The following is a 72,089-nucleotide window of genomic DNA, read 5'->3' on the forward strand; positions in this document are numbered from 1 at the left end:
ATCGTATGCATCAGGGATGTTGTGTGCCATATTAGAAGGAAAGGCAAGGAATAAGCAATGGTTATAATAGGACAAATAGATTTAAAGTGAAGGACAAAAAATGATATTCCATGAAAATAGTAACAAAAAGAGTTGGTGTGACTATAGTAATATCATCCAAAATAGATTTTAGTAAAAATGTTACAAGAGACAAAGATGACATCATAAATTAGTAAGCTGATTTTTTAAAAAGTATCAGTTCATCAATTGTAAACATGTATACACCAAACAACAGTGCTCCAAAATATGTGAAGTAAAAATTGATAGAATTTAAGGAAAAAGAAATAGAATGCTATATAAAACTAGGGGGATAGTTAAATGATCTATAGCAGTAGAATGGTTAGAATATCAATAAAGAAATCAAGAACTTGAAAAACACTACAAACCAATGAGAGCTAGCAAACATCTGCATAATATTCACTCCAGAATAGCAGAAATGCACAGAATATATACAAAAGCATATGGAATATTTCCAGATAGATATATATTAGATTATGAAATGTCTTAATAAATTTTTAAAGATTCAAAGCATAAAAATGTATCTTTTCTAACAAGGAATGAAGCTAGAAATCAGTAAAAGAATAAATACAGAAAATGCACACTACTTAGAATCAAAGATCACACTCTGAAAAAAAATAAGTCAAAGAAAAAAAATCTAAAAAAAAAAAAAAGAAAAAAAATCTGATTTCAAAAGGGAAATTTGAAAATGACTTATCATGAAAAAGAAAAACACCCAATACCAAAACTTGTTGACTGTGGAAAAGGCAGTGCTCAGAAGTAAAATTATAATTGCAAATGCCTAAGTTCATAATGAAGAAAATTTTCAGGTCAATCACTTAATGTTATATCTTGAAGAATTAGTAAAAGAAAAATAAAGTAAACTGAAAGCTAGCAGGAGGAAAGAAAGAATAAAAAAATGAGGGCACAGATAAACAGAAAATAGAAAAATAATAGTACTAATCAACAAAACCACATGTTCATTCTTGAAATGATCAACAGAATTGACAAAGCTTGATCTAGAGTAACTAAGGAGAAACATAGACAAGATGCAAATAATTGAATCAAAGGAAATGTGGGGACATTACATAATAAAAGTATACATTTTTCAGATGAATTTTCTGGTACTTTGGATAGATTTTGCAGCATTCTTGGTTTTCTTAATGTACTAGAGAAAGAGTAAGGTTCTCCTCTGTCACAAGTTTTTTCAATGGACTACTGTGGGAATTAAGTTCATTAAAAAAATGTTTGTGTGATATTTTATAGTAAAAAGACTATACAAATTAATCCCTTGTTGACAACATTGTATTGGCATCCATGTAGTACCATATTGCAATGTATGTCTCATGAGGCATATAAGATATCCATTGCCAGAAAGCTGACATCTGGTTCATAACTTTTAGTATTGGTTAGTCTGTCTCTTGGTAAAGCATAAATATACTAAATCAAGTACTAAAGATATATTGATTTGAAATTCTAAGGGAGAAGCACACAAATATCAAATCTATTTTCTGTGTCATTAATCTCTAATTATATATTTTTGAAATTAACTGTTTTTATAACAATATCTAAGTTCAAATGGAAAACCAACAGTCTTCAAGGAAATTGAAATAATAGAAATTTTGAAAGAGCAAAAATATTATTCCCAGATGCTTTTCTCCCTTGCAAGCTGCAGTGAGTTCTAGGATGGGTTAGATATTAAGGAATTAGGGGAAAATTTCAGAAAATTGTAGAATCACATGTTTAATCATAAATTATAGGAAAATATTTGTGAAATTGTAATTTATGACTCAATTGTCAACGTTATGACACTTGCAAAACACAGTTTGCATTTCTTTCTTTTTTTATTTTTTTTATTTTTTTATTTTTTATTTTTTTTTTTGCATTTATTTCTTTTTAAGTGTTTCTCTGACATCCAATCCTGTTTATTACAATATATCCAGATTCTTGTAATACAACAATTAGAAGCAAGTAGATCTTATCAGTGGAAATTTTCAGGTACTGCTTTGAATCTAAGCATGTATAACTAAGTTACGTCACAGTTGGTGTTTTCTGAAAGTCTTGACAAGTATATTGATACAAAATGAGAATGAAAGAACTATAATTAAATGTAAATAACAACCAAAATATCAATGGAAACTTGGAAGCAAGTTTATCTAAGTTATTTTGAAAATTTAAAATGCTACTTTCTATCTAAATTCTGAATTTTACCATTCTGTTGACTTTAGCATCAATATATGAAAAATGTGTTTTTAGAGATATAACTAAATCAAGCACTTAAAAACAAACAGACAAAAACCCCAAAAACAAACCCATGGGGTTTGTTAATGCTACTGCTCCTGGATTTTTTCATTCCTCTATTACTTATGCAAGTGGTTACTTATTTGTGTAATTAAATAATCATGCACCTTTTGCACCTTTCTAGTGATACCCTGTATAACAGTGACAATTCATTATACTAATAGTAGTTATCTTGGAAGAATGGCTCTGTTTCTTCCTTTTTTTTTTTTTTTTTTTTTTTTTAGTTTTTTTTCAAGGTTTTTTTTTTTTTTTTTTTTTTTTTTTTTTTTTTTTTTTAAGAATGTATTTATTTATCATGAGACACACTCATGCAGAGAGGCAGAGGGAGAAGCAGGCTCCCTGCAGGAATCCTGATGTGGGACTCAACTCCAGGACCCCAAGATCATGCCCTGAGTCAAAGGCAGTTGTTCAACCACTGAGCCACCCAAGGGTTCCTTTTTTAAAGTTTTCATTTAAATTCCAGTTCCAGTATAATAGTTTCAGGTGTACAATTTAGTGATTTGACACTTCTATACAATGCCCGTGCTCATCACAAGTGCCCTCCTTAATCTCCATCACTTACTTCACCCATACTTCTAGCTTCCTTCTATTAACCATCAGTTTGTTCTCTATAGTTTAGAGTCTGTTCCTTGGTTTGCCTCTTTCTCTCTTTTTTCCCATCTGCTCCTTTGTTTTGTTTCTTGAATATTCCAATATATCTAGAATGTAAGTTACCTTGCATGTTTATGATAAATTATGATAAATTAAAAGAAATTGAACAAACTTGGAATTTTCTGACTTTCTCAAATCCATAGTTTTTTAATAGGATAAAATTTTCCATGAGAAAGAAATATGAAGTACATCAGTTATCAGTTATTAGCATCTTCAAATTTCAGGTTTGTTCAAAATTGGAATGTTCATGGACCAGAAAAAAAAAAAAGATGTTTCTCTAAAGTGTTTTTCTTAAATTGTTTTTGTGGACCCACTCATTTAGCTTAAGTCTGGTTCAGAGAAAAGATGTTACTAGATAAGAATTACATTTAGAACTTGAAGGAATTAACTTGAGGGAATACACTAGAGTAATCTGAATTCAGATCTCAGTTTCCCAAGTAGCAGCAACTGAAATTTGTTCCCCAATTAACACCTTTAAATTGAGTAACGTTATCTTTGTCTATGGCACATGGTCACCTGTATCAGAATTTTTCATGGCGGTATAAAATGCAGACACTTGGACTGAACAATACTAGCCTATTATCTCTGGAAGGGGGTCTGGTAATACATTTTAATTAGCACCCCAGTTGAATCTCATGCACACTAAAATTTGACAAGTGTTTACTTAGTGATTTAGTATCTGCACTATACATATTGAGCAGTTAACTTCATTCATACTGATGTCAAATTCTATGTCACTAGGATCCAGAACATTTACTTCTCTGGAATCACTCACTGATTTGTGAAATGTCATATATTTAAAGAAATACAGTTTAAACATGTTATGACTTTGTGGAAATCGAGAATTTAGGAACAGTGGAACCGCAAGGAGTTTGGCCTGTTAAATGTCAATTATTCAAAGATGTGTGGTAAAGATCAGTATGGGTGAGCACCAATATATATATCAGAGAGAGTGGCCATGCTCAGAGTTGGTTGTTGTGGTTCTCTGTCTAGTATGAAACTATAAGCAGTCAGAACTAGGGGTATTTAAGCCCCATCAAATAAAAGAGAGTCCCGGGAATAGTTTAATTCTCAGGCTATTGCAGGGAGAATGATATATTGTATATTGTTAGGGCATTTTGAAACTGATAATTTATGATAATATGAACTAAGCCTACTGTAAAAAATAATGGAAAAATCTGTCCCTTAAAGATAGCGCATATTCTCAGGGACCCTTTAAGTAAACTAAACAGGGAAATTACATGAAAGATGTCCATAGGTTCTACTTATGAATCTAAGGTTCTTAGCACACTGTCAGGTTTAGCCTAATTTGATTCAAGAGGTATGTAGCATTGACAAGCTTTAGTGTCTGTAGCTGAGTAAGACCAAGAAGGCAGAGACTGGCAGGTGGCTTTGTCCTTATGTAATTAATTAGAACTTGGGATATATTTACCAGTAGTGACAAATTGTGAACAATGGCTATGTATAGTTCAATTCATTTCTGTTTAACAAACACAGTTCAATGATTCACTGTGACAGGTACTAGCAGACACTGCTGATACAACATAGAATAAAGCACAGGCTCTGCCCTTATCAAGCTTGCAGGTGGTTGCAAAGTATTCTAGATTAGCTATATGAGCTCTCTTAGTGTTTTGCATCTAAAATATATTCATGAATTAACAAAAACAAAACAAAAGCAAAAAAAAAAGGAGCCCCCCCCCCAAAAAAAACAACTTTGACGTGCTGACCTGAGTTGTATAGTAGGAAAAAAAGAAATCTGTGTCTTCCACATTTTTAATGGTTATCTCACATGATAATTAGAAAATGGTCTTTTTATAAGATGATGCCTACTTGTAAAAAAAAAAAAACATTAGTTTTTCCATTGATTACTCAATTTGGTATATATCAAAATAAATTAATAGGAAATATTTTAAGGCACTTAAACCCTTGATAATTCAAGAACATTTCTTGAAATATTTTTACAACTGTCTCTTTGCTATGATTGATTTTGTTTTCATTTTCCTAAATCAAGAAGTTTCCGTTTTTGGAAAAAGTAATGTAATATACTAAAGAAAGGTAAAGAAAATGCACATTTGTTGTAGAAAATCTTCACAGCCAAAAATGTTTTACCTTTCATAACTTTATTACTTGTAAGCCTCTAAACACAACACACAACAGCACCCATCATAAATTAAGATAAGCCCCTTGATTTAAAGTATTTATATTTTTTTGTCATATGTATGTATGTATTCAGGATAATACTGTTGTGATATCATTGGTATAAGATTAACAATAATTCATTAGGAATAATACAAGACATGCCTTATTGGTTTTTCCTCCAATTTTATCACTGATTACTTCTCAGTAATGCCACTAATGTCACTTTAGCTCAAAGCACCTTCAACTGTCAACTCATTTATCATCCTCTAGTTGTCTGGCTTCTATTTTTATACCCTACAATGCACTTTTCATAGAATAGCACAAGTGATTTTTGGAAATCCAAAGCAGATTGTTTCACTAATTATAATTCGTCATTGTCTTCTAATTCCAACTATTTTATAGACCCTCTTTATATCATTTAACCTCAGACTACCGTACTTTTATTTACTAAACTTGAGTTTTCTCACCTTCTTTTCTTTTATTGACTATCAAGGCCCTATATTGTCTCATGGCTTTAGTGTCTATTGTCTATATTGAACCCTCCTCTGGCAGCTCTTTGAATGACTGATCGTCTCTTACCACTTAGATTTTGATTATACTGTCATCACCTCAGAGAGAACTTAATAATATCCTATTTAACAAAGACCCCAACTCCCAGTATCTCTTAATAGCTTTTAAAACTGTGTTATAATCTTCAGAAAATTTATGTACTTTTCACTGTGCACTTCTTTATTTTCTATCTCCTCCATTTGAATGTATGTATCACAAGAACAGAACTCATAGCTGTCTTTTTTTCATTTCCACTGCTTAGAACAGTGCCAGGCATGCTTAGAAGAGTGGGTACTCAGTAGTTTTTAAATAAGTGGAGACTAATTAGGACTCACAAAAGAACTCCTCTGGAATTGAGGAAATTATTTTAAGTATCCATAAATGTCTAATTTGTGTTTTTGTGTCAATGGATGTGTATGTCATTTTAACTTGTTAAAAAGAAGTAATTTGTCTCACTAGAAACCACATTCCCAAAAAAGATTTTGAATAAATACTTTGAGAAGGAATTAGACCTCTGTTTTATGGAAGAAACAACCAAAAAAATTTAGGGGAGAAATAAAAAGATTTCTAGAAGACAGAGGCACATTGAACTAAGAAGAACTTCATTGATTAAGCTTTGAAAATATGTCGTTTGTGGATTATAAACACTCTGTTTGCTACTTCTCTCATAATTTATCAGCTCTAATCTGAATCTATTCATTATCCACCAAAAAAGTAAAAAATTTAGTTCAAAGGGAGAGGGAGAGAGAATCTTAAACATGCTGAGCCTGAAGCTTGATGTGGGGCTTGATCTCATGACCATGAAATTATGACCTGAGCTGAAATCAAGAGTCACCTGAGCCACCCAGGTGCCCCAATGACAATTTTAAATCATTGGGTGTAGAATTGCAGTCAGGTAAATTGAAAATTATTCTTATTTTCCACATAGCTACATTAATGCTTATATAGCATTAATGGCTTGTTTAAAATAAAATAATTTAGGGACACCTGGGTGGCTCAGCGATTTAGCATCTGCCTTTGGCCCAGGGCGTGATCCTGGAGACCCGGGATCGAGTCTCACATCAGGCTCCCTGCGTGGAGCATGCTTCTCCCTCTGCCTGTGGCTCTGCCTCTCTCTCTCTCTGTCTCTCATGAATAAATAAATAAAATCTTTAAAAATAAAATAAAATAATTTATTCTCTGTCAGTTAATTTAAGTTTTTGCTGTGGCCTGGCAAGGTTGGGAAAAGTTAATTGATATAGTAGACTTATAATATATTAAATGGTGGGTAATGGTTGGACAGGTGGATAAATGAAAAAGGTGTCCTATGTAAGAAGAATAACATGATCAATATTTTATACAATGGATTACAAGAGGCCTGGTTAGGAAATATACCCATGAGAATATTTTTTTTGAAAAAGGAAAATTATATTAGAAAAAATGTGATTAAGGGACAGATGGAATTCTAGGTTAACTAATTTAGATTTGTATCTTATAGGATTGAAGTGTCACCAATATATATTTTCTGCTTGGGTTATCTGATAAAAATTTAGGAGAAGATTTATCTTGAATTGTGTGTGGCATACTGCAATGGATGTAAACATTTTAATGAGAGTTCTGTCAAAGACAAACTTCCCACTTAATGAACAAAAAAAGTGACTCTGATGTGTGCTATCACTTCATGGTAAATGTCTTCATAAATGTGAATTTGATAGTGTATAGAAATTCTCTATTAAGTGGTTAAAAATGCCTATATCTCATCCTTCATCGATTTGATATCATTTTAATCATCAAAATGATTTATATTTACTTTTTCCAAAATTTCTTAGTTTCATATATTTGAGAATGCAGCTCCATATGAGATTCTTATTTTAATTTCTTTTCAATGATTATTTAGAATGTCAGATGCCTAGAAGAACAAGCCAGGATTTATACTCTTCTGCATTGCCTTGTTGCTTTATGCAATAAATAAGGAAAACTGGACTTGATTTAGCAATTCACTAACCAAAATGGCTGCCCATATTTTATTCAAGTATCAGCAAAATACTGAGTAGACTATTCATTATTATAATGTTCATGTTTTCCCCTTGTACTGTAATGGCCCTGGCCTTGGCATATTTCTTGAGAGCAGTTGCAGGAAAATTATCTGTGTTTGGCAGAAGTCAAGAATTTATGATATGCCTCTTAGCAGCACTAAGGCAAATAAGAAAAACTGTTATCCTTAGTGTACTTCTATAAGGCTAACTCTTAAAACTTACATCTGACCTGAGATTCTGCTTTATAGTCCAATAATACTTTTCAATTGAAAAAGCATTGCTCAGTGCAGATCCAAAAAGATCCAGAATTTCTTCTCTGTGAGGCACTTTAAAAGAAGTCATAAATACCAAGCTGAATTAGCATAAACTTGCTAAGGCAAATTGAGTTATGAGGTATGAGCATCAGCTTCCATTATTATACTGACCTTAGATAAAATCAATTCCCAGGGTTTATCAGCAAAAAAGGTTAATGGATTATGGCTAAAAATGTATGATTTAAGACAATGAACAATGAGTACTTCTTTATTTCTTAAGATGGAAACTTACTATTTTCCTGATTCCTCACAAGAAGAGTAAAAAAAAAAATGCTAGTAAATACAATGATTCACTCAATTTTGATTTATACTATATCTTTGGGGCTTTATGAAGCCATGACCTTTGCACCTTACTTCTGAAAGTTTATCAGATGTGTAGAATTTCAGAACTAAAAAGACCATCAAAGGTAATAAAATCCTGCCTACATTTTAGAGATCAGGAAAAGTCCATGAGGAATTAATACCAAAGTTTAGAGAGCTAATTTATGGTGGAGCAAGAAATGTTCAGTTAATCAGTTAAATAGCTTTTTTATTACAGGACTTTTCAGAGCCTTAAATAAATGAATGAGCATTGTGAATCTTCTAGAGGAGAATATAGTATATACAGTTTATCATACTTACTATAAAAGTGAAAATTGTTAATTTGGAGAACACTTATAAATATTTCTGTTCAGACACAAATATTCCATAGCACATAATTTAGGAAAATGCTCAAAAACATTGATAGAAAGGGTTGCAGATTCATAATTTATTGTGATCAAAATTAGCTTATACTTGGCTTAGAAATGGACATAATTCAGATATACTTATTTTATTTTTAAACACATTTTTATTAGATTTATATATATGTATTTATATAAATATATACTTTTATATAACTACTGAATATGATAATTTCATCTCCATCCTCCCCTCACCTGTTGTCATTACCCCTTTTCTAATCAAGCGACCAATTTTAAATTAATTATATGTCCTAGAAAATATATTCTGAAGTTCATTTAATCATATGTGGCAATGCGTGCACATAATCACTTGTGCATTTACAGGAATTACATTTGCTTTATACAAATGACAGAATATTATACACAATATTCTGAATCTTCTCTTCACTCAAAATAATACATGGTAGTCACTCCAAATCCCCTACTTTAGTTCCTTTTTTTTTTTTTTCAAATGGTTTAATTTTTTTTTTTCCCAATGTGCAGATACATAGCCAGAGCCTTTTTGAAAGACCATCAGTACTAAGTCCAGACTTTGTGGAAATCCAGAAAATATCTTTGTGTGTTTAGTAATATCTAATGTTCTTAGTACCACGGAAAGATTATCTCCCAAAAGTAGGATTGCTAGGTCAAGGGATATGTCAACTTTTAAAACTTATGATTGCTATTGAAAATCTTTTGAAAAGCAACAATAAATGTCATACCCAACAGCAATGAGCATATCCTTGTATTCATATCCCAGTTTTCAATACTAAAAAATTTTCTATTTCTGCTATCTGTATCAGTATATAGTGTTAATAATAGTTTTCAAACAATCCCCAAAGAGGTTAGTAGATCAATACTTTATTCACAGTCTCCTAAACCAGTGGGGTAGTCACTTTCCGCTCAATAATTGATTATGCCATTCTAAGATTAGGCAAATGTCCTAAAGAAAACAAATGAAGTGACTGTGGAGCTCACCTTGATGTACTTGCCTTTTCTCGGTTTTTAAAGCAAGGTTAGTCCTGCTCAGGTTTATTGCTCTTCATTGTTGTTCTTCCTGCAGTTCTTTTTGTATATTTGTCTGACTTTTCTTGCTGTTGTAAGGAGTAGGATTGTATAGGACCATAGTCATGACTGGATGCAGGAGTCTGTTGTTACTGTTTTTAACAGTTTTGTTTTTTTTTTTTTTTTGCTGCTTTTATTTTGTTAGACGTGTTGTATTTATTTAAGCATTTCATACTTAATTAGTTGGTATTCTGCGTCTGATGCTTTAACACTTAATGCACTTAATGCTTCTGTTAATATTTCTTCATTACACTTTGTATCCTCTCATGATTTTATGATCTCATATTGTGAGTTCATATTTGGCATGATGTTAATTGATGGGAATAATAAGAGCCTTTATTGAGAGATGCTCCCCCACAAAGAGAACTTTATTTGATTCTTCTGGATTTCAGTGAGCAACATGGGAGATGAGAGAACTTTAGTCTTCCAGGAATCCTGGGTTAACTGAAAAAAAGTGTCACCTCATATGTTGTGCCACACATCTCATGATTCATGATTATTCTCTTTATGAATGTGTTTATAGTTGCAAGTTTACTCAAGGATTTCCATCTTTTCTCATTTATTTTCCACCTACTGCTCATTTCAATTTTAGTTTTTATTATGTTTTTATTTTTATTTACCAAGTTTAACAAATTTAATTTGAATACAATTAACAGTGTTGTATTAGTTTCAGGTGTACAATATAGTGATTCAACAATTCTATACATTACTCAATGCTCATCATAATAATAATGTACTCTTAATCCCCTTCACCTATTTCATCCATTATATTTTGGGATTTTTGAAGATTTAGAGGCTTCTTATAGGGATGATAATGCAATCAATTGTATCCAATTTAAAATTTCTTTATGAATTTATTTTTTTCTTTATGAATTTCTTAAATGAAATTGGATATATTTTATATGTGAATCTTACATGAATCAACATATTTTGTTTTAAAATGTTCCTAATCAGGTACTTGGATTTTTCTCTTTCAGTTCTTGTTATGATTTATGATTATATTTCATGCCTCTCAGAAAAAAATACATATTTTTTTCCTGGTAGCTACTAGATCTTCCATGTTCAAATTATTCACAAATATTTTGTATGGTTTTATATTTACTGCTATAATTGATATTTTTAAAATTTTTCTCTAAGGTATTTTACTAGACTAAAAAAGCTATTCAAATTTCATACATTTTGTTATTTTTTATTAACTCATGTAGAATATTTTTTCCTTTATATAATAGGCTTTGTTCATTTTTTAGGAATATGTTTATATATCAATAAAAAACATTTTAGATCTTGCTTTTCCACTGCTCATATAAGGAATTTAATTTTCTAGTTTTATTACTTGTACTATATGTTAGGACAAGATAAAACACAAGGGTAAGAATTTGCTTGTCAAATTCCTGATTCAAACTACCTTTAGTATTTCCTCATTTAGAAAATCAGTTACTGGGACACCTGGGTGGCTCAGTGGTTGAGAGTCTGCCTTTGGCTCAGGGCGTGTGATCCCGGGGTCAGGATCCAGTCTTGCATTGGGCTTCCTGCGGGGAGCCTGCTTCTCCCTCTGTCTGCCTCTGCCTCTTTCTCTCTCTCTATTTCTCATGAATAAATAAATAAAAATCTTAAAAAAAGAGAAAATCAATTTCTATTTATTTTGAAAGCTAATCTTTTATTTAGTTTTTTTACTCTAGTTTTTAGTTTTTGATCAAACTATAAAATATTAAATATTTATTGATAAGATAGAGTTTTCTTCTACCTTTGCTACAGTAATGAATTATATTAAGAGTTTCTCTGGTAACAAACCACTTTCTGTTTTCTAGAATGAATTCTATTTGATAGTGTAACTTTTCTTGCATACTTATTCCACTTTAATTAATATTCATGTACAACTTTTAAGTCAATAACATGTATGAGGTTGGTGTACACGTTTTTTTAAACCATCCTTGTGAAATGTTGTTATATTTTTTACACTTTGTTTATGAAAAGATTTGGGGCATTTCTATCTTTACCATGACATGAAGTGATTTAAATAATTGTGTAACTTTCTTCTTTTTCTTCTTCTCTACCTTCTTCTTTTTCTTCTCCACCTTCTTCTTCTCCATCTCTTTCTCTTCTTCCTCCTTGTGATCTTCATCTGACCCACTGATCTTTTTCAATGACATGTTTTTCATTAACTCTTCAGTTATTTTTATATTAATTGGTTTATTCAAATTTTTTGCTTTTGCTATCACTTTTGGTAACTTTTATATTTTTTGTCTAATTAAATGTCCACAAACATTAAATGTTTTATCATATTTTCATTTTTAATTTCTATCTTTGATTTTTTTTTATGAATTCACATTTGTGAGGTTTTGATTTTCTTGATCATAACCAAAATTTGATTTTAAATTAATTTTTAAGAGTTTCCTTGTTTTTTTAAATTTAATTTTCAATGTTATATTTATTTTATTGTTTTGTTTTATTTTTCATGTTTCTGAAGATGCTAATGGCTCTCAGAAATTCTTTTAGCTATATGTTAACTGAATGCCTGAGTATTCATAAAAGAAAAAATAATTTTTCTTAAAATGCACAAAAAAATGTCTGAAGGTTGTAGGCTGCAGGCATGGTTCAGTGTAGTGGTGATGCTTAGTGTCTTTTTAATTCTTTTCTTCTATTTGTAACATCTGTAGTTATCAATATAATCAAGATTTATAAAGAAAAAAAGAGAAGGAGGAAGAAATTAGAAGTTACCTCATCTTTGTTTGCTAATTGGTTTTCCCAAAAGAGAAGTAAACTTTCTCCTATTTTCACAACTAGGAGCCAAGTGCCCTGGAGAAGTTAGGCTTTTATCTTCCTGTAGATATGGAAGGTAGGAGCATTATCTTCTTTTATGATTACATTTCAAAAGGATGATTCCCTGGTCCTTGAAAAAGACATCTCTGGATTATTAAAGTGGCCAAAGGCTTTTAAAAATATTTGTATCTCAAATGGACAGAGAAAGAGTTTATAGTTGTAGGTTTTCTAAAGTAAATGCTCTAAGAGTAATAGGAAACCTCTAGTCTGGATGACCTCTGTGGAAAGTTTAGTTAAGCTGAGGGTAATGTTAACACAACCAACCCCCACAAGTTTAAAGTCCAGGACATCTTTAGTTCACTTCTGTCATTGTGGTCTACGTATAGCATCTCATGTTCTAGTGATCTATGCCCAAAGAACACTATATCTTTGTTTAACACATTGACAATGTAATATTTGAAGAGGAAGAAGATAACAACAACAACAAATCCCCCTAAGGAAAGGGAAGAATAGGAAATGCATAGCAATCAATGATGCCTAGCTCCTGTCACTTCATGGTGGAGAGGAAAAATGAGAAATCTTTGTCCAGATAAATTCATCTGATAAGTACCTTACTCCACCTTCCCACTTCCACAAACTGCAAACTTGTTTTTGCCATCTAGCAGTCTCTATTATTCATTGTCCTTGGCTGCTGCTTGCGACATTGAAATGATCTTTCTTATCTTTTTTCTCCCTTGGCCGTATGAGATGAATTTAGAGAAGAATGCCTTATAAATGCTCAGTTTTTGTAATAGGTGATGAAGAACTATAGATTGTTGCAGTCCAGAAATGCTATTATTTTTGCAAAATAGTTCCTTTGAAAAGGTATTATATTTTAAGGATATTTTTTTCCAGTCATTTCTTGTAAAAGTAATGATAGCTAAAGATTTTGCTTAAACATAGTCTTTAAAGTTTCTTGTCTTTTAGCTAACTGGCCTTTGTTCTATTTAGGCCTCTTTCCCTTCCCATAATGGTTGTTGCCCTGAGGCAGTTGAAATGATAGCCTTAGGTGAAGAGATACCTTCCTGAATCCTCCCTTTGCCACCTGCTCCCTAATTTTATCAATCTTATCTCCTGCTGTGTTAGCTATTTCTCTGCTTCTTTGACTAGTTGCAATTTGGGGTACACACATTGTCTTTTGAAACCCAGCAGGCCCACAAATTATGGGACTCTAAATCACTTAGACTGTAGGCCACATGTGGAGAATATATCTCTTAGCAAATATTTTCTTCTTTCTCTGCTTTCATCTGCTTTCAGAAATTTGAGTTCATATCTCTTTTTGAAGATTTGGCTAAAAGCAGCTGGAAATAACCATTATACACTACCATACAAATGTTCTTACCATTGGTACTAACACCACAGCTTCAGTTGACATATATCCTGTGTGCAAGTCAAGATATAGCAGGTTTTTGTGTGTTTTTTTTTTTCATGTTTTCTCTCTCATATGTTCCTGACTAATGTTTTTATGTTCACATAATAGTTGGATCTATGATCTTGGCATCTGTCTGCATTCAGGGCTGGAGTCTGTTGGGAAGGGGGCAGTTGTGGCAATATCTGTTCATTTTTATCAGAACAGAAAAAAAATATATTTTCAGCATCTATCCAGGAGAGATCTGCTCATATGTCATTGGTTAAAACTTGTGAACATGGACCTTTTAGCAGCAAGGAAGGTGAGAAGAGTTAGCATATTGCATTTCTAGCTTCTTTAAGTCAATGTGGTCTAGCAAAAAAGGGATCAGGATTGAATTCTGAAGAAGTCAAATAAGAAATTACATCACAGATAAATAGTAAATTCTCTTAATAATAAGTGGAAGAATAGAAAATAGTTATTCAACTTTAGTTCTAACAAATGCCATTCAATTTTATTTCTTGACTCTTACTATGCTTACTTTTTCATATTATTTTTTGCTGGATTACTACAGTTGTTACTTATACGGTTTGCTAATAGGATATGCTGCATGCTTGAATTGTGAAGGGATTTGGAACAAGTGTACCACTTTGGCATGTGGACTATTTTTTCTTAACATTTCAATATTTTATTTAAATTCCAGTTAGTTAACATATAGTGTAATATTAGCTTTGCGCAGAATTTAGTGATTCAAAACTTAGGTAGAACACCAAGTGCTCATCGCAAGTGACCTCCTTAATACCCATCACATACATCAATTATCCCCCTCCTCACTTCCCCTCCAGTAACCCCCAGTTTGTTCTCTATAGTATAGAGTCTGGTTTTTGGTTTTCCTATCCCCACCATCCCCCTATCTTCATTTGTTTTGTTTCTTAAATTCCACATCTGAGTAAAATTACATGGTATTTGTCTTTCTCTGACTGACTTACTTTGCATAGTAAGTCATATAATATATATGCATATAATATTCTCTAGCAACATCCATGTTGTTGCAGATGGCAAGATTTCATTCTTTTTATGGTTAAGTAATATTCCTTTGCATACATATACCACCTTTTCTTTATCCATTCATTATTGATGGACATTTGTGCTCTTTCTATAATTTGGCTATTGTTGATAATGCTGCTATAAGTGGCAGGTGCATGTATCCTTTCAAATTCATATTTTTGTATTATCCTTTAAGTAAATACTCAGTAGTGCAATTGATGGATCATAGGCTAATTCCATTTTTAACTTTTTCCATTTTTAACTTTTTAAGAGACTTCCACACTGTTTTCCAGAGTGGCTTTACCAGTGCATTCTATGGGGCTTTATTATAACTAGATACAGTTTATTGTCTGCTATGGCCTGAATATTTGTGTTATACCAAAATTCCTATGTTGAAATCCTAATGCCCAATATGAATGTGTTGTGAGATACAGGGTCCTTTCCTACAAATAAGGTAAAATAACTATTTTGTATTCTTCCACTTATTAAAAAATATGTTTAATGTTCTTCAATGAGATTAATGTTCTTACAAAAGAGAGCTGAGAGAGCCCCTTTGTCCTCTTTCAGCATGTGAGGATACACTGAAAAGTTAGCTACCTGTAGCTGAGAAGAGGGCCTTCACTAGAACTTAATCATGTGAAAACCCTGATGTTGAACTTCCAGCGTACAAAACTGTAAGCAAAATATTTATACTGTTTATAAGACACCCAGTTGATAGTATTTTATTACAACCGCTGGGACAGACTAAGACATTGTCATTATATAAAGCCAAGAAACTATATCACTTACCGAAATGCTCTATTTTCCACCGTCTTCAAACCCCATAAGGTAAGTCATTTTGAGGACATTTCTCTATTTCTACTCTTCTTCCTATTTCATCCTGAATAAAAACTTGGGAATACTTTCTTCCCCTTTGTCAATATTCATTTCCAAATTTTATATTTACTTCTATTATTAAAGTTTTTCTTGCAGTATGACCATTCTGTTTCAAGAATTCTCATCTGATATATTTTTTAAAGATTTTATTTATTTATTTGAGACAGAGACAGAGAGAGTAGGGGTCAGGCAAGGCACAGAGGGAGAGGGAGAAGCAGGGACAAAGGCTCCATCCCAGGACCCCTGGATCATGACCCAAGCCAAAGACAGCCACTAAACTGACTGAGTTACCTAGGTACTCTTCATCTGACATTTTTTTGGTACAATACAGGCACTTCATTCTTGTCCTTATATAGTCATAACTACAACTACTTCTACTATAACTCTTTCTACTTCTATTCATGTTTCTTGATTTTAAGGTCCTTGTTTTGTTCATTTGTTATTTGATCAGAGTCCTTTTGAGTCTGTATTTTTGTGGATGAAGTATCCTGTTCCTAGAGTTGCTTAACTCTTGCATTTTTGCAAATGCTTTTCTTGACTTTTATTGGCATATGATGTCTTGAGTTACAGAGTTGTAGTCCTTTCCTCTTCGTAAACATTAACCTCTTAGCTTTAATTGTTACTTGAATATTCTTAGGTCAGTACTACTATGATTTCCAATCTACATTTTGAGGAAATGAGGCCTAAAAAAGGTACTATCTTACTCAAATCATAGACTACAACAGAATCTAATTCCCCGTAATCGACCTCATAATAGACCACACTTTTAACTGTTGTATTCTATTTCAAGTTTATTGACTAGAGAAGAAGAAAAGGGCCCCATAAGTTGAAAGGCAGGTGGGAATAGCAAGTATCTTTCTGGCTTCGAGCTTTGTCTACTTATTATTTCTGTCTAGAGTATTTTTAGATCTTTCCTTGACCATCTCAGTATTGTTCAGATCTCAGTTTAAATATTTTTTTTCTCAGAGATGCCTTTCTGGACCTCGGGATATACATAAAATAGCTACCAAATAATACACATTCGTCTGTTTGTTTGTATTTATCTATATCTATCTACTTATCTGTCTATCCCATCCATCCATCCATCCATCCATCCATCCATCCATCCATCACATTGGAATGTAAACTCCATAAGAATGAAAACCTGGTCTTCCAAGCTCTTTGTTCTCTTCCTATCGTAAAGTATATATGTGATATTTGTCTCTGGTTCTGGCACGTAGCTACTAAAATCCTTGAAATAAATTTTTTGTATTTATGAGCCCTTTGTATCACATCTGACTTTACGCCAATAAGGTAATTCTAGGAAGTTGATACACCTTGATTCCACCAGGAGAGGACGAGAAAGCTCTGCATTCTGGGAGTTCTAAGACTTTGCCCTATATTTATCTTCATTTGGCTGGTCTAGTGTGAGTCCTTTCCAGTAAAACTGTAATAGTAAGTATAGGACTTCCCTGAGATCTGTGAATTATTCTAGCAGTTGTCATTCCTGAGGGGAATTGTGGAAAACCCCCAGATTTGTAGACATTGGGTGAGAAGTGCAGGTGGGCTGGGAACCCCACTTATGGCTAGCTTCTGAAATAGGGCAAGTCTTGTGTGGGACCAAGTCCTTAATTTGTGGGGTTTGCCCTAACTCTGGGTCATTAGTGCCAGAATTTAATTGTAGTACACTAAGGAATGTAAAACTAATCCCCAACACCTTGGGCAAGACTAGGCACATTTGATTTACTAACTTAAAACTTGTTGAATAATTGACTAGAAGAAGGTTGGAGTAAGCTAGACAAGTTTCTTAGCCCATGGATTCATTTTCTACTTATATCCTTGAGTGTCGTGGTCCCATAGCAGCCTGTAACAGACATTTAGACACTGTATAGATTGCTTCTTGCCTTTAAATCAGAAAAGCAGTGTTCTGATTGCTAATACTTTTTATCTGTTGAGATGTCAGTTCATTTCCTCTTCCTTGCCTGCTTTCTGCTATCATCACTAAGAATGATAAACTAAAAATTTTGGATTCTTTTGATCTCTCCTTCTAATTGTACTAAATAGTAGGTTGCCTTCCCTTCAATTACTAAATTAGATATACTCACAATGCCCAGTAATCCATATTCTCTTGCATCCTAAATGCTTCAACCGTATGTTAAACACAGCTTAAAATTGTAATGCAAGGACTTTTTTAGGACATTCTATTCCAAGATGTCTCATCCTCTACTTCTCTTTCTTTATCTCAGGTCTTTTTGTTGAAAGACAGTTTGTCTTAACAGTACAATTATCATCCATACTGCACATTCAAAATAATATCATCTGTTGTTTTCACAAAGATCTAATATTGACAAATAATTTCAGGCTGTAAATAGGATATTCTGAACTTTCCCTTTCTGGAATGTGTAATTACTTAAAGCTAAGAAATGTGATAGAAAACACTAATTCTTCTAAACATTAGATGTATTGCTACTGCAGTGAAAGAATCCAAAGACTGATTATATTGTTTAAGAATTATATTGTTAGCCCAAATTATATATATCAGAGCACCAAATATGGTATAAAAATGAATATACTTAGAAAAAGAGTAAAGAGTACTGTTTTCTCAAATTATAGATAAATATGCCTTTGAGTATGTGTAGCAAAAGTATTAGTTTTAGAAAACATAAATATTCTTTAAATATCAACAACTCTTTCATGGTGGGGATTAAGTTCTAAACCTGAACATAATTCTTTTTTTAATTGGTGTTATATTCAACTTTCAGGTTTCAACAAAATAAAGATATTGTTAATTTTCAAGACAACTGTTATTATTTTTGATGCTCAAAGATAGTCTTATATTTAAAACACTGATTACATACCCTGACCTAAAAAAATTTCCCACTTAAATAACTCTATTTATATAATAACCATATAATAGCACATTGTCTTTTACTTCATCTAAGAAACAACAGTGCCATATGTTTTACCATCTGAAATGTCTGACAAAAAATAGTTAGACTATTTCGGAAATTAATTATAAAGATTGAAGTAATAAAAAAGTCTGTATGTGTATAGTCAGAACGATCAAATCTGTTCTGACTATATTAAGGGTAAATAATGATAAATATGAATAATTAGGACTCTGAAGAGATTCTAGAGTCTCCAAAATATGTATTCCTCCTTTATGTATCATAACACTTGAAATTCTACTATTAAACCAGATTCCTTCAATTCCTCTCATCTGGGATCCCTGGGTGGCGCAGCGGTTTAGCGCCTGCCTTTGGCCCGGGGCGCGATCCTGGAGACCTGGGATCGAATCCCACATCGGGCTCCCGGTGCATGGAGCCTGCTTCTCCCTCTCCCTCTGCCTGTGTCTCTGCCTCTCTCTCTCTCTCTGTGACTATCATAAATAAATAAAAAATTAAAAAAAATTCTCTCGTCTGTCCTTTCAATAAATGATAATAGTATTATTTTGAAAATGGCTTTATTTTTAATATGAATTATAACACTAATATTTAATCTTAAGTATTTTAGCAATTTTATTAAATGAATTAAAAAAGAAGGAGTACTTAGTGCCTACCTCATTAGGATGTCTTATAATCTCCAAATATGAATTGAATCACAGAATTAATTTAGACTATGAAGAGATTGGAGGCTACACCTGGATTAATCACCTTTGTGAGTTGACTTTGAAGGATTGATGTATTGTCAATGATGTTTTTGTATTTATGGGAAGTGGGCAGAGGGGAGAAGGCGGAGAGAAGGAAAAAAATGGAGAAAACTTTCAGCATTGATGCCAAGAACCAAAATCATATGTCCTTGTTTACATTATTATGAAGTTGTCTTCTTTCTTTCTCTCTTCATTAGCATGACTTTATTCTGACAGGTATCTTCTGTCCAGGTGAATAGTTTGATTGTTCATTTTAGTAATTTCCAGAAAGTTGTATGAACCCGTCAACAGGCAATTCACGTTGCTCTAAAATTGTTTGAATCTGTTGCCTTAAAATCTTCATCTGGCAGTTTTGTATCACGATCCTTATCTGATCATAATGAAGCTCCTTTTCCCCTTAAAAATTTTTTTTGTCTTAAACCAAACTTTTAATCCTCAGAAAAATTCTGACCTCTTCTTCCCCTCTCCCAGACATTGAAATTTTTGAGGTGTTTTATCCCTTACCACAGTAAGCAAGTTTTGTCTTATCAGCAGGAAGCCAGGTTTTGACAATAATATTGAATTTATCCATGTTAGTCAAATTGAAAAATAGCCCATCATACACATTAAAATGAAAGCTGAAGAAGAAAAAAAGGGAAAAAATATGAGAATAAGCTCAAAATTAAAGAAAAACAAGGAAAAGAAAATAATCATGGGACTGGTGAAAAGTCCCATGTTTATATATATATATATATATATATATATATATATATATATATATAAAACTTGTGTGTATCACTAATAAATAAACTTTTCCACAGAAAAATTATCAAGATGATAAAACAAGAAGGCAGGTGATTAAAAAATGTCCTTATATAGAAGGATAATCAATTTAGAAACATGTGGCTAGCAGGATGGTAGCTTCTACCTGAGTGATGTATTTGAATTGAAAATCTGACCATGTTATTTTCTTTCTTAATTTCTCCTGTTAGGGTTATTGTACTTAAAACAAATCCCTAACATAACCTGTGTGATCTTGTCATGTGTAACTTTTTTTGACCTTATTTTTAACTGCTATCTTCAATCATTTATTAGTGATACACACAATTTTTTTCAGTTCCTGAAATTCTCCAGGTACTTATCACAGCATGTAACTTAGTAGTGATCGATGTTGAGCTTAGTTTAATTTGTTTTCCTTACTAGAAAACAGGTTTTATGAAGGCAAATTCTATGCTTCATTCATCATTGCATAATTAGTGCCAATATTTGACAGATATTTGATTCTCAAGTCAAACAAAATGAGCCCTCCTCCAAAGAGTATTTTTTTTCCCAAAGAGTGTTATACTGGGATTCCTTTTATATGACTTTCAAGAACTAGAAAAACTAATCAATGATAGAAGTCAGAAAAATATTGCCTTTTTCTGGATGGTGAATCAATTAGAATGGAGTACAAATAAGCATCCTGCATTAATAGAAATATGAAATTATTGGTTCTTGGAAATATTCTTTTGCTAAACTTCTCAATTTTATATTTAAATCTGTGAATTTCACTACATTAAAAAATTGACTACTACAAAAGAGGAAGATATAACCAATGTTTTTCAAATGATGTACCCTGGAACCATAATATCACTTAAAGCCACTTCAATCCTCATGCATTCAGAACATACTTATTGATTATGTACTTCATTTGCATATATGTGGAGAGCATAAAGATAGCCTGTGCCCTTGTAGAGAACAGAGCTAAAAGGGCCTGACGTTCATTTTATTGGGTTTATGGAGTGGAATGTGTCATGGGGCTTAGTAAAGGAGAGCCTAAAAAAGGCAAATAACCTACTCCTCAACAATTCAACATGAACACAGAGCATTCTGCTTTTATTTTCCTTCTTCTCATATATGACTGTTCTAGGGAAGCTCTTTGCTTTTGTTTATTCATTTTTGGGATAAATAAATGCACAAAATATGTGTTGGTTTTTCAAAAATGATTTAAACAAATGGTACTTAAGCACTAGACAAAACACTTTTTTTTAAACTAGCACACATATTTTCAATTTTGGTTCATAAATGAAGCATATCAACATTTTTATTTTAATTTACTTCCAGTACCTACTCTGTGCTCTGACTGAACTATTGAGATTTGAAGTTTCTCCATCTTTCACCTTTTGAGACTTACCATCTTCTATTAAAGAAGTAAAGAGTGTAAAGAGAATGAAGAAGAGATGCAGGGAAGACATTACAATTTATAAATTTTCCTGCCTATGCTAAAGTTCAAACTTAAACCTTATTTATGAATACCAAATTTGGATTGGTTATTCTTTCCATGAACTTTAATGATATACATATATTTCTAGCATACTGCAAAACAGATTATTATATATTTGCCTGCATATTACTATCTATAGTAAATTTTACACATTGATGCCTCATTAGAACTTTGTGTAAGGCAACACTTGATTATTTATTCATTAAAAGAATTAATATGTGTGACTGAATATTAGAGGTTTCAAAATATGACCTTATCAATTTATCATTATCTCCATGATATAATTGAAATTGTAGATAGTGTTATTACGGACTGTGAATTGATTATTGTTCTATGTCCAGTAACTTTTTGTATGCTACATATGTGAAATGGTTTATAAGTTTACTGCAGAAAGTATATGTGCTAGAATATATTCCAACAAGGAGTCACATTAATAGTAAACTGCTTCAAGGCTAATAAACCATGAGTGATGATAACATGCAAAATTAAGTATCCAAGAATAAGAAATAAATATCACAGAATGTCTCCAGACAGCCACACACACACACACACACACACACAGACACACACACACACACTTCCAGTTACAGGAGAATTATGCATTTGAGTGTTAAATTAATTTTATAATATTATATGTATATTAAACAGCAAAAAAAAATATCTTACCTTGCTAAAAACCTAATACCACCCTGAAATCTTTCATAAAGTTAACAATCTAAGACTGACCACCAAGTTTATGAGAATTTACTTACAGAGAGTCCTATATTTTTGAAGGCATATGTCTTAGACATAGTTATAAATGTACACTAAAAATGAAGCATTGATAATGACCAGAAAATTAACTTATGCTACAGATCATTTTACTCATTTGGTAAGATCAAATAGTTAATACATAAAACAAAATCCATTTTTTTTGCTGTTAGAACTTAACATTTTTATTTTTTCCTAAAATATTTTATACTTTATAAGAAATTATTATATTGACACCTTTCCTTGGGATAAATGTAATATATTTCACTTATTTTAGTGTGGATCTGTGATGTTCTATTTTTTAATTTTATACATCTTCCTGAACTTCTACCATGTAAGTGTCTTGTCCTCTATATAACATTCAATTTCATTTGTGCTGACACTGGCCATGTAGTTCTGTTGTACTGTGAACCACCATGGTCCAGAAGAAGCATTTCTTCAGCACCTGTTTCTGCATTGTATTTCATTTACAACATGTAAATCACATGTAGCATCACATGTAGTAAATTACATTTCCTTAGACTTTAGGAACAAAAGCCAGAGCATCACTAGGCTTTCCACTTGTTGCTGGAAACATAATGTAGTGCAAGTTTGTGGCCACTATACCACTGATTGTCTTTGCCTAGACTTTGCACTGAGTCATAGATAAAAGGTATAATTGAAACTGAGCTGAAAGATAATTCTGATTGATCTCAAATCTGTGAATAAAGTGATTTGGTCATAGGATAACCTGAAAGTGAAAAGAGAAAAGAAAGTTGCCTGTGAAAGAAGTGAGCACGTCTTTTGATGAAGTAGATTAAAACTGCTTTGATTTTTGGTTCAATACCTCTCTTCTGAAAAACAAAGCTGTGAATTTCTTCATATATTTGAACTTACAATATTTTACATATTGGTGAGGATTATAGAAAAACAAAATTTTAAAACTTTAAAGGAGGAAGAGTAATGGATTAATTATGAATTATATGCAATATAGCCGTAGAATTATTAATCCTATTATAAATTATCTACATAACTATAGAAGAAAAGGTAACTTCAGTTAAGAACAATGGAATGAAAACCCAATATTGAAGCCTTTTAAAGTGTATGCTTAAAAATGTTGTAAGAAACTGATTAATCTACCTCTGATTATTAATATGTTGTTTTGTACTAACTCATTTCATTTCTTCCCCCAAATATGTGAATGTCCAACAAGGTAGAAGATACAGTAAGGGGAAAAGATGAATGACTAAAACATTAAGTGTTAATATGTGGAATATTATTTAATAATGTCATTCATCCTCTGAAAAAGAAGTAGTATAAAATCAGGCTCATAGAGCAGAGAAATGAAGGCTAAGTGGAGACATTTCCAAAATTAAATGATGCTTCCACAATTCCAAAACATTAGGCTTTTTCTTTTAACCTTTTAAACCTTTATTTTGCCTACAGTATGAGTGTAGTCTTGTGTTAGGAAAAAATCACAGATATAAGTTGGGACTAAGCAGATTTTATCCTATGTACCTAGGATAAAAAGGGTAAGGGGGAAAAGAAGAGAAAATTGAGCAAACAGATATAAGGGCATTTATAATATTTTTCACTTTCCTATTGCATCACAATAAACAAAACATTTTTACATGTTATTTATATTGAGTTTTCAGCAATGGTTACCGTAGCGAAGACGACAATATAAATTAACTGGCTAGTAAATGAGAGAACTGCTAATACAAACCATATCTCAACTCCAAGTCTATTGTTCTTTCAATACCAGCTACTAATGGGGCAACCAAAAGAAATACAAATTTCCTCTATAGTAGAGTAGAAAATATACTTACAACTGTACTAAAAACAATTTAGTTTCTATGTTTCGTCTAAATTGATCTTAACTGGAAACCACTTATTCTCTTCTTAGGGGTAACTTAAAACTGTGGTAGTAAGACAAACAATTTTTCTTTTAAAGTGTTCAGGTTTTCAAGTAAAAAGGCTCAAGTTCTTAAGTTTCACATTCTTTTCAGGATACATAAAAAGTGTTAAGGACTGGATAGAGAAAAAGAAGTAATAGTCTGTTGTGGCATTGAAAATAAGTTGCCAGATCTCAAGGTATCCCCTTGATGGCTCTTATGTTTTCCATTGTATGCTTGGTCACTGTGCAACCAGTTGGCATAGTATTGGCATACCGTGCTAAAGATAGTAGTTTGTGTAAGCGGGACTATCTTGCTTTGTGTTTGCAGTATCTTGCAGTCTTGTTTGGCTGCTTTGTGTTTTCTCCAGCTACTATTGGCATACAAAGCATTCTTTACACATCTTTACACATGCGGCCAAGGTCTGAGTCTGATTCCCATTTGTTCTTCAACTAGACACGTGAGTCCCTTCCTAGCTTCTAAAGGATGCCCTATGATAACTCTTTCCTGAAAATTCTCTTGACTAATATCTCAGATGCTTCTTAGACCCATTCATACTAGAACAGAATCAAGGCCCATTTTGGGAAGATAAATATTTTCTTCTTTCTGCTTAGTCATAAATACCACTAGGGTTATTTTACTGTGGTTGGAACCCACATATTCGAGTGTGACAAAAGTGTTCACACTGGTGAGGTCACCCAAATTATCTATTTTTTTTCTTTTCTCTAAAGCCATACTCCTTTCTAGGCTCAACCTCAGGCAGGGGAATGGAGGAAGAAGGTGGAATCTTGTCATTGTTTCTTCTGTCACTTTCCTCAATTTCTCATCTGCTCACTTTAAAAAAGTAAATTTTCAATACTTTCTCTCATCTGGCTCTCTTTTAAGTAGTACTTTCTGATATAATCCATGGTGCCTGCTTCTTAATAAGGTAAATGGTATTATACAGAAATCATCATCATCATCATCATCATCATCATCATCATCATCATCATCTTTATTCCCATTTCTGGCTTGAAAATCTATCAAAATTCTCTTGGAAATTTTAGAAACTGAACATGGATTTGTATTTACATTTTTACAAGTATTATAACTGTTACTTTGTATTTTCTCCATTCCCCCCGCCTCTACTCAAAAACATATATGCAACTACTGAGTTGAACATCATACAGCAGAAACAAACAAACAAAAAAAGAATAACATGGCTAATCTTTTCAAACAGACCTGAATGATTAGCCTCTACAGTTATATAGGTTCTCTATAGGTGACTATGAACTTCAAACATATGGGATAATATACTAGAACAAAAAGTGGTGGAACATGCTATAATATGAAAATTGTAATATCTGTATGAAAATCTCTAGGAAATAAAGTGTACTTTCTTGAATATTGCTACCTACTAGTTCTCATGACAGTAATTTGTATCTTTTTCTATAGTTGTTGTTGAATTAAAAGCATACTGACTTTCCCAAAAGACAAATTTCCTTCTTGCTTAGTGTGATAGCTTTACTACTGTAAAGAATTTTTCACTTAAGTTCTCTCTTCTTTACTACAGATAAGTGGACTTATGATAAGGTAAAAGAGGGGGATTAAAAATAATACTAAAAAGAGGGGAAAATGGAAGAGTTAAAGTTCAGCTAATTAATTCTATAATAAAATCTAATTTACTTGAAGCCATTCCTTACAGAACATGAATGTATGGTTCTGAATGTAGTACATGTTTTTTAAATACTAAAAATTTTACTATAGGTGGATTGAGAGTATTTTTATAATGAAATAGCTGTTTGTTAATTTTAGTGGACATAAAGTTGGAAACTACTACTTGGAAAATATGTGCAAATAATTATTATCAGCTAACTTTTTTTAAAAAAATACAGATTTATTATTGTGTTTTTAACCCAGTTTTAAAAGTATTACTTTTCTAGGGTTTAAGGTAATATAAGAAAAATGTTTTATGATACCATTATGATATAAATACATGTTAATTTATTTTATATATAAAATACATTAAAACTTACATATATTCTCCAGACTTTGAAGGTAAAATAATATTTAATATCACTAAGACATATAAATATATTAACTATATAATATAAATATAAATCAAATTAGATATTTGCAATTATGCCAGGTATTTGTCTAGGGCATGTCAATTCAACAAGCCGTAAGTGAAAAATTAATATATATCAGATTGTTAGGAACTTAGAATATATGAAACAGATGGATCAGATTTAGTGTCTACATTTCCAAAGCTTAAATATATTGGGAAAGAGAAGAACATAGATAATTACCATGTATAGCAGAATACAAACGCTGTCATAAAAGTAGAAACAAAATGCTACAGTATAGAGAAGGAAAAATTTAATTTATATTATTTTCCTTGTTTATTATAGGTACATTTTAAAGTAGAAACCATGTAAATATGTTTCTTTTCATATAAGATGTTAGTGCTAATGTACTGATATATAGTGGCAGACTCTCTAATATCTTAAAACTAATTAATAGCATACCACCAACTCTTGATATTTTTTTCAAAAATGAAATTGAGGGCGAAACACTAACATGTGTTTTTCAGATCCAAATGAGTACCATACAAAGTCACTGAAGGACTGTAATATCAATGTGCTTTTCTGAAAACTGTTCAGAATTTTCAGACCAGCACATCAAAGAACACAAATTCATACAGGTGTTATTAGAAAGTAAAGAATTTAAGTTGATCTTAGTACATGGAAAATAAATATGTCCTCTTTTATTTTTTTAAAAAATGTATTTAATTAAATTCATTCATTCATTCATTCATTCATTCATTCCTTCATTGAGAGAGAAAGAGAGAGAGAGAGAGAGAGAGAGCAAGCACAATGCTGGGAGGGGCAAAGAGAGAAGGAGGGAGAGAAACTCTAGCAGACTCCATGGTGAGCCTAGAGCCCAACATGGGCTCAATCTCACAACACTGAAATGAGCCAAAATCAAGGGTCAGATTCCTAACCAACTGAACTACTCAGGCACCCCTGTCCTCTTTTCTTCTTTAAGCTCAATTCTGATTGTGGAACTTTCATGTTAGGAAACTAAGTTAAACACTTATTTTGCACATTATATATGCATTCAGATGGGAAGGCTCTTTCTCAAAAGCTCCTTTCCTATCTCCAATACCCTAACTGGAATTTGTAAAACTTATCTGAGAAAATGGTAGTTAATCCTGGAATGAAATTGTGAAATTTTCAAAATATATGTGCATATGCTTATCAGTTCAAATTCCAAACAGCAATCAAATTTATTTTACTTTGAATTATAGTGTCATATCGTAGTACCTTTTGAAGCAATACAACCATTTATCACTTTTACAGAATAAATGCAATTCCAATCTAATTATGAAGTTTGGTTACAAGAATGATGCATTAAAACATAGAACTTCTTTTCTCTTAGAAAGCAAGTTAAATATCTCAGTGATGATAGTTTGCCTTGAATATAAATTCTGAGCTAAATTGTATTTTGAATAAGGCTTTTCAAAGAGTTAGCAATTTATTTTGCTCTTATTTACCTATAAATGTTATTATAACAGCTTTGGAAAGGATATTAATGTATTAATCCTTCTGAATTCAAAAGGATTAGAATGAACATGCTGACTAAATGCTTAACTTATTTGCTTTTTGGTTAATTATTAAAAGCAATTGATGGCATGTTACAAATGCAACAGTAGTGGTAAGCTAAATAGTAATTTTAAGTCACTTTAATGGAAAGATTGGAGATTTGATTTGCATATTATTTAATATGCTATCAGGTCTTCCAAGATAAGAGACAGCAATCTTCCCAAAGGCACAGGAGGTGGTTAATATTGAAAGACTAGGTGATGTCCCAGGCCTCCAAAGACTCAGCAAGATCCTGGGTCATAGCTCACTCTACCTTCAAAGAAAGCAATGCATTTCATTTTGTTAACAAAGATAAATGTACACGCACAATAGAATATAATAGAAATGAAGGAAAAGAAATACATTTGAACGAGAACTGTTCATTTTAAGTTTTGAAGAGGAAGAAAAATTATTTCAAGAATACTTAATGGTTTATCTATTTCAAAGTCTTATTGTATGATTTACTAGTCATTAAATTTCTTAATGCTCACTATCGCAGAGATTTAAGGTAGAGCTGATATATATAAGGGTAGCTAAATTTAATTCAGGGTGGTTTGAGCCAGATTTGTGTTCATGTATCTAAAATGTGAATTTACTTCATTAAAACATAAATTCTAAAGTCACTAGGAATGAATGAATGCTGCTAAAATGTTCATATATATAATTATATTGTTTATCACCTATTTGGAAAAGCATAACTAGAAATAAAGACTTGTGAGTCTTTTATTATGTTTCCAGCTACTATCCTCCTAAAATCTTAACAACAACAACAACAAAAACCAACAAATAAGACATCTTTCTTTTGCCTTGGACTCGCTTTATTTTTCTTCTATATCAGAATCACTTGTTCTCTGCCATTTTCATTGCCTCTTTCTCCTTAGTCTGTACTTAAAGTAGTGGTGTCATGGTCAGGTTTTCTCTAAATTTGTGCTCTGTTTGGAGCTCATAGTCATTTCAGTTCTTTTACTGCATTCAATAGGCTTATAACTCCCAAATATGTATTTCCAGCCCTTTGTCTTTCCTGAGCATTAGACCCATATTTTCACCTGTCACCCTGCCATTTCTTATAAGCACTTCATCATTGGCATGTTCACAAGCAAGCACATTTTCTCATTTCATGGCTCAGGATCACCTCTCCCAAATTCCTCTCATCACTGTGTATTTTTGGCCTGTAACAGATATAAAAGCATTATATGTACTAGAGTATAGCCTTATAAGTTGATAGCTTAAAGTTCTATTGGAAGTCGTCTTCTTCTTCTTCTTCTTCTACTTCTTCTTCTTCTTCTTCTCCTCCTCCTCCTCCTCCTCCTCCTCCTCCTCCTCCTCCTCCTCCACCTCCTCCTGCTCCCTCCTTTTTTTTCTAACATTCACAGAAAAATTTTCCTTTTATTCTGACATTTCAAAATGTCTTTATAGTTTGTCTTTCCTGTGTAATATGATCTGCATTGTTCAACTTTGCCTCTAAACTAATCCTGGGATAGTTCCCAGACTGACATCTGATCTATAAATTTCTTCTTCTCTCTGTAATAGTTTAAGTCTAAGTTATTAGAGGTTCTACAAAATGTAGGCATCTATCAAATCACACAGATAATTTTACTAACATGAATGCCTTCCTATTTAAGAATGCATATATTTTAAGCATATGGGTCCATTGAAGTTCTAGTAGATTATACATAAATGCTGAGTACATAGTTGATACACAGGGTCAGGCCAGATTTAAGGGTTAGAGGGGACTTCATTTCTCAATGGGATAAGTGGAGGGCCATGTGACAAGCATGTATGTATACATGGATGTGAGGAATTTTTGGTAATTAATCCACCACATATAATCAGGTATGATTGTGGAATGATCTATTCCAAACTGAAGCCTTGGGTTGCTGCATCAGTGTACACTGTGTAAAACACAAAAAGGAACATATATTGGCAGCTGATTTATGGTTTAAATTAGATTCAATAGAACACAACCAAAGAATTGTAGGATATTGATTCCTAACTGGCACTTCAACTAATCCCTTAACAAAGCATTTTACAATAACATTAAGCCACCACAGTGGATTCTGTAGGTATTAATGTATTCCTATATTTCCTTAATCATAAAGGCAGTCTCTAATCAGAGTTGATGTTTTGTGGGAAGCCAGGAAGTGGAAAAAGAAAATTTAAATTCTCTGAATGAGAATATAGCAAAAGCTTTTTGAACAGAGAAGGTAATCATTATCTGGAATATTCATCTCTTTACATAGATAAATCACAGCTTTCTCCATGATGAAAGGGGTCTAATAATAAACCTTTCACCAGAGACTGGCTAGATATTGGCCTCTACCTTTGCCAATTAACACCAAGCAGTGGCAGCAGGTGGCCAGATTAGCCTTAATTAAGGGACATGCATGTTACAGAGCCAATGCACAGTCTCCATTCCTTCTACCACAGAGATTATGTAAATAAGCCCTTTGAGCAAACAGCCGGATGGCTGGAGAAAGAGACTGATTAAAATCCACAGGAAAAGTAATCTTTCCCACCTGATTATTGAAAACCTCCTTCTTTTAAATTGCCCTTTCGTGGGCTTTTACATGGTACATGAATATCTTAGTTTTTTGGCCATTCTGAAAGATCCATATAACTAGTTCTCTACAGTTTACCTATTAGCAATTTTCCAATTTTGTTCTTTGAAAGCCCCAACAATCAAAAAAACCTCCTTTACCCTTTGTTTCATAAAGTAGCGTAGATTAATTCTTTAGACTACCTCTCCTTCCACATGAAGTTGGAAACCAGGTGTAAGGACCCCAAGTCTGTCCTTTATGACTACTGTCTTTCATAGCCATTCCTGAACTATGCTCTCGTATAGTAGCTATCCATTTCAGGTGAGTGCCAGTATATCATGCACAATCAACTATAGACCACACTTTCTATACTAATTGATCAAAGGGAATTCTCCATGTAGTCATCAGTGTTGGTTGAAATGTGGGTAACAAAGCAACTGGAGCAAACACAATAGGTATCTGAGCAAACTGTATTTTTTTAATTAAAATTTTTTTTTAATTTTATTTATTTGAGAGACAGAGTGAGTGTGAGATAAAGCACAAGCAGAGGCAGAGGGAGAGGGAGAAGCTGACTCCCCTGATGAGCAGGGAGCCTAATGTGGGGCTCAGTCCCAGGACCTCAGGATCATGACCTGAGCTGAAGGCAGACACCTAACCTACTAAGCCACACAGGGGCCCCTGAACCAATTGTAATTTATATATATTTTTGCCCCAGGTCCTGCTTAGACACCATGTCAGATATACAATATCCATTCACAATGGAGTGTTGCTGCACAGGTCTGATTTTATTCACTGGATCAATTTATGATGAGTGATGTGTTCATATGATGTCCCACAGTCAGACATCCAACAACTATCTGGTCTAGTAGCAATCCAAAGACTGCTTTTCAGAGAATGATTGTTAGCAAAGGAAGTCATAGTCTTACTACAAAACATTAGGGGTTTGCACTATGATTGTCTAGTTGAGATTTCCCAGCTATCTCTTACATCATTCCTATCTGCTGCAAGTACTTCTAATACTTTATGACCTCAAAGTCATAAAACTTGTAGTGGTTTTGTATTGTGTCAACATAGCTAAGCTGAAATGTTTTACAAAGGCACTTTCCTTATGTAATTTTTAGTTATATTTTGTCCCCAAGAGAAGTTTTTATGAGAATTGGAATAATGCAGTTAACAGCAACCACTACCCTGTGAATGTTGGTATTGTGTGCCAGGCATCACTGCAACTTGTGCACATTGTCACTAATCTATAGTTCACATTGTTGGTGTAAGACAGCAGCTGAGTGCACAGGGTTTCCAGCCTCTGTCAGATTTTTTTTTCTTCAGTTTCATTGAACTTCAGCTAGGTATATATATGATTTCATGGTAAAGAATATCATCTTCTTTTATATGTCATCTGCATTGTCAAGGATGGTAACAGTGAGAAACAGACATGAGTTATTTGTCTTCATAGGTCCCAGCTTGTTCTAGTATATTCCTATTTGTCATCACTTCCCTGCTTCAAGATCAGGTTTTTCCTCTATGTATCTATCCTGCAGACCTAAAGTTATCCCTCTCCTCTATAACACTCCTACCAAATATAATAGAGTCTGACTCTTAAATGATACTCAAATATGTTCATCTATATTCTTTTCCACAATCATGACTCCTATTCAACCTAAGTTACCAGTGTCAATGCTGAAATTTGAATGTGCATAGGTCGATCTTTGTCTTGATGCATTATTCCTTTGAGTCCTATGTACTCAATAGACTGTGTTATCCCAGATAACCTGGTGCTTTAATATCATTAATATTATTTTTGATAGATTGAAAATGTCTACATTTCCACTAATTTGTTTTTTTTTAGGTCATTGCTAGTTGTCTTTCTGTTTTGATAATGTTGTCTTTAAATAATTTCAATTATAATTTTTCTATTGAATATTAATACATTAGCTGAAATGAAAACTAAAAGAGAAGCCCCTCAATTAACTGTCAACTCTGTTCATTTTAAAATTTTAAAAGTTTTGGAGCACCTGACTAGCTGTCAGTAGGCCTGGATAGCTTCCGTTCATCAAGAAATTTTAAAAAAGAGAAATACCTTATGATCCAGCAATTCTACTTCTGGGTATTTACCCAAAGAAAACAAAATGATTAGTTTGAAGAGATATATACAACCCTGTGTTCACTGCAGCATTATTTACAAAGGCCAAGACATGGAAACAACCTGTGTCCATGGATGAATCAATAAAGAAGATGTGGCATGTGTGTTTTTTGTTTTTAATATCCTATCTCTTGGGATATGTTTATATTGGCTTTTTTTCTCTTGTTTCTAACCCTAATCTCATGCCATGTTGCTGCTGTTCTCTTCCCTTATCCTTCTCTTACTCCACAGGGTCTTGCTTATTTCTCATGGAGAAAATTTTAGCTAGTTCTTTCATAGACTCTCTACCTAATGATTCCCTCAAGGGTTTAACGTTTTCCTACAAGGCAGTTATAAGTGTATTTACTAAACAAAATCCATTTCTTTGGTAAAGGGAATTACGACATTTTCTCACACTATGAATGTGTAGGTCTATATTTGTAGCACTGCACAAATCCTGACAAACATCAGAAAACACTAGGTATCTCTGTTAGTCATCACCCCCTCCCCATTTGTCTTTTCCATCCAGCTGAACAAAATTTTTTAGAGTTATAAGATATTTTGATGAAATTTGTTCCTTTTGTCAAACCAACAAATAGGTTGCGTTTGCGCTTTATTTCATTTACCTTTTGCTCCTACTTAGAACATAATTTAAGAGACTAATGCTTTTATACTCAACAACCTGTACACTTTTTAACATAAATCTTAAGGAGAACAAATCTATTTTCCTTTCTAAATACTTAGAATATAATCTGAACAAACATTTAAAAAACTGGAAAAATTTTCTCTTCACTTCAGGTTAAAATGATGCTATCTCAGAAAGAAAAAAAAAAACAACACAGGAATATCATATGGTATAAATTGATGGGATATCCCCTCCACTTTCTTAAAAACATTCTGTGATGTTAGTTGTTATCTCTGACCTACAAGTTTTCTCTTATCTAGTCTACTCTTTGATACTGGATCTAGAACTATGAAAAGCGTATGTCTGCTGTTCCAGCCAGCTCCATTATCCTCTGATGATAGATGGCAGTAGAAGGAGACTATAAGTTAGTTAGGAGGTGGAAAAAGGAGCTTGATCATTCCTAGGACATTCATGTAGTCTTCTTGTCTGTTTCTCTTCTTGTGAACATTACTCTAATAACACTTCTTCAACTTTGGCAGTTCCTTCTGTAGTAACAGCTAGATATAGTATGCAGTTTTTCCAACAGTAAAAGCACTAGTTTTATTTTGTCCTTTCAGAATCACTGGCATCAGGCAACTGGTGCCCCAGGATTTAATTTTTCTTTATTATGGTTATTCAGTTTATCCTCAATGTGCAGATGAAGTGTTCTGGATTCAGCACTAATTTCTTGTTGTTGTTGGAGTGTTCTGGATTGGGTATTATTTCTTCTTGTTTGTTTTAATTTTTAAATTTAAATTCAATTAACATATAACATATTGTTAGTTTCAGAGGTAGAGGTCAGTGATTTATCAGTCTTATATGATACCCAGTGCTCACTACATCATGGGTCCTCCTTAATGTCCATCATCCAGTTATCCCATCCCCTCACCCCCTTCCCCTCCAGCAACCCTCAGTTTGTTTCCTATGATTAAGAGTCTCTTATGGTTTGTCTCCCTCTCAGATTTTGTCTTGTTTATTTTTTCCTCTTTTCCCCTCTGTTTTGTTTCTTAAATTCCACAAATGAGTGGGATCATATGATAATTGTCTTTCTCTGATTGACTTATTTTGCTTAGCATAATAGCCTTTAGTTCTATCCATGTCATTGCAAATAGCAAGATTTCATTTTGATGGCTGAGTAATTTACCATTATATCTATATATCTGTATCTATATCTATCTATATCTATATCTATATCTATCTGTTCATATGTATATGGACATCTGGGCTCTTTCCATAGTTTGGCTATTGTGGAGAATGCTGTCATACACATTGGGATGCAGGCGCCCCTTTGGATGACTGCATTTGTATCTCTGGGATTAAATCTCTAGTAGTGCAATTGCTGGGTCATAAATTAGCTCTATTTTCAACTCTATTTTCAACTTTTTGGAACCTCCAGGCTGTTTTCCAGGGTGTATGTACCAGCTTTCATTCCCACCAGCAGTGTAAGATGGCTCCCCTTTCTCCACATCCTCACCAACATCTGATCTTTCCTGATTTGTTCATTTTAGCCATGCTGACCAGTGTCAGGTGTATCTTATTGTGGTTTTGATTTGTATTTCCCTGATGCCAAGTGATGTGGAGCATTTTTTCATATGTCTATTGGCCATTTGTATATCTTCTTTGGAGAAACGTTTGTCCATGTCTTCTACCCGTTTATTGATTGGATTATTTGTTCTTCAGGTGATGAGTTTGATAAGTTATTTATAGATTTGGGATACTAGCGATTCATCTGATAGGTCATTTGCAAATATGTTTCACATTCTGTCAGTTGTCATTGGTTTTGTCGACTGTTTTCTTTGCTGTGCAAAAGCTTTCTTTATCTTGATGAAGTCCCAGCAGTTCATTTTTGCCTTTGTGTTCCTTGCCTTTGGAGATGTGTCTAGCAAAAAAGGTGCTGTGGCCAAAGTCATAGAGGTGGCTTCCTGTGTTCTCCTCTAGGATTTTGATGGATTTCTCTCTCACAATTAGGGCTTTCATTCATTTTTAGTCTATTTTTGTGTACGGTATGAAGAAACAGTCTAGTTTCATTCTTCTGCCTGTAACTGTGTAATTTACTCTATGGTCAACAAATATACAACAAAGCAGGAAAGAATATCCAATGGGAAAAAAAAAGATAGTTTCTTCAACAAATAGCATTGAGTAAATTGAGAAGTTGAGAGTCCATTTCTGGCTTCTCTATTCTGCTCCCTGGCTTCTGTATTCTGTTCCATGGATCTATATCTATTTTGTGCCAATACCATACTGTCTTGAGGATTAGAGCTTTGTAATAGAGCGTGAAGTCCAGGAATGTGATTCCACCAGTTTTGTTTTTGTTTTTCAAAATTTCTTTGGCTGGATGAAAAAAGTTGATAAGCATTGCAATGAATGTGTAGATAGCTCTAGGTAGAATAGACATTTTAACAATATTTGTTCTTTCAATTCATGAGCATGGAACATTTTTCCATTTCTTTTGGTCTTCCTCAATTATTCTCATGAGTGGTCTATAATTTTCTGAGAACATATCTTTTGCTTCTTTGGTTAGGTTTATTCCTAGGTATCTTATGGATTTTGGTTCAATTGTAAATGTGTTTGACTCCTTAATTTCTCTTTCTTCTGTCTCATTGTTAGTGTATAGAAATGAAACTCAATTCTTTGCATTGATTTTGTATCCTGCCACATTGCTGAATTGCTGTATGAGTTCTAGCAATTTGGGGGGAGGGGGTGGATTTTTCACATATAATATCATGTCATCTGCAAAGAGTGAGTGTTTGACTTCTTATTTTCCAATTCTGATGCTTTTTATTGTCTGATTACTGAGGCTACAACTTCTAGTACTATATTAAACAACAGTGGTGATAGCAAACATCCGTGTCGTGCTCCTGACCTTAAGGGAAAAGCTTTCAGTTTTTTCCAACTGAGAATGATATTCACTGTGGGATTTTCATATATGAGTTTTATGATATTGAGATACGTTCCCTCTATCCCTACAAGGTGAAGAGTTTTAATCAAGAAAGGATGCTGTATTTTGTCAAAAGCTTTATCTGCATCTATTGAGAGGATCATATTCTTCTTGTCTTTTATTCACGTGATGTATCACATTGATTGATTTATTGATGTTAAACCACCCCTGAAGCCCAGGAATAAATACCACTTGGTCATGGTCAATAATCCTCTTAATGCACTGTTGCATCCTGTTGGCTAGTATCTTGGTGAGAATTTTGGCATCCATGTTCATCAGGGATATTGGTCTATAACTCTCCTTTTTTGGTGGGGTCTTTGGTTTTGCGATCAAGGTAATGCTGGCCTCAAAGAAAGAGTTTGGAAGTTTTCCTTCCATTTCTATTTTTTGAAACAGCTTCGGAAGAATATATATTAATTCTTCTTTCAATGTGTTATAGGATTCCTCTGGGAAGCCATCTGGTCCTGGACTCTCGTGTTTTTGGGAGATGGTTGATTATTGTTTCAATTTCCTTGTTGGTTATGGGTCTGTTCAGATCTGTTTCTTCCTGTTTCAGTTTTGGTAGTTTGTACTTCTTTATGAATGCATCAATTTCTTCCAGATTGCCTAATTTGTTGGCATATAGTTGCTTATAATACATTTTTAAAATCATTAATATTTCCTTGCAGTTGGTTGTGATCTCTCCTTTTTCATTCATAATTTTATTTGAGTCCTTTCTCTTTTCTTTTTGATAAATCTGGCCAGTGGTTTATCTATCGTATTAATTATTTCTGTTCTACTGTTCTTCTGGTTTGTATTTCATTGATTTCTGCTCTAGTCTTTATTAATTCTCTTCTCCTGCTGACTTAGGGCTTTATTAGCCATCCTTTCTCCAGCTTCTTTAGGTGTAAGGTTAGCTTTTGTAAACAAGACCTTTCTTGTTTCTTGAGAGTGGCTTGTATACTTCCCTCTTAGGACTGCCTTTGCTGTGTCCCAAAGGTATTAAGCAGTTGTGTTTTCATTTTCATCTGTTTCCTTGATTCTTAAAAAATTCATCTTTAGTATCCTGGTTGACCCATTTATTCTATAGTAGGATGCTTTTTAGCCTCCATGTATTTGTGTTCTTTCCAAATCAGTTTCAAAGCATTGTGGTCTGAAAATTTGCAGGGAATGATCCCATTTTTTTGGTCTCTTGTAGACAGCATTTGGATGGGTTTTGTTTTTTTTTATCCAATCTGATTCCCTGTGTCTTTTTTTTTAAGATTTTATTATTTATTCATAGAAGACACACACAGAGAGAGAGAAAGAGAGAGAGAGAGAGAGAGGGGCAGAGACACAGGCAGAGGGAGAAGCAGGCTCCTTGCAAGGAGCCTGAGGTCGGGCTTGATCCCTGAAGCCCCGGGCTGAACTCTCACACTCTGGGCTGAAGGCGGCGGTAAACCGCTGAGCCACCCTGGCTGCCCTCCTTGTGTCTTTTATTGCAGCATTTAGCCCATTTCCATTCAGAGTAATTACTGAAAGATATGAATTTAGTGTCATTGTATTACTTGTAAAGTCACTGTTTCTGTATATTGTCTCTGTGCTTTCTGGTGTGTTATTTTTGGGGTCTCTTCACTTAAAGGGTCCCTTTTAATATTTTTTTGCAGGGCTGGTTTATTGATTACAAATTCCTTTAGTTTCTGTTTGTCTTGGAAGCTTTTTATCTCTTCTTCTATTTTTTAAAATATTTTATTTACTTATTCATGAAAGACAGAGAGAGAGAGAGAGAGAGAGAGGCAGAGACACAGGCAGAAGGGGAAGCAGGCCCCATGCCGGGAGCCCGAGGTGGGACTCGATCCCGGGACTCCAGGATCACACCGCGGGCTGAAGGCAGGGGCTATAAACCGCTGAGCCACCCAGGGATCCACTCTTCTTCTATTTTGAATGACATCTTAGCTAGATAAAATATTGTTGATTTCATAGTTTTCTCATTTAGCACCCTGAATATATCATGCTAGTCCTTTCTGGCCTGTCAGGTCTCTGTGGATAGGTCTACTGCCAGTCTAATGTTTTTACCTTTCCAGTTTCTGGACCTCTTGTCCTAAATTGCTTTCAGAAATTTTTCTTTGTCTCTGAGATTTGCAAGTTTCACTATTAAATATCAAAGTGTTGACCTTTATTTATTGATTTTGTGGGGGGTTCTCTCTGCCTCCTGGACTTGAATACCTGTTTCCTTCACCAAATTAGGGAAGTTTTCCACTATAATTTGCTCCAATACACCTTCTCTCTCTCTCTCTCTCTCCCTCTTTCTCTCTCTCTCTCTCCTTCCTTATTCTGGGATTCCAATATTCTTTTTCTTTTGAGGAGGGGGGGGGATCCCAATTATTCTAATATTGTTTTGTTTTATGGTATCACTTATCTCTCAAATTTCTCCTCGTGATCAAGTAGTTGTTTATTTCTCTTTTTCTTAGTCTCTTTCTTCTCCATTATTTTGCCTTCTTTATCACTAGTTTTCTTCTGCCACATTTATCCTAGCAAGTAGAGCCTCCATTTTGTATTGCATCTCTAATAGCCTCATTGAATTCAATTTGATTATATTTTAGTTCTTTTACTTCTCCAGAAAGGTATTCTCTAGTGTCTTCTATGCTTTTTTTCATGCCCAGCTAGTATCTTTATAATTATTATACTGAACTCTAGTTCTGACATCTTACTTATGTTGATACTCATTAGGTCCCCAGCAGCCAGTACTGGCTCTTGTTCTCTTTTTTGATGTGAGATTTCCATCTTGTCATTCTTGCAGAAAGTAGTCACTTTTCTATTTGTAGAGTTGCAGCTATTTTTTTTAAATCTCTGGTTGAGTTTGCATCGTTCAGAATGATTTGATGGCTATCCAGCTGGATTCCTGGGACCAGACAAAACTAAGGTTTTCTACTCTTCTGCCATCTTGGACTCCTGGGCAATAATTTCTTATTAACTATAGTAAATTATGAGTATGTTGACTCTCCTTTGCCACAGGTGAAATGCAATGAAAGCCATATGGAAAATAAAACAAAACAATAACCTTGCAAGAGAAACCAGTCACTTCATAGAGAAGAGAAGGAGGGTAATAGATTTTCTCCATTTGTGTGAAGTAAGAGAAAGCTCATTCCTTTCTGGAAAACAAGTAAATAAATAAAGTATATAAATATAAACAAATTATTTGTACATACACACATTTGTTACTTTAATATGTATGTGAATGAATAAATATACATACATATTCATACACATATACATACTGACAATTTTTACTGCTTGGATATAAGATGAAAAGGATGCTAGGTCCCAACTATCATTTTAAGATAGAAGTATATTTTTCTAAGGGTCAGATAAACTCTGTGAATCTCTGAATTTCAGTTTGGATTTCACATTTCCTACAATGTAAATATCTAAGAAATACTATTCTCTAGTCTTTCTGATAACTTGAGGTTCAACCTAGGGACCTAATCTATGCTGCAACCACTTGATCCTCTCATATCAGGGCACTTGTCTAGAAAATGGGCAACAGATCTAATTCTTACATTATATGAAGAGTAAAATGCTTGTAAGGAATGTAAAAGCAATGTTATCTATCTATATATTCTATACAAGCAATGTTGTCTATCTATATATTGTATATATTTATGTGTTTAAGGAGCTTAAGGTATTTTAAAGGAACTTTAAAGCTTAAGGTATTTTAAAGGAAATTGAAATATTAGTGCCTATGTATGTTTTTTTTTTAATGTTGCCTAGAGTTTCACATATTGTCAGTAAGATACTGTCTAACATGCATCTCATATTTTGTTTGTTTTTCTGTACTTTTTAATCCCTTTGTTCATCAGTTTGAAAAATCTCTATATACTTTTCATTGAGGTCATTAATTCCTTCTTCTTTTACATCTAGCCTTATGTTAACTACCTGCATTGAAATCTTTATTTCGGATATTTTTGTTGTTGTCAGAGATAAGTTTTCTAAGTTTTCCATCTTTTAATCTGTTTCATTCTTTTATTTAGATACTTTAACATAATAATCATTTTAAGCCTTTGGTCTGATATTTCCAACTGCTGAATACATTTTTTCTAATTATTAATAGTTTTTATTAAATAATAACATTTTCGTCTTCCTTCTTGGGCATCTAAAAACAGGATAGAGAATTTGCTAGGGGCTGATGAGTAGGGAAAAAGGAAGAGGTTAGTAAGAGAGTATAAACTCTTGTTATAATATGAATAAGATCTGAGGATCTAATTTATAAAATGATTACAGTTGATTATATACAATATTATTGTATTATCAATACAATAAAATACAATAGGGTATATTGTATAATCAAAATTTGCTAAGAGAGTAGAACTTAAGTGTCCTCATCACATTTATGTGATGTCACAAATATGTGACATGATGGATGTGTTAATTAACTCGATGGGGGAGTCCTTTCACAATGAATACTAAATGTACATTAATTCATTATGTTATATACTTAAAATATCCTACAATTTTGTAATTATACTTCAGTGAAGCCAGAAAAAATTCTTGAGACTATGAACAATTTTTTGTTTATGATGGTCTTTTCCCACTAAAAACAGCTATATCTCTAAGTACTGCAAAGCATTCTAGTTCTAGCTCTTGCTTCTTGTATAAATATATACCACCCAAAACTTTTATGAAGAAGATTTGTGGACATGGAAAACTAGTTCTGGGTTTATGTTTCTAACAGAATTCAATATCTATATTAGCCCATTTGCCCCTAAAAATATCCACTATTCTTCTTTAATTCCAGGAGAATACCTCTGCCTGTGGCAGTCTCAATATCCTCTTACCTGGTCAGTGTTAGCACATCTTGTGCTATAAGAGAAAGGAGCTGTCAATATTTTCTTACCTAGCAAGGTTTTTTACTTCTGCAAAATTTAATATCTATAGAACTCTTTGAACTATAGTTCTCATATTTAAAATTAATTTGTTTTAGTTCATTTATTTTCTCCTAGCTAGCATGCTGGAAATGTTGATCAGTTACAGCCTCCTACATGCAAATTAGAACAATATACAATATTAACATTTAAAAAAATTCAAGTAATAATTAACTGAAGAAAATGTTTTGAAATATTTCATCTATTTCTCTCAACTTTATAAACTTCCTTTGATCTATATATGTAAGTGAAAATATTTTACTGCAATGCATATATTATACTAGCATATTATGCTTGTATAAACTTAGTATAGTGAAAATTAAAATTTTTTAAAGAAACCAAAGTTTGCCTTTGGCTTTAGGTGATTGATTGGACATTACCTTAATAAATACTTACAGGTATATGGTTATGATTGTGTTTATAGTATATTATCCTAAGAATTTTAATATAGCATATTAATATTTATAACAGTTTTAATAAAACAGCTATATATACAATATATTTTAGCATTTATAAATTGAATTGCGTACATATATACAAAACTACAATTCATCATAAGTGATATGCTTTGCTATGCTCCTCTTTTAAAATATTTTTGTGAATGTATATGAAGGAATTATTTAGAAAATACTTTAAACAATAGTCATTCTTATTTAGAAATGCAATGTAAATTCTATTATTTGTAAAGAAATGTTACCTTATGGCTACGTTAGTGTTTTATCTACTTTCTTCTATATGAGCATAAAAAATATATCGGCTTTGAAATTTATTAGGCCAAATAATACATTATAAACTAGGAATTGTTTTTGAACTAGGAATTTTTAATTTTTAATAGTGAAACTTGTTGATGGGTCATGCTCTTAACTACCTAAATATTTTGGAAAGGTATTATATTTATACATATATGTACAAATCATACATATTACATATATATTACATGTATATAATATATATTAGTAATTAATAAGGGATATTTATTTCTAATCAACAGATTTTTATTTGCATATAATTGGGTTATAGTGTGGAAGTATATCCTAGAGTGAGACCTTCAAATGATCTTTCATTTTCTCAAAAAAAAATTAGACCTAGATTATAAAGTGAAAAAGAAAAAGAGCTTGTCTAGAATCAGCATACCGCAGGGATACAAAAATAACAAAAATAAATAATGGCTTATATTGATGGAGTACAAATCTCCTCCACATAACATGAAGCAGGGAGAGGGGGAAGAAGAGAGAATATTTGAAAAATACTGGGCAGCCCTGGTGGCTCAGCGGTTTAGCTCTGCCTTCAGCCCAGGGCGTGATCCTGGAGACCCGGGATCCAGTCCCACATCAGGCTCCCTGCATGGAGGCTGCTTCTCCCTCTGCCTATGTCTCTGCCTCTCTCTCTCTCTCTCTCTTTCTCTCTCTCTGTCTCTCTTTCTTATGAATATATAAATAAAATCTTTAAAAAAAAAAGGAAAAAGAAAAATACTGTATACTAACTAGGATTAACAGATACCTATAGAAGACTTTACCCAACTAAAGTGGAATATGCATGATCCTCTGACACTTTTGGAAAAAATTCCAGGACAGATAATATGCTAGCCCATAATATGCTAGCTCTGACACTTTTGGAAAAAATTCCAGGACAGATAATATGCTAGCCCATTATTTCTTAATAATCTGAAAAGAGTTCAATTATGCAAGAGTTGTTCTCAAACCACAGTTGAAATAAATTAGAAATTAATTACAGAAGGAAATTTTGAAAATTTAGAACTATGTTCAAATTACTTGCATATGTATGTGAATTTGGTAACCAAATGGATCAAAGGAGAAGTAACAAGTAAAGTTAGAAAATACTTCTAGATGATTGAAAATAAAAATGGTATACCAAAACTTATGGTATGTAGCAAAATTTATCTTCAAATTTGGTGCAATCCCTATCAGAATCTTAGCTGACTTTTTGCAAAATTTGACAAGATTATTCTAATATTCATATGGAAATATAAAGAATCCAGAATAGAAGGGTGGGATCTTGAAAAAGAACCAATTTCTAGAATTCATAGTTCTTTATTTCAAAACTTGTTACAAAACTACAGTAATCAAAATAGTAGGGTACTGCCATAAATATATCGATCAATGGAATAAAATAGAACAGAAATAAATCCTTGTAGTTAGGGTCAATTGATTTTTAACAGTAGTTCCAAGCCAATTCAATGGAGGGGAAAATAGCCTTTAACAAATGGTGCTGGGATAACTGGATATCTACATGGAAAAGATAAAGGTTAGCCCCTTCTTCACACCATCACATAATTGCTCTAACTAGGTAATAGACCTAAATATAAAAGGTAAAAATGTGAAACTCTTGTGAGAAACTTAGGAGTTTACCTTTGGGCTCTCAGATTAGATAAAAGTACCTTACATGTGACACCAAAAACACAAGTAATGAAAGAGAGAAAAAAGCACATAAAATGTGCTTTTCACATTTTACTTTTCAACAAAGTGAAAAATTGTTCTCCAAAACATGACGTAGAGTTAAGTGAGAATATATAAATGGGAGAATATATATGAATGTTGTACATTTAATAAGGGACATATCTGAAATACAAAAAGAACTCTTTAAATGTGCTAATCAAAGACAAACAATCAAGTTAAGAGTTAATAATTCTCCAAAGAATATATATGTTTCATGATTTATAAGAAAAATGCTCAACATCATTAATCATTAGGGAAACTGAAATTAAAATCATGATAAGATACCACTTCACATCTACTAGAATAGCTATAACAGGAAAAAAGAAAATATGAATTTTTAAAAAAGATTTTATTTATTTATTCATGAGACACACACACACACAGAGAGAGAGAGAGAGAGAGAGGCAGAGACACAGGCAGAGGAAGAAGCAGGCTCCACACAGGGAGCTCTATGTGGGATTCAATCTCGGGACTCCAGGATCACGACCTGAACTGAAGGCAGATGCTCAACTGCTGAGCCACCCCGGTGTCCCAGAAAATATGAATAGTGATGAGACTGTGGAAAAATAGGAACATTCATGCATTGCTGGTGGGAGTGAAAACTTGTGTGGCCACTCTGGAAAACACTTTGGCAGTTCTGTGAAATGTTAAACATAAAGTGACCATATAACCCAGCACTTCTATTCTTAGATACATACCCAAGAAGTTAGAAAACACACATACACACAAAAAATAGTTCACAAATGTTATAGCAGCATTATTCACAATATCCAAGAAGTAGAAACAAACCAAATGTCCATCAACTGGTGAATGGATAAATAAAACATAGTATAAACATAAAATGGAAAGTTATTTGGCAATAAAAATAGAGTTCTTATAAACGCTACAATATAGATGAATCCTGAAGACATTATACTAAATAAAAGAAGCCAGTCACAAAGGATCTTGTCCTACTATACTATATAAGAATAGATGTGTCTTTAGAAACAGAAATTAGACAGTGATAACCTAGGGCTGATTGAACTGCGAAGAATAGGGAATGACTCATAATCGGTATGGAGTTTCTTTTTTAGGTGATACAAGTTCTCTAAAATTGAGTGTGGTAATTGTTCTACAACTCTCTGATTGCACTAACGCTTTCAATAGGTGAATTGTATGATATGTGAATTATTTTTAAAAATTAAAAAGTATCTCACAAGCACTTGCTGTTTCTAAGGTCAGAAGTCCAGTCATGGTGTTGCTTTATTTTCCAGTTTGTCTCAATAGGCTGAAATAAAGATATTGGCTGGAGCTGAGTTTGAGTTTGAGGTTTCTTTTTCAACTCACTTGTTGGCAGAATTCAGTTTTTTGCAGTGGTAAGGTTGAGTTCCTGTTTTCCTTCTGCTGTTGATAAGGGACCTCAGTTCCTCAAGGCTACCAGTAGTTCTTGTAGCAGGACACATGAAGGTAATTCACAGCACAGGTGATTGTTTTTTTCTAGTTTTGTAAGAATATATTTTTATAATTTTATTTTATGCGACTAGCTGGAGAAAACTGTTTTTAAAGGGTTCATATGATTTAGCCAGGACCAATTGATAATCTCTTTTTAAGGTCACCTGATTTGGGACCTTAATTACAGCTACAAAGTACCTTCATGGTAGTACCTACTTAGTGTATAACTGAATAACTAGGAGAAGATGTGTATACTCCAAGGGCCTAGATGAGTAATATTCCATTGTGTGTGTGTGTGTGTATATATATATATAATTTAATGTGCATTTTATTATATAATGCATACATAAATAAATATGTAATAGAATAGATATTATTATGTAATATATATTACATATCATAGTATGTAATATAATAGATTATATTAATATAATACATAAATAAATATGTAATAGAATAGATATTATTATGTAATATATATCACAAATTATAATATGTAATATAATAGATTATATTAATATATAATATATAAAAATAAACCATAATAGAATAAATATATGATATATAATAAATATACATAAAATATCTATAGATATATATGTATATATTTTATATATTATCCATATAAAGATATATGATATTATATATAATAAATACATAATATAGAGTAAATATATAAGTATAGAACATATAGAATGTATATAAATAAATATAATATATAATAAATATAACCACCTCTTCTTTATCAGTCATCTGTTGATGGACATTTGGGCACTTTACATAATTTGGCTACTGTTAATAATGTTGCTATAAGCATTGGGGTGCATGTGCCCATTCAGATCAGTATGTTTGTATCCTTTGGTAAATACCTAGTAGTGCAATTGTTGAATTATAGGTAGTTCTATTTTTAACCTTTTGAGAAACCTCCATACTGTTTTCCAGAGTTATTGCACCGGTTTGAATTCCCACCAACGGTATAAGATGGTACAGCCTCCTCAACATCTGTTGTTTCCTGTGTTGTTGATTTTAGCCATTCTGACAGTCATGAGGTGGTATTTCATTGTTTTGATTTGTACTTTCCTAATGAAGAGTGCTGTTAAACATCTTATCATGTGTCTGTTAGCCATCTTCTTTGAAAACAATGTCTATTTGGGGAATATAAATAATAGTGAAAGGGAATATAAAGGAAGGGAGAAGAAATGTTGGGAAATATCAGGAAGGGAGACAGAACATAAAGACTCCTAACTCGGGGAAACGACTAGGGGTGGTGGAAGGGGGGAGGAGGGTGGGTGTTGGAGGGGAATGGGTGACGGGCACTGAGGTGGACACTTGACGGGATGAGCACTGGGTGTTTTTCTGTATGTTGGTAAATTGAACACCAATAAAAATTAATTAAAAAAAAAAAAAAAAAAAAAGAAAACAATGTCTATTCATGACTTCTGTCTTTTTTCTAACTGGGTTACTTGTTTTTTGGTGTTGAGTTTGAGAAGTTCTTTATAGATTTTGGATATCAGCTGTTTATCGGATTGATATGTCATTTATAAATATCTTCTAGCAGCTAAAAGGCTGCTTTTTAGTTCTGTTGATTGTTTCCTTCACTGTGTAGAAACTTTTTATCTTGATGAAGTCCCAGTAGTTCATTTTTGCTTTTGCTCAGAAGACATACATATCTAGTAAGAAGTTGCTATGGCCAAGGTCAAAGATATTGCTGCCTGTGTCCTCTTCTAGCATTTTAATGGTTCCCTATTCTACATTTAGGTCTTTCATCTATTTTGAATTTATTTTAATGTATTGTATAAGAAAGTGGTCCAATTTCATTTTTCTGCATATCACTATCCAGTTTTCCCAATACCATTCTTGAAGAGACTTCTTTTCCATTGGATATTCTTTCCTGATTTGTTGAAGATTAGTTGACCATATCGTTGTGGATCCATTTCTGAATTTCTATTCTGTTCCATGGATCTATATATATATATGTCTGTTTTTGTGCCAGCACCATACTGTCTTGGTTTGTAATATAGCTTGAAACCAAAATTGTGATGCCTGCAGCTTTTCTTTTTCAAGATTGTCTTGACTATAGGGGGTGTTCTGTGGTTCCATACAGATTTAGAATTGTTTGTCCTAGCTCTGTGAAAAATGCTGTTCAGATTTTGATAGGGATTGCATTCAATATATAGATTGCTTTGGGTAGTAGAGGCATTTTAGCAATATTTGTTCCTCCAATGCATGATTACAGAATGTTTTTCTATGCTTTGTGTCCTCCTCAATTTCTTTTATAAATGTCCTATAGTTTTCAGAATACAGATCTTTTAACCTCTTTGGTAAGGTTTATTCGTATGTATCTTATGGTTTTTGGTGAAATTGTAGATGGGATACATTCCTTGATTTCTTTCTGCTGCTTCATTATTAGTGTGTAGAAGTGCAACAGATTTCTGTATACTGATTTTGTATCTTTCAACTTTATGAATTCATGTATGAGTTCTAACTGTTTTTTGGTGGAGGTTTTTGGGTTTCCTATATAGACTACCAGGTCATCTGCAAAAAGTGAAAGATTGGCTTTCACTAAAGATGTCTTTTTTCGTTTTCTTTTTTGTTGTCTGATTACTGAAGCTAGAACTTCCAAAACAATGGTAAATAACAATAGTGAGAGTAGGCATCCCTGTCTTGTTCCTGACCATAGTGGAAGAGCTCTTAGTTATTCTTGGGCTGCAAGGGTCATTCAGTATTTTGAAATTAATCAGCATAATATACCACATTAATAAAAAGGAAGGATAAGAACCATATGATCCTCTCAAGATGCAGAAAAAGCATTTGACAAAGTATAGCATCCATTCTTGATAAAAATGTCCTCAACAAAATATAGAGGGAATATACTATAAAATCATAAAACTCATATACAAAAGACCTTAACTAATATTATTATCCTCAATGGGGAATATCTATACTTTATTCTTGAAGTAATAGTGAACATATATTTAAGTAAATAAAAAGTTAGCCAAAATCAAGTGCTTAAATGGAAGAAATAAAAAAAAAACTAAAAACATTTAAAACAGTTAAATATGGCATTGAGTAATTAGCTTTTTGAGGAATGTGTACATGATATAAGAATAAGTTATTGTTACTCTGTACAATCTTATCAGTAAAATCTTTGTCTATTTAAAAAAATCAATTTTCAGACAAAGTAATGGTCTTAATTCGGGCTCCTACCAAAACACTTGTACTTACATCCTAGCATATAAATAAACTTTATGTAAAACTGATTTTACTTTTCTTAACTATATACATTTACATTTATTTATATTTATACTTTCATTTTCATTTACAGATAGATATAGCCATTAAGATATTTAAAATAAAAGTTCACTTTCTTTTGCCATTCAGATAGTAACTAATAGGCAATTAAGGTTTTAGTTAAAAATGACAGGTAAAATTAGAAGGCTACATATGTTATTATTATTATGTAATGCTATTACATTATTACATAATTGTACATTTTAGAGTTAAAAATAATTTTACCAGTCACCTAATCAAAACTCTTATTTTACTCAAAGTAAAATAAGCTCCCAAGAGGCTTTAACTTACCAACATCACATAGATGAAAAATATTAGAGTGGTGATATAAACCTAAATTTGTGTTGCTTTCATTGACTAATTTACAAGAAAGATTAAAGAATTAAAATATAATTATCGGAAAAATATTAGGTAGTCTAGTTATATTCAATTACCAACTCAATTTATTTCTATACTTATAGTTCTTTGTATTGTATTTTTCTATACCATTGCTTGCTTACACGAGGAATAATTTACAATCCACTTATGTTTAGTATTAATGCTATTCATAAGAAAACTGTTATTCTTCTATATACATGCTTTATGTTTTAAAATGATTTATTTATTTATTTTAGAGAGAAAGAGAGCACACAGGAGTGGGGGTGTGGTGCAGAAGGAGAGAGAGAGTGAGAGTGAGTGAGAGAGAGAGAAAGAGAGAGAAAGAGAGAGAAGCAGGCTCACTGTTGAGTGTGGAGCCCTACACAGGTCCTGATATCATGACCCAAGATCAGGAGCTGAGCTGAAATCAATAGTTGGATGCTCAACCCACTCAGCCACCAGGCTTTCTGCATGTTTCCTTTAAGCAGAGATATAATAAAAAGGCAGAACTATCACAATTCTTCATTCAGTGTTTGAAACACAAGATCCTATTGATAGTATTGATTGAATTATTATTTGGTACAATATATTGTCTAGCATTCATTGTTTCAGTAAGATACTGCAAAAAAAGGAAATTGTAAACTTAGAGACCAACACAACCTGTACTATATACCACTCCCAATCATATATATTGAAAACATATGCAAATTTATAATTTTGAAGAATTACACTTGTTTATAGTATTACAAATAGTTTGTCTAGTATTGGTTGACAATTCCTTAGTCAAGTCATTTGAGTTCTAATCCTGGCTTCTGGCTTACCAGTTATTGGAACCTAATTCACAGTGTTGGCCTAAAATACATAGAATGAATAAATAATAATATTTAGAAGAGTACCTGAGGTATATGAAAAATTCTCACCTAATGCTGTTATCATGAATAATATTATTTTTATTATTATTGTGGTTATAGAAGTGACATAGTGTCAAATGATTGTTATTAAGATGTTGTATTGATGCTAATGAGCAAAACAAGCCACAAAGAAAGGTGCTGGTGCAAGTCAGTTTTAGAAGGAGTACTGAAGATGAAGGAGGGCATGCACAGTGTTCTATTGTGAAACTCAGTTATTTTTAACTATGCCAGGTGCTGAAGTATGCCTATGCCTCAAATCCTCCCTCAGGAATGATTGAGAGATAGGTGTGGCTGCAGAGGCTTGAGTGACTCATTACTCCTGCACTTGTTTTTCAGCTCTAACCTCTGCCATGTAATGAGGCATTTTAAAATAGCGTCATGTTAAGAATTAATTCAAGTTGTAAAATAATTGTGCTATAACTTATGTTTTTGGATTTCCTATATGGATGGAAATCACATTGTCTTTTGTGCACAGATATATGGTAACACACCTCTGTCTTAGTATGATAGTCATTGTCTGTTTTCACCTCCCTGTATTAATCTGCCAAGGCTTCCATTACAAAGCACCATACACTGGGGGCTAAAACAACAAAAATGTGTTTTCCAGGTTCTGGAGGCCAAAACTACTACAACAAGGGCTGGGAAGGTTGATTCCTTCTGAAGCTGTAAGTCAGAACCTATTCCATGCTTTTCTCCTAGCATGGGCTGGCTTGCTCACAATCTTTTGCATTCCTTGATTTGTAGAAGCATCACTCTGTGATCTCTTCCTTCATCATTACATAGCATTCTCCCTGAATGTTGTGTGTGTGTGTGTGTGTGTGTGTGTGTGTGTGTGTGTGTGTGTCTGAATTTCACTTCTTTATGATGCAGTCATGGGATGGTTGGGTGGCTCAGTGATTGAGCGCCTGCCTTTGGCTCAGGGTATGATAACAGATTTCCGGGTTCAAGTCCCACGCCAGGCTCCCTTTGTGGAGCCTGCTTCTCCCTCTGCCTGTGTCTCTGCCACTCTCTCTCTCTCACTGTCATGAATAAATAAATAAAATCTTTAAAAAAATATAATGATCCAGTCATACTGTATTAGGGGCCCACCCACTTCAGTATGATCTCATTTTAACTTAATTAATTGCATCTGTAACTCTTGTGTTTCCAGATCTCAAAGAGTTAATATATAGTAGTTCAGTGTTAAAAAAGGGGGAGGGGAAAGCTCTGATTACAAATCCCCTTGTTTAAACTTTGTTTAAAACCAGTGTTTCATAAATTTGTCTGACCATGACATTTCTACTCCATTCACATTAATTCCTTTTTTCCCCCTCTGTGGTTGCTGTAATGAAGAGAAAAGAAAAAAAAAAAGTTACACTCTTGCATTCCCAAAGTTGTTCTGGGTTATAGCGGTTCAGAGGTATGTTCCATAAAAGAAAATGGTCTTGGTTCAACTGTTAGGAAAATATGCAAATATGTCTTCTTTTTGTAGACTGACAAAATACCATAAAGTATCAAAGAATTCAAAATATCTCACAGTGTAGAAACTATTTTACTTCACAAGCAAGTGCTATGAACTAAATCTTTGTGTCCTTTCAAAATTCATATGCTGAAGCCCAAACCTCAAAGTGATAGTATTTGGGGTTAATGCCTTTTTTAGAGGTAATTAGGCTTAGAGGAGGTCATGAGGGCAAAAGGCTTAGCCTGATGGAATTAGTCCCTTATAAGAAGATGTCAAAGACTTTGCTCTTCTCCCTATTCCACATATGCAGAAAAAAAGAAGAGGTCACATGAGCCTACAGCAAGATGGTGGCTGCTTATAAGTCAAATGAAGAGTCCTCAGGATAAAACCTACCTTGCTGGTACCATGATCTTGCACTTCCCAGCCTCCAGAACTGTGGGAAATAGCTTTCTGTTGCTTAAACTACCTATTTATGGTATTTTATTATGGCATCCTGAGAAGATGAAGACAGCAGTTTATATTGAGTTGAACTACTTCTCTCCTGTTTTTTTTCTTTTTCATTAATAATCTGAATAGCACAAGCTAGCAAAAACTAACATTGTGCACATAAGAGCCACCCTCACACTTACCCCACTTTAAGAATATTTATAGTGTGATTTTAAAAAGAAGTGTTTAGTATGAAACATGTTATATAAGACCAACTTTCTTGCTATTTTCTACATTAATTTCCTTATTAAGAATCACTGAAGCAAATATATGGAAAGTTAGATTGACATTGATAGTAGCCTTTAATAAAAGCCAGTAGTGAAAAATTAGCCTGTCTTTGCTACTCTATGCCATACTCTTTATTAAAGAAGAGATAGAATAAAAATGAGGACAGAGAGAATTTTGGTTTTGAGCCAATAAATTAGTTATATAGAGATGACAATGATATGGGAGAAAAGTAAAGTTTGAATTCCAAGAGAATATTGTTTAGAGCAGTTATTTTGGTAAGCTACTGCAGAGAAAGAAGTACAGAATTTTAGAAAATAAGTTTAGAGTTGGTATGGGGAGCCAAGTTCATACAGTCCTAATTCTTCCCCACTATGTATTATTAACTCATCTTTTCTACCACAAGAGAGTAAGAGAGAAGGATCCACACAAATGACCTCCTAACTCAAATAAGTGAACTCTTAGGACTTTTCCTGACTAAGATCACCCCAGTGAGACCTGAATTACAGTGAATTTAACACAGAACTTAGTACCTAAATGTTTATGTTATACATAATATATTTTAAAATCCCATTTATTCAAAAAATATCTGTTACAACATGTGTTTTTTCTTCTACCAAGGAACAGTCATTTTAAATGTCCCATTTCCCTAACTACTCAACCCTATGACCACCTTTCTCCCCATCTCTTTTTCTACAAGTCATTGATCCTACCATTGTTGTATTGACCTTTATTCTCCTCTGTCTTCACTGCTGTCCTTAGATTTCATGAGTATTGTACTCATAGCTTTTCAGACATTTCAAGAAAAATCCCAACTCTGTAAAATTCAACTGTGGACTTTACTCGTGAGCTACCTAGCTTAATGTTGCTACAGGGAATCTTTTGTCAACTGGTATTCTTGAATGCTAACTTCAGATGAGTCTGAAATATCCAGCTTTCCCACTATAGTTGTTCATTTACAGCCACCTTCCCCACTTTCAAAAGTGACTATTTTGTAACTTAATTTTTTTCTCCTATACTTCCTATTTCACAGATGATCATAAGACAGTCTCCATCTGTCCCTGCCACTATGTCTACCCACCTATCTATGTCTACACTTCTAAATATCAGTATCTTCCCTTCATGCCAAGTAAAGCAAACCTGTCCAATTATGTTCTACCAGAGATCATGCACCATTATCCACTCAAGTGTATAGCTTCAATAATTGTTCTTAGAGCTAAAAATACCAGTTCTTTTTTGGCTAAATGATTCTTTACCAAATCAAATGGGAGTTTAATAACTCCCATTTCAAAGGAAAAAAAGCTATCTCTTAACTGCATTCTCCTGTAGCCAAATCCTATTGAATCTGCTCCCTTTACACTGAATTCCCTATATTATCATTCATCAATTCTTCTCCATGCATTTTGTCTTGAACTCATTTCAATCAGTAACTTTATTTTTTTTTGTTTTTTTTTTAAAGATTTATTTATTTATTCATGAGAGAACAGAGAAAGAGAGAGAGAGGCAGAAACACAGGCAGAGGGAGAAGCAGGCTCCATGTAGGGAGCCTGATGTGGGACTCGATCCCGGGACTCCAGGATCACGCCCTGGGCCAAAGGCAGGAACTTTAACTGCTGAACCACCCAGGCGTCCCTATTTTTTTAATATACATTTTATTTATTTATTCATGAGAAACACACAGAGAGAGGCAGAGACACGGACAGAGAGAGAAGCAAGCTCCCCATGGGGAGCCCGATGTGGGACTTGATCCAGGAACTCTGGGATCACTCCCTGAGCCAAAGGCAGATGCTCAATCACTGAGCCACCCAGGGGTCCTGAGTCAGTAACTTTATTATTTTACCCAAACAGCTCTTGGCTAGGTCAACAGTGACCTTCATACTGATAAATCATATGGTTCATTCTTGGCCAAATCAGCTTTTGGCCCTCCTTTGAAACTTGTTTTCCTGTGTTCTCTCTCTCTCTCTCTCTCTCTCTTTTTTACCCCTTCTCAAGTTTTTGTGCATACATTGTCTTCACTCCCTTTTTGTAATATTAATAGTTTCTTTGATGGGTATCTTCAACTGCCAAAGCTGGAAATATTAATTGATCATATTATATTATATAGTTTGTTCATATTATCTGTGGCTCCAGGATAACAGAAGCTAATTCAAAGTAGTGGCTGTGTTTTTTTCATCTTTTTGTCACCAAGCCCTTGCACTGAGGACTGAGCGCATGATATCTCTCAGGTCTTCTCAGATGAATGTAAAGAAAGTAACCTTAAGCTGAAGGTGAGTTATTCTCCTTCTAATCCTACTTTGAAATACCTACCAAAGTGCCTGATCAGTAACAAGTGACTTTTTCTGATTCTCATATGAGAGAAATAATCTTTTTCTTTGAGAGAGAGAGAGAAATAATCTTAATGCAATTGATTATAATGGCATAGTAATACCAGCTACTTTAAATTTCAATTTTCTAATATGTAATGCCATAAAATGTAAGTAACTTTTAACTAAATATATAGAATGTAGCTCATCTATCCAAGTTCACTCCTCTCTTACCTGGAGGGTAACTGTTTTGAGAATCTTGTCTTTGCACAGAGGACAGAAATATTTTACCACCTATAAAATACATAATCACTGAAAGTTAATCATGCTTGCTTATTGGTAATATAATGTTGGCACTTTGTTAAGTGCAGTTCACTAAATAATAGATAGTTCTTTGTTCAGGGCAGGTATCCCTCTTGTTCCCATGCATTCTCCACACTCCATAAAATATTTTTTTTATGACTCTAGTGTTCACTAAGCAAAACTTTCATAAATATTGTCATTGACCTTCAAATGTCAGAATCAAGTTACAATATCCCAAATATTTTACAATCAAGTAAACTACCATATAATATATGAAGAAAAATTGAGACTCTATGACTTCATATCAAAAGAAAGGAAAAAAACAAGAAGGGATTTCTGAATAAGCATTGGGATTATTTTTTAAATAATGGAGAAATGGGTAGAGAAGTACTTGAAAAAAGGTTAAAGTAGAAATCAAATCAACTCATTATATCTATTTATATTAGGAATGTACAATTATTTTCTCCTTTTAGTCAATTTAACATAAAGTGCCTGAATGTTGTACTTAACATACCCTATAGAGACATATCTATTTATAAATAAATGGTTTAGTGTGATACATGTAATGCATCTATAAAACATGTATGCCATTCTTGTTTAAATAATAATTTCAGATTATCAGGTGCCTGAGTGGCTCAGTCAGTTAAGCATCTGCCTTTGGTTCAGGGCATTATCCTGGGGTCTGGGGATGGAGTCCCACACTGGATTCCCCACAGGGAGCCCACTTCTCCCTCTGCCTATGTCTCTGCCTCTCTCTGTGTGTCTCTCATGAATAAATAAATAAAATATTTCAAAATGAATGAATGAATCAATCAATCCCAGGTCTCCCCACAATCTGGTATCTACAATTAAAAAAAATTCAGATTATCTGAACATAAAGATACTGCTTCTAAATCATTTGGATAATCAGTCTATCAATCTATTATTCAGACATTTTTAATGGTTTTTGTACTTTTGTAAAGTACTGGACAGGCATTTTGTAGAATTTTCTTCAATTTGGATTTGCCTAATATTTCCTCATTGTTATACTGGAATTATGGATTTTTAGAGGAAGAGTACTGCGTATGCAAAATACTTTTCTCATTGTTCTTAGTAAGGGATACATGCTATCAACACAACCTATTATTGATTATTTTAACCTTAATCATTTGGTTAAGGTAGTGACTGTAAAATTACCCTCTGTAAAGTTACTATAGGTAGAGAGAACAAAATAATTCAACAGTCTCAAGATAGGAGTATGACATATGTATAAAAGAAAATGCAGGAAAACTGGTGTGGCTGGAAAGGAGTGAGGGAAATTTTTTAAAAAAATAATAGATTGTTAAAATACATGTTATGAAACTATAGTTGCAAGTAGGCATTGTATAAGAAAAGTAAGGGTCTTTAGCTTTTACTTTGTGTTTAATGTGGAACCATTGCTATGCTTTCCAAAGATTACTTTGGCTGCAGTTGAGATGAACATGGTTTGAATTAGAGTAACTAGTAGTGGTGGTGCTGATAATCAATTAAATTCTCATTATATTTTGAAGATAGATTCAACAGTATAATGGATTGGATATGCAGTGTGAGAAAAAAATTGAAAGATATGGAGCACTCATAGATCTCCTTTTCTGAGCAATAGTAAGAATGGAGACTTAGAAGAACATGGGGTGAACAGATATAAATAAGATAAGTCAGTCATTTGGTTTTGGCTATGTTTAGACTCAATTGTCAATTAGATACACAACTGGAAATCTTGTGTAGCTAGTTTACAGAAGTTAATCCCAAAGATATAAATTCATAAATTATTAGTAGATGGATATAATAAGCATTACTAATATTCACCAATATTTCCAGTTATCCTCCTCTCCCCAAATACAAAGGATAAAAATACCTCTGTTGACTTTGTTTAGGTATGTCCACATAATGTCTGTTAGCCAACAAAATGTGAAGAGAAAAAGTGTCTGTCATATTGATTGGAAACATTCAGGGGTCAGCAGTGATTCTCCAAGTTATCTTCCCATGTTCAAGCATACCTTAGAACTTCATTCTAAGATGTTGGCTCCTCATAATGGTGAATCCAGACCAGCCTGTCTGAGTATCTATTGTGAGCACAGTCAGTCTATCAACCTACATTGCACACGTTAGATGAGAAAGAAAAATAAACATTTGTTGTATAGGCCATTTAAATTGGGGCTTAATACACCTGATTAACTAATATAAAAGATATTTAAAGACATTGATTTAAATTTAATGGGGTCACCTGGGGATGAAGTAAAGATAAAAAGAGATAGGTTTCAAGTACTGAATTCTAAGATGCTCCAATGTTAGGGAGATAAAATAATAAATATAAATTGAGGTGGAACAACCTAGTTGAGTAAATGTACCTACAAAATCAGTATGTTAACAATATGTTGTAGGATTTTCCTTGAAAATTGTGATTTCATAAAATTCGATGACTCTTTATAAAATTTTAACAATTGTTACTGAAATCTTACTCTTTCCCAAACTTTCTGGCAAAAATATTGAAAAGGAGTCACTGAGTTTAACAAAAGATCATTACCAAAAGTAGGCAATCTTTGTGTTCACCATATGTAACACAGATTCATAATGTTAATTTTTAACAACTCTAATATTGCAGTACTATTTTTCCTAGAAATTTGATGTTGAGGAAACAGTTGACAAAAGATAAGGCAGTAAAATAATATGAAAATAGGCAGCATAACTTACAGTTTAAAAGTTATGAGTGTCAGAGCCAACCTACATGGATTCATATTCCAGCTCTGCCAGTATTATCTGTGTGGTTTGGGCATGTTTATTAACACTTCTGTGACTCATTTTCTTCATGTGAAATGGAAGGAAATGATGGCATCAATCTTATAGGGTTGTTTTGAGGTTTAAAAAAATTATATAGGAGTCTTTATGTTCTGTCTCCCTTCCTGATATTTCCCAACATTTCTTCTCCTAACTCGGGGAAACGAACTAGGGGTGGTGGAGGGGGAGGAGGGCGGGTGTTGGAGGGGAATGGGTGACGGGCACTGAGGTGGACACTTGACGGGATGAGCACTGGGTGTTTTTCTGTATGTTGGTAAATTGAACACCAATAAAAATTAATTAAAAAAAATTATATAGGTAAAGGCTTAGAAAAAAGTCACTCAGTAAGTACAATTTCGTTTTAGCTATTACTCTTATGGTTTTAGACATTGGTACAAATTATTAATCTAAAATTTTAACCAAATCCATTTTATTTGTGCCCTCATGCGTATACCCATATAGACATTTGTGGCTTAAGAAAGTCACAGATCTTTGCTGACTGGTCTCATTTTAAATCCATGGTTATAAACCCTCAATGAGACCTTGATGTTGCTCAGAAATTACACTTTATTTTTTAAACTATTCACTTTTCTGTGCTTCTTGATGAGTTTATCACCACTTCACTTTGTTCTTCAAACTTTTTTTTTTTTTAATTTTTTTTTTTTTTTAATTTATGTATGATAGTCACAGAGAGAGAGAGAGAGAGGCAGAGACACAGGCAGAGGGAGAAGCAGGCTCCATGCACCGGGAGCCTGATGTGGGATTCGATCCCGCGTCTCCAGGATCGCGCCCTGGGCCAAAGGCAGGCGCCAAACCGCTGCGCCACCCAGGGATCCCATGTTCTTCAAACTTTCAATGTCTCTTATACAATCTGCACCCCTCCCCCAGCTGCTCATCACATTCTATTTATCTGAGAAAATATAAACAGTCAAATGAGGTCTCACCCATTGTCACCAGAAGAACTACAAAACTACTTTCATCTGGGACCATAAGCTATGCTTTCCTTTTGTTCTTATGAATAAATTGATAATGCATCTAGCCAAGGCCAACTCTTCATTTCATGCGGCAAAACCCATTATCTGTCACCTACTCAAGGAGACGATTCCAATAATCATTTTAACCAAATTTTACTAAATTTTGTTTTGTCCATCATTTAATTTCATCTCATTTTTACATCTCATTTTACATCTGTATCTATAAGTCTGTATATCTATCTATCATCTATCTATCTATCTATCTATCTATCTATCTATCATCTATCTATCCATAGTGATAGACAAGAGTCAGTTTGGTGGACTGTTGGAGGAAGAGCATGAATGGAGTGAGTTTAAGAGCTAATTAGAAGAATTAAGGAAAAGCAACTCATCTAAGGAACAGGGCTGCAATATGAAGAAAGTTAGTTTGGTAGTTGGAGAATAAAGTGTGATTTGAAAAGACTATCTGTTATCATAGACGATAATATATATTGTCTCAAGGCTTGGCATATGCATTAGGCATTCACTGTCCATTACAGTTATGTTACAAACAGTTATATATAGCCCATAACAGTTACATGTTGTAAAATAGCAAAACTTTCTTATTTAAGTAAAATCTTCCTGCTTAGCCATTTTTGTTTTTATATGATGCCTCTATATCCACCTGTCCTAATGATTAAAACCATGAAAACATATGACTTTAATCTTGAATTTTTGTCTTTTGGTTTCCCTTATGAAAATGCCATGAGTTACATTCAGTGATATGAATTGACTTGTCTAAAATCATAGGATTAATTAGAAACATCAGTTGGTGTGCTTATTCTCCTTGTAAGTAAAGTGTAGTTTAGACACTTGAAGGTAAAATAAAAGAGTCGACAGATCTCTGATGAGATTGAAGTTAAAGTAGATTGTAGATATTAGGAAATGGAGTTTAAAACTTGTACACCTTTGAATGTGGTGATCTAAGGATCAATGAATACAGCCTACTTTTTTTTGGAAAATTAAGAGACTAAAAGAAGTTAGACTTTGGTAAAATTAAACAAAAAATATAGCTAAAGAGAAAATGACCTGGACACATAGAGGAAGAGAAAACTTTTGCAGGTGAAATAATCATTTTTTATACAGATTAAGTATTTTTGTGGAATGTGCTAAGCAAATTCTTGTCTCAGTGACATTATTTTTATAGTGTTCTTCTAAGGAAGGCTTTCTACTTTGTATAACGCTCTTTTATATATTCCTTTAATATCTCATTCCTTGACATCACTCAGTCTTTGCTCAAAAATGAGCCCTTCTGACCAGCCTATGTTCAAAACTAAAATTCTTCTGCCCCTCATCCAAACCCAATTATTCTATATTCTATGATATATTTTCAAATCTTCCTAGCATAAAGCATTTTACACCTCATGAGCACACACACACACACACACACACACACACATAAAGTATGTCTAAATGTATGCACATATACATATTTAAATATGTTTATAAGTATACAATTATGTAATATATAAGGACATAATTATATATTATATATTATATATATAAAATTGGTATACATAGACAACTATACAATATAAAAATGCTAATGTGTGTTAAGAACCTGTGGTCTAATATTCCAGATTTCCAATTTTTACTGTAATCTTATAATTGCACTAAGTTACATCTTTCTTCAGTTACAATAAGATGTTTATTTTATGAATTTGCCTTGTATTTTGCTTAATGAAAGAAAAAATTGCTTTTTTCCAATATTAAATATGTTTAGACTACTTAGAAGTTTAAACAAGTAATAATAGCACATTTCTATTTTGATTTTCTTTCTGATCCTGTTGGCTCCCTAAGGTGGGATATGTTAAAATAATACTTTCTAAAGGTGTTTATCAATACAATGAGTTTGGACATAAGCCATAGATTCCTAAAATTTCAAATACTTTGGAATATTAGGTAAATTATATGACCAAGGTCCTTGGCAGTGGCTAAAACAGGTATTTTCTAAACTGAATCCTTAGCTAGGCAAAAAATTAATTACACTACAATTTATTTAAAATTGCATAATGTGATTGCTGTTCAGGGGAGTATATAGACTGTGTTGATGACAAGCACTGGCTTCAAAATATGTAAGTAATTCCTGTTCTATATAAACTATTAATTTATTCAGAAAATAAACACACCATACAAATTATTATTTCATAAAGAGTCTGTATTTCCTCAAATGTGATATGATCATGTCAAAGTAATTATGTTAGTATAATTACTTTTTTCAATTTCCCAATTTTTACCATAATTATATTTGAGTGGTTTTTAAGGAAATGCATGATTCCATTATAATGAATGCTTAATGGAATCTTGAGACTCTATTCTTCACAGTATCTAAATCATATCTGGGAGGAAAGTAAGAATTCATGAAAATAAATTACCACATACCAATATAATTTTATATATTAGAGGTTGTTCTTCTGTCAAGTGAGTGGGAGTCAGGACTCTATCTTCATACCAAGTCTAATTAATTTTTTCCATATGTAATTTCTTTTCTTTTCTTTTCTTTATTTTATCATCAGAGTGGGATATTATTTACATAGGAATTACTAAGGTGTTGACTGTTGTAAGTTAACTAAATTCCATGCCACTACCTCCCTAATATGTGCAGGAGATGAGACTAAGCAGTGATTTTCAGCTTTGAAAAGAAAAATTCTCCACTGTTAACTCACATTGAGTAGCTGAAACACATGTGAGGAAAAATAATCTGATAGGTTTCCAGCAATAAGTTTTCTAAAAGTGGCACAGACTTAATGCCATGGGAGGAAAACTTTAGTTTAATCAGGGATGGGTTTTGAACATATAAAAGAACTTAGAATAGAGCACAACAATGGCAAGTAATTCACATGCTAATGCAAGACTTTAGAATTATTTGTAGTTTGCCAGAGTGCAAAGTGAGAGGCGGAGAGTGGTATCAGAGGTGAAACTCGAGAATCAACTACCCAGGCACAAAGTTGTCATTGGGTGACACTTCTTGAAGCTTAAAATTCATCCGCAGGTTATAGGGTAGCTATTTATTATTTGCAATTTAATGTAATTTACTGGATTTTAAAGAAAAGCAGATATTTAATAAGAGAATATGCTTCTTGGGATGCCTGGGTGGCTCAGTGGTTGAGCAAATGCCTTTGGCTAAGGGCATGATCCTGGAGTCCTGGGATGGAGTCCCACATGAGGCTCTTCCCAGGGAGCCTGCATCTCCCTCTACCTCTGTCTCTGCCTCTCTCTCTGTGTCTCTCATTAATAAATAAATAGAATCTTAAAAAAATTGGCAGAGGAATGAGGGGCACCTGGGTGGTTCAGTGGTTGGACGTCTGCCTTTGGCTTAGGGTGTGATCCTGGAGTCCTGGAATTGAGTCCCTGGAGTCCTGATCCGAGGATCAGGATCCCCATATGGAGCCTGCTTCAGCCTCTGTCTATGTCTATGTCTCTGCTTTTCTTTGTGTCTCTCATGAATAAATAAATAAAATCTTAAAAAGATAACATGCTTCTTGTAAAAAGTTAAATAATAAAATAATAAAGATTCATATAGTAACATATTTATCATGTTAAGCACTTACTTATATTTTCAAATTCACACAAGTATAAGAATATAAACTATCTTCATACCTGTTGTTATTACCCATTCAGTGTATACACAATATTTTCCATAGGTTTGTATAAAAACATTTTGTCTATGTGTATATAAAAGAGAGAGAGGAGGGGGGACTGTGTGTGTGCTGCTCTTTAGCATAGTCTTTTGTAAAAGCTTTTGAACAGACAGATTGCATAACCATAATACAGATTTATAATACAAGTCCAACAGTATATAGAAGGTAGATTTGGTTTTAACAATTATAGGGGAAGATAAACTTTTTTTGAAAATGCAAGTAAGAACCACTGTTTCCAAGTGAGATTGAGCAGCTAATGGAGGACTAGTGTTTAGAGAAAAATAGCTAGAACATTTACATAAAATTCAGGCATTTGAAGCTGGAGAGTTATGTAGGTCATGAGAACTGGAAGGATTAAGACACCAAAGAAAGGAAAAAATCTGAGTTTATCCAATTTCTGCAGCTCTTTTTACTCCCTGTGAATTTGTCAGAATGCTAGCAGAAGGCTGGAACCTTGGGACTATAAGAGCTATGAAGAGCAATTGTTAAGACTAAAGAAGCCAAGGAGATTCATTGGGATACTTAGGGGCCAAGGCAATGGGCAGGTTTCTCCTCAATAATTGCTAGATTCTGTGGTTGATGAGGTAGAAGAGTAAAATTTATGCAATTTTGGCCTATGAAACAGTAATTGTATAAGATTTGAACTTCCACATGAAACAACTAGAAAATTGAATAAAATATATGTAACCATTTCATTTAGATATTTGATACAGCCAATGCAAGATTGATCTTTGAAGGGAGGAACATCAATGAGATGAACCCTTACCATCACTCAGACTTTCTGCTTGAAGATAATTGACTGGCTATAGCAAAGGGAGGAAGACCCAAGAAGAGTCTAATAATTTTAGTGATGTGAGGAGACCTAAACTTAATTTAAAGGAGAGTGTGGTAGCTATAATTTGCTGGACAGAGTACTGAGAAAAAGGAACTATGCAAAAAAGAACTCCAAAAACCTGCTTAAAAGTCCTTTCTGTGTTTGGCTAAACACTAAACTTGGTTACACCAGGTGGAACTTAAAAAGCCAGGCAAAAAACAACTACCATAGAAAGGACAGTTAAGAAGCTGGGAATTTTCTGAGATCTCCCAGGGCTAAAAGTTCAAATTTACTACTCAGATTGGAGAAATATTGTTGCATTAATGGGGCATTTAGATACTCCCAAAGATTCCTATCATTTTAGAGGGATTAAAATAGCCCTAGAGTAGAGACCACTTAAGATTTAAAAAGACTTGAAAATAAGCCTCAAAAAGATCAAGTTGGACACCTGGGGGACACAGTTACTTAAGTGCCTGACTTTTGGTTTGTGCTCAGATCCAGATCTCAGGGTTGTGAGATGGAGCTCCACATTGTGCTCTGCACTCAGCACAGAATCTGCTTAAGTTTCTCTTTCCTTCTCCCTCTGCCCCTCGCTTCTGTGCACTCTCTCTTTCACACACACACACACACACACACACACACACACACACACACACAAATAAATAAATAAATCTTAAAAAATAACATCAAGGACTCCCAGGTGGCTCAGTGGTTGAGTGTCTCCTCTTAGTCTAGGTCATGATCCTGGAGTCCTGGAATCAAGTCCCGCATCAGGCTACCAGAAGGGAGCCTGGTTCTCACTCTGCCTATGTCTCTGCCTCTCTCTCTCTGTGTCTCTTAGGAATACATTTAATTGAATTTAGTAAACTTAATAAAGTTAAAAACAAACGAACAAAAAAACAACAGGGACGCCTGGGTAGTTCAGCAGTTGAGCACCTCCCTTAGGCCCAGGATGTCCTGGAGACCCAGGATTGAGTTCTACATCAGGCTCCCTGCATGGAGCCTGCTTCTGCCTCTGCCTGTGTCTCTGCCTCTCTTTCTCTGTATCTCTCATGAATAAATACATAAAATCTTTAAAAAAATAAAAAATAAGAAAACAGCAAAAAATGTATGCTATGTAGATAAAATAAGAGCTTTTTGTTATACTTTCTTGAGTATATTAACATTTCTTGGTTGATGCCATTTGGGCTAGGTTCTGTAGTAAAAGAGACAAACAAACCTAATGAAGGCTTTTAATTTAAGGTGGTACACCTTAATAATTTGTTCTCTCTTTCTGTACTGCATCCATGGTTTACCCATTTTTCACATCTAAAAACCAACCAATTTTTCAAATCTAAGGAAAGTCAGCCCTCTTTTAAAACCAAAAATCCTTACTTCCTGCACACACAAAATTCACCACAGTTACATCTCTGCACTTTTTTATAAGCTCATCTGTTATTTTCAAAATTATAAATATCAATTATAGCAGGGGTGGCAACAGCTGGTGATCTTATGGCTATTGTCTCTATTGCTACTGTTGTGGGTTCTCTGGCCCTATTTTTCTCGTCTCTAATCATGTAGAACTTTTGATGAATAATAATTAACAGATTGATGAAAATATCAAAAGAGGTTAAAGTTAGGGTGGCAGTAGGCAGTGTTTACTCCCACGTAGGCTAATTTTCTCTTGAAATGAAATGCAGCGTGTACAATAAATGCAACTGAAATTATAGTTCTGTTATCTCTCAACTATAGCGTGACAAATTTGATTTTTGAAAGGTTAGAAAAAATGCATTGGTATGATTTGATATTTTAAAAGGTCAAAAATATTATCCTTTTACTTAGCTTTCATAGCAGCAAATAAATGGTGATTACTTATTACTTAAATTTTGCAAATCTTAGTTTCTTTGTGGAGAAAAAAAGTGATAGGAATTGATTTTAACAGTATGCATATAACATTAAAGTTTTCTCATATTTCCCTTTATAAATGAAATTCAAAATTATGTTGACTATGAATCAAGAAGCTGTGAATAATAAAGTAGCATACCTACACAGTATGTTTTTAGGACAGTGACCTAATCAATTACCCATTCTATTTTTGCTTGCTTAGATGTTTTGTCTATAATGAAAATCCATTTAGTTTATGATCTTCTCTCAAGGAAATTATATTTTATTTGGGAAGTTAAATTATATATATTTTTTCCACCGGGAGACCATAAACCTTGAAGGAAAACAAAATGTTGTTTTTAGCAATATTCTGTATTGCTCAAGGAAATCATGTTGTAGAAATGGCCTCAGAATAGAAAATATATTATTTCAAATCCTTTTTAATCTACTTACTAGTTGTTTCATACAGAGCAAATAAAATGGGAGTAATATTCTTAGTTATTACTTTAAAAATTAAAAGTAATTAAAAACCTGATTTATAGTGAATACTTTGTAAACATGCATTACACTTTTTGTTGTTATTTTGCAAACCTGGAAATAATTATTTTATAGTTATAATCCAATAAAATAGACCTTCTATAAACTTTTACAAAGTTCAAAAACTGATATGAAATATAGAGACTTATGTATGTGAATATATAGATAGATAAAAATGAACACTGATATGGCAAGAATACTTATACACAAATACATGCACAGATATATTTCCTATTGAACATAGGAAGCCTGAATGTCTTTATTTAATGTCAAATAGCACTTGGTTATAAACATATCCCAACTACTACCAGAAGGCAATTTAGGGGAAAAAAAAGTACTCTGTTCTTTTGTTTAGATAAGAGGGTAATATTCATAATCTATCAGAACAATTTGTCTACCAACAACTTTTTCATATTTACAACTATTCCTATGAGTCTTTTTAAAATTTCTCAGAATTCATTCTAAATTATAGCTTTAATGCAACTTTTAGCTGCCATATAAACTCTTCCTACTGCCTGGATATCAAAAATGTGCAAGTAACTGACAAAGAAATGGTAGAATTTTTTGAGTGACTAGGAGGGAGGAGACAATAAATGAGTGAAGTCAGAAGTCTTCTGTAGAAGGAAGGAGAATGAAAAGTACTGGGAAAAATGATATTTTATCATGTGTATATATTTAAAGATTAATTACCAGAAACAAAGACTCTTTCCAGGAAAACCATATATTTGTAAATATTTAATAAATGCATTTTTAAGACCACTTCAGCTATAGAAAATTGGTCCATTAACTGGAAGCCTTTGCCAGATTTCCAGCTTCCAATTTCTCATGACGTATGTATAAAATTATACTATTATTATAATACTGTGATTAAGAGCTTTGTTTCTATTTCCTCTATCATTGTTGATGTATCTTTCATTGTGTGCTTTATATACTTTATTTCCTGAAGTAAACGAGAAGGATAAAAGTAAAAGAAAAATATATGTACTTTCCTATCAAAATATTTTCATCTTTTCCCACTATGTTGCCATTTACTCTATTCTGCCCTTCAAGATGCCTTTGTTTCTGGCATTCTAAATAAAAAAATCAGTGGTTATTTTTATTCTAATAATATATTTTAATATGAATCCCATATAGTTAAATGATTAATCCTAATTAAACAGTCTGAGACATGATGTTAAATATAAAATGAGTGGTAAAAATCACTTTATAGAAGTTCAAAGAGGAATGTGATCTCTGTTTCTCTCTATAATGTCAATTTTTATTTCTAAATAGCAAAACAAAAGAAATAATTTAGCTTAAAATTAACTCTAAAAAATATCAGAGTTTGATCCTTTCCTCTGTGATAGTTTAGGATCGAGATTCATTTCACCCTAAGTTATTAATTTGAACTGCACACTTTCAAAGAAAGATTTGTACTTTTGTGGCATAGATTTTTACTGCTGAGATTAAATTAAGAAAAACACTCTCATGTGCAATTCTACATAGGGTATATCATTTGAATGTCACTGAAATAGGCATAAGACATTTGATTATACCTTTACAGATTTTGCTAATAGATTCCAATACCCTTCACCCCCCGCCATAGCCAATCACTTCTCAAGAGATCTAATTTCAGCTACCTTAATGTATTGCTATTGTTGTATATTTTCTTTGAAATTTTCTTGAAATTGCAGTGAACATAGGCAACTTTGAAATATAGAACATCTTGCCTCAGGTCGAACTTTAGCTGACAGTTTAAAAAAAAAGGCCGATAACTGAGATTACTTCACTGAGTTGTGTGTAATGATATGATGCTGAAAACAATTTATTTGGACATCTCTATGAATTCATCATTGTTTATCAGTTTATTAGCAGATGTTGTAGATAGAGTGATATAGCTGATCACGTAATTTTTTAAAAGGGAAAATTATACATTCTGACCTAAAAATTTATCCAATATTTTTTGTTAAATTAGAAAAACAAGGACCTTCATACTGTTTATGATTCTATATTTATATGTAAAACTAGCATTTTCATATATATATAAAAAGGTATAGATACACTCAAATTCAGAAATATGAGGTATCATTTAGGAAAGGAAAGAATACTTAACTAGATTTACATCTGAAGGGATTAAATGGAGAGGCATAAGATTTTATAATTCATTTTATGTATTTCTCTAATCTTTCATTTTTCTTAGTCCACACAGAAATACCAATTCTATTATTTTTAGAAACAAGAAAAGTTTGTCCAGGCCATAGAAAAAGGCCATTTTTAAAATTCCTTTTTAACGTAATAGTCCACTTTCAAGAAAAAAAAAAAAGATTGCATTTATTTCGGCAGAAATCTTAGCATCTTTGATACCTTGACCTTGACTTTCATAGAAATTATTATTTCCTGAAACAGACATTAATTATATCATAAGCCCAAATGAAAAAAGAAATGTTCAAATTTATATAAAATTGATTATATGAATGTGTAGCTTTTCCTTAATGTTGGTACTTTAGAAAAAGTCTTTCTATGCCCTTTAAATAAACTCCTCCCATTTTACTGCTCACAGCCAGAACAAAAACTTCTAGGGGTATATTAATATTTTGAAAGTATTTTAAAATTTTTAATTAAAGCTTGTGTGTATTTTTATGTAGTAAAATATTTTCCAAGAAGTTTATAGATGGTTTATTTATAAAGGTCTTGTATGTACAATGAATGCAAATTAGAAAATAATTATTAAATTTACCATTTATAAGGTAGTTTCCAGGCCACTTTTAGAACAATTTTAAATACAGCCTAGTTAAAATTAGTGAGATAATTCTAACTCTGCATTTTGTTCCAATGATTTTGTCTCCATTCTTTATGTTAAATGACAACTAGTAGGTTTTCAGCATGAACACATGTTATGTGGTATACTGAAAATATCCCAAATTGTGGAACTATGAAAGCTGATGCTGGTTTTGTATTTTCCATTTACTTATTTCTTGCCTATGGCAATCAGTTTCAGTTTTCTGGGATTAAGATCCTTGAGAATGGAGTTTAAGTCTATATTCTCCTAAGTGTTCTATGATTCCTAAGGAAATTAAACAAAATATTAAAATTCTACTTGAGCGGAATTCTTAACCAAATATACATGAACAAAAGGTTCTCTACACTATCTTACAAGTAGTTTTAAAAAGTGACTTTTCAACAACTTCATTAGCAGTATACTTTGTATAATCTTGAACACTGATGAGAATTGCTTGATTATAATTTAAACTAAATTTTCCCCACAGTAAAGGCCAACTTGTAAACAAGAAAGAAAATAAAGAAATCACACATAGAAAGAGCAAGAGGATTAAAATATGTAAGGGGTAGAAGACATTTGTAGAGAAATTAAATGTCACTCTCAGCACAACAATTGTACAGCTAATTTTTTTTTGAAGATTTTTATTTATTTATTCAGCGAGAGAGAGAGAGTGAGAGAGAGAGAGAGGCAAAGACACAGGCAGAGAGAGAAGCAGGCTCCATGCAGGGAACCTGATGTGGGACTTGGTCCCGAGTCTCCAGGATCAGGCCCTGGGCTGCAGGTGGTGCTAAACCGCTGTGCCACCAGGGCTGCCCTGTACAGCTAAATTAATCAAAATTTTGACTTTAATGATTCACTATAGAAAATCTATTATTTTCCTGAACCATTCTTCTCGTTAGTTGTTCTATGAAAGTTGAACATGTTTTAATATCACTTCCAAAATTGTTATTAAGATGCCCTGGAATATATTTTTAAAGTGTATTTGAGGAAATAGAAATTAACTTTAGCAAGAATAATTCTGCTTTTCACTACATTTTTATCCATGGGACTCCCAGTGCTATTTCTGTCACTATCTCTATTTAGTACTCACTATGAGTTAGGGACAAATGGGGCTAGGCAGGACTAGGTAAGGGGCCATGGAAGCAGGCTCACAAAAATCCAAAATGCTGAGGTACAAGGAAACCAGATAGACCACCCTGTCCTAAGATGTGGGCAGGGAGGGTGTCTTCTTATAACAGCTACTTGTAACCAACAAAAAGTCATCAGACTCAAAAAAAAAAAAAAAAAGGAATAAGCCATTAAAGATGTTATCACTAGTTTTTATGCAAAGATGATAGCAATGGATATGTTAGAAAGATTTAAGTTCTCTGATTAGGCTCTTAATAAAAAGCCAACCCTACAAGCCCTCAGTGGCAACCCTATCGGGACCCCTCTCACTCCTGAGAGCTTTCTCTGTATCTTTACTTAATGAACTTCTATTCCTTTACTCACTCTTCTGTGTCTGCGAGATTCATTCTTCGACTCCATGAGACATGAACCAAGCTCTCCCGTATCAACTAGATGTCATTTTGCCAAGATAATTATAATGTGGGTATTGTCTCCCAAATTAATTTTTAACAATATGATATCTCATTCTAAACATTGTCCTTACATAATTAGGAAAGTAATAAATCTTAATAAATATAACTGGAAGAGATCTAAAAGATATTCCAGGGTAAAATATAGTGATTATTTTGTTATATCCTATTATATTATGTACTTATACACGTATATACATATAGGTATACACACATGTGCATATATACATGCTATTATATACTCTTCTAAGATGTTATAAAATAAATGTACTCATTAGTACCAAAATGACAAAAATAATGGAACAATAATAGTGCATATCCAAAAACATATACCAATAAAAGATTCTCATATTTAACCTGAGGGAATAGAGGAGTGGAAAGAGGGAGCAAAGCTGTCTCTATATTTTTGTAGAAAAATTCCTTGAAGCTTTAGAGAATATTTTATTCTTTGAAGATCATGGGGCTGACACTAGAACCCTTAATTTAATACCCTATAATTTTGGTTGCACCTTGAGAAACATGAATATGTTCTTATATAAGTTCATTTATATATATTTGTATAAAACCAGTGTTCTAATACTTAGGCCACCTAAGACATTTTCTGTCACTAAATTCTGAGCCACAAGATCTCCATCATTTGAACTGGCAATAACATAAACCACATCAACAAGGTAGAAGATAAGAAGGAAAAGAAAAGAAGTATTCAAATAAAAGGCTTTTTGATGATGATAATTTTTACATTCTTAAAAATAATCCAGCAAATAAAAATTAAAGCTATAGGAAAATTTCTTAAGCGTATATACTTTTGTATTCTTTTCTGCCTTTCAGGGTAAAAACATTGGTTTTCTCAGAAAAACCAAGACAACCACAAACAAAACCAAGCAACCACCCAAACAAACAGATCTCTGTGCTTTTAACTGTAAAGATGTTTCACTACCAATTAGCCACCATAATATTCTGAGAACTTTCTAATAAGTAACATTACTGATAAAGAGAGAAATTATGGTGATGAATTAGTATCACTCTGAAAAACATAATTGTTTATATTGTCAAATGGTAAGGAACATTTATTTGACTTCAACCTGGCTAGAATAAATAATAAACTAAATCTATTGAATCTTTTTAACTTCGTTTTTATATTGATAGCTGATAAAAAGTCATGTTACCACAATTTTTTTACTACAAAAAAACTAATCAATAAATTATTAACCAACTCTTTTGATATATATATTCGTTCTTTACATGATAATTCTTAGTTTCATAATTAACTCTCTTAAGCTGCTATTAGCTCTCCTATTCCTTAAAAAGTGATCGAATTTCCACCTCAGCCTCATGGTCACAATGTCATTTGAATAGGAAATGATAAAAGTAATTATTCCAAAATCTAAATACCTGCCAAATACATATATGCATATGTAAAAAATGCATATTTTTTTCTATTATTTGTTGTTTGGGGAGTTTTGGCCAAGGGAATTATATAAAATTGAAATAAAATATTGAAATGAAATTTTCATAAAATATTAAAGTTTTCATAATATGTGGAAGACGAATAATATAACTGGAATACATAATAATTAATTGCAAATCTATTAGAATTAGATAACAGTCACATTGAAAGGTCAATTTGCAAAGGTAGATTTAAATGGGACAATACCCAAATTAAATCATAGTTAAGAAAAATTGCTGTAGTGTGTTTTTTAAATGTAAGGGACTCACCCTAAGACAACAGAAATGGGCATGAGGTGTTTTTGACTATTGCAGTGGTTGGGGAAAAGAAACTTTCTTGGCATTTACTGGGTGTGTCCAAGATGATTAATTTCTTACAATGTATAAGAGAGTCTGGGAGAATGAAAAATTGTCCTGTTTAAATTGCCAGTAATGCTCTCTTGAAAAATACTGTGATATGTAACAGCAACAATAGCAATGACAAAAATAAAAACACCTATAAATAACTTTAATGTGAAAGCTGGGACCAGTGCAAATCCTGAAAGTTTATTTAAATGCATGGAAAAGAATAGTAAAATGTGAGTTAGATAATTTAATATTTTAAATAATATCAATTCCTCTTAATTTAAATATATACAAATTCAGTTACTTTGGAAATCAGATTTTATGAAAATTGAAAATACTTTCCTAAACTTATCTGGTAAAATTAATAAATATCTGGCTTACAGTAATATAACATTAATAAAAGCAAATTATCAACTTTTAGCTGTCAAAATATAACTATTTTAAATATAGCACTAGTGTAACTACAGCATGAATAAATATCACATTTCTTTTTTTATAAAGATTTTATTTCATTGGTAGAGAGAGAGCAAAAGAGTGAGAGAAGGAAAAGAGCAGGGGAGGGGCAGAAGGAGAAGGGAAAGCAGACTCCCCACTGGGCAGGAAGTGTGAGATATGGGGCTCTACCTGGGACTCCTGGATCATAACCTGAGACGAAGCCTGATGCTTAACTGACTAAGCCACCTATGTGCCCAATGTCACATTTCTTACACCAGATGTTATACTAATGGCCTCCAAAATTATACTCTTTATTATAACACTTCCTATACATTATAATAATCTACTTTCTCTTTTATATTTTAGGTCACATTAAAGATAAAATAATTTATTTACCGTTTTGATTTAAAACAGATGTTAAAAATAATTCTAAAAATAACTGGGAAAATGATTGAATAGGATCATAGACTACTTGATAAACGTTACAGTGGCCATAGTTTTCCCACCCACATTTTCACATTTGTCAAATAAGCCTAAACTCAAGCTTTCCAACCTGGCCTAGGGATA

Source organism: Vulpes vulpes, chromosome 14 (assembly GCF_048418805.1).
Source record: "Vulpes vulpes isolate BD-2025 chromosome 14, VulVul3, whole genome shotgun sequence".
Taxonomy (NCBI): domain Eukaryota; kingdom Metazoa; phylum Chordata; class Mammalia; order Carnivora; family Canidae; genus Vulpes; species Vulpes vulpes.